Raw genomic sequence first — 72,089 nt, 5'->3', positions numbered from 1 at the left:
CGAATGGAGTGGAGGTGCTGACTGAAGCAATCTGCCACTGGTCTCTCCAGTGTAGAGAAGGCCACAAAGGGAGCACTGGATGCAGTAAATAAGTTATCGGTATGTACAAGTGAAATATTGCTTCACTTGACAGGCCTATTTGGGGTCCCGGACTGTGGTGAGGGAGGAGGTGTTAGTGCAATTGTTGTATCTCCTGCAGGCACAGGGAAAGGTGCCGAGGTGCAATGGTTGGGGAGGGATGAGGGCATGGAATGATCACAGAGGGATGTCACGTAATGCCGTGAGGGACAACACACAACCACCCGACTCCCGTGGGATTAGTAAAAAAAGTATCTATTTGGTGGTGGGATCTTGTAGTCAGTGCTAGAAATTCTGACGGAGAATGTATTGCATGTGGAGGCTGGTGGGGTGGTAGGTAAGGTTGAGGGGGGGGGGGGTTCTATGTTTGTTGCATCTGGGAGGAGAGGGGACCAGGGCAGATAAGCGGGAAATGGAGGAGATGTAGATGAGGGCTGAGTTGATGGTGGTGGAGGGGAAACCACTTTTGTGGAAGAAGGCAGAAATTTCAAAGATCTGGACTGGAAGACCGCATCTTGGGAACAGATGCGGCGGAGATGTAGAAATTGAGAGCAAGGGATGGAATCCTTGCATGGGACATGGTGTGAGAATGAGTAGTCCAGGTAGTTGTGGGAGATCGTGGGTTTATAGTTTATATAAGTGGATGACTTGTCTCCTGAGATGGAGACAGAGATCCAGGGTGGGGAGAGAATTATTGGAGATGAACCAGGTAGTTTGAGATCAGGATAGAAATTGGCCGCGAACAACTGATCCCAAAACAAAACAATTTTTGTCACTTGTAAGTGAATCAAAAAGATAATAAAAGCTAATAATGCAGAATAATGTGATTCAATAAGTATTTAAGAATATTCAGTATATATTGAAGAAATCAAAACAGAAGTCACCAAGAATATTTAGTTTTGATGGATAAGCAAAAGAGATGATTATAAGGATATAGAGTTGATTTAATTAAATACTTAATCATTTGCTTTGCTTTAATTATATCTTTAATTGGCCTCCAAATGAAAAAAACCTCTTGAGGTATTGTAAAAACACAACAATTCTGGAGCAACTCAGCAGGTCACCCAGTTTCCATAGGAGTTAAAGATGTGTAGCCAAAGTTTTGTTCCTAAGCTTTTCTTCAAGACAGAAGAATACAGATGTGTAGTGCAAAGAGTGCTGACCAATTACATCCCAGTCTGGAAGGGGGACACCAATCTTTGGCTTGGCTTCACGGACGAAGATTGATGGAGGGGTATGTCCACGTCTGCTGCAGGCTCGTTGGTGACTGACAAGTCCGATGCGGGACAGGCAGGCACGGGGTTGCAGCGGTTGCAAGGCAAAATTGGTTGGTTGGGGTTGGGTCTTGGGTTTTTTCTCCTTTGTCTTTTGTCAGTGAGGTGGGCTCTGCGGTCTTCTTCAAAGGAGGTTGCTGCCCGCCGAACTGTGACATGCCAAGATGCACAGTTGGAGGGGATATCAGCCCACTGGCAGTGGTCAATGTGGCAGGCACCAAGAGATTTCTTTAAGCAGTCCTTGTACCTCTTCTTTGGTGCACTTCTGTCTCGGTGGCCAGTGGAGAGTTCGCCATATAACACGATCTTGGGAAGGCGATGGTCCTCCATTCTGGAGACGTGACCTACCCAGTGCAGTTGGATCTTCAGCAGCGTGGATTCGATGCTGTCAGCCTCTGCCATCTCGAGTACTTCGATGTTGGAGATGAAGTCGCTTCAATGAATGTTGAGGATGGAGCGGAGACAACGCTGGTGGAAGCGTTCTAGGAGCCGTAGGTGATGCTGGTAGAGGACCCATGATTCGGAGTCGAACAGGAGTGTGGATATGACAACGGCTCTGTATACGCTTATCTTTGTGTCTCATAAAAACCGCTAAAGTCGCCAATGTCGGCGCTAAGCTGGGTTCGTTTGGCGAGGCTAGTCCACCACTCATTTTGGATCTCCCGGAGTTTGCACTGAAGGTGGCTGCATGCGAATCGGAAGGCTCATTTTTTCTCTGGCCAGGAAGCCTTTGCAAGGTGAGCCTGGTGGGCAGATCGCTTATTTGCCAGCAGCTCCTGGATTTCTTGGTTGTTTTCGTCAAACCAGTCCTTGCTTTTCCTGGAAGAGAATCCCAGTACCTCTTCAGTGGATTGCAGTATGGCCGTTTTCAGCTGATCCCAGAGGGTTTCAGGAGCCGTGTCCGTGAGGCAGTTTGCATTCTCGAGCTTTGCTTGGAGGTTTGCCTGGAAGTTTCCAACATTGAATCTCTTTCTGGGGGCTCCACTGTTCTTGAACTTTGGCTTGAAGTTAAGGTTGAGCTTGCAGCGAACAAGCCGGTGGTCAGTGTAGCATTCCACGCTGGGCATGACCCTGGTGTGGAGCACATCTCGTTTGTCTCTTCCTCGCACCAGAACGTAGTCCAGGAGGTGCCAGTGTTTGGATCGGGGATGCATCCAGGTAGTCTTCAGGCTGTCTCTCTGCTGGAAAAGGGTGTTTGTAATGGCAAGCCGCTGTTCTGCGCAGAGCTCTAACAGGAGGCGCCCGTTGTCATTGCACTTGCCGACACGATGCTTTCCCAGGATTCCTGGCCAGGTTTCTGAGTCTTTGCCGACGCGAGCGTTGAAGTCGCCAAGGATAACAACCTTGTCGGCTGTAGGGGTGCGTTGAATGAGGTTGCGCAGATCAGTGTAGAACTTGTCCTTTTCTGCTGGTTCCGCCTGAAGGGTTGGAGCATAGACACTGATGAGAGTGACGCGTCGCTTGTTTTGAAGGGGGAGTCGCATGGACATGATCCGGTCAGACTGGCCTGTTGGGAGGTTTTCGAGTTTGGAGGCAATGGAGTTCTTGACCATGAAGCCAACACCAGATAGGCATCCTTCAGCCTGAGGCTTGCCAGACCAGTAGAGTGTGAAGCCCGCACCGTGTTCTTGGAGGCTGCCTACATCTGCAAGGTGAACTTCGCTGAGAGCGGCTATGTCGATGTCGAGTCTGAGGAGTTCATGTGCGATGAGGGCAGTCCGACGTTCAGGTCGGTGGCTGTCAGCCTTGTCTGGCATGGTTCTGATGTTCCAGCATGCTAGCTTGAGTTTGTGTGCATCTTTTGAGGGGGAGGACGTGGACCTGTCCTCAGGCCTGCGCAAAAGAGCTTTTAGGTGAAGTGCAGTGTGTGCAGTACTGGCCCCACCCTTTACACCCATGGTTCTTGTCCCGTGGCCAAGCAAGCTGGGACGTGGCAGCGAGGTCCTTGGGTCATAGGTTTTATATCGGAGTGACCTTCTCCTATGCAGGTTGCCTAACCGGGCTGAAGAGGCCTGCCTCCCCTTTTAGGTCGAACCATTTCTGGAGATCTACGACCGCTGTCGCCAGTTATGGAGTGGTGCGCCCTAGAAGCGGCCTGCGTGCCTTTACTCCTGCCGCGGCCGAGTAAAGGGGATGCAGCATTGGTTGAGGATCAGAAAGAAAAGTTCTAGTAGAAAATTTTTTAAGATTGGAGAGCACTCTGCAATGGAGTTCACAGTTGTTAGTGTTTAGACTAGAGTGGAAAGAGACTGGTCGTGTATTGTGCTTGTTCTCATTGACCGCTCCCGGCCCGGGGCTCGGCTGCCAAAGGTCGGGCTGTGCAGGCTGCCAGGGTTTGCCTGGCGACTGCGGCCTGTGTTCGGTGCTCGGGCAGCGGGACGGGCAGGCCCGGTCTCGGCTGGTTGTCTCTCCCCGTGATGCAGCCGTTACCTCAGGTGGACTCAGGCAGGACCTCGGGCCCCCCGGGCGGCAGCAGGACCTCGGGCCACTGGTGGTGGCAGCAACAGGACCTCGGGCAGCAAAATACCCCTGAGCCTAAAGCCCTGCAAAAGGTAGTGGCCACAGCCCAGGGCGTCACAGCAAAATCCTCCCCACCATTGAAAATACGTACATGGAAAGCTGCCGTCAGAGAGCAGCAGCAATCATCAAGGATCCACATCACCCAGCACATGTGCTGTTCTCACTGCTGACATCAGAAAAGAGGTATAAATGCATCAAGACTCATATCCCCAGGTTCAGAAACAGATGCTCCACCATCAGACTCCACAATGACAAACTTAATCTCATTTGAGGACTCTCACTTTTGCACTTCATTGATTTTTTTCTCTTTCTCTGTATTTTTTGTCACTCGTAAGTAAACCAAAGTTTTATTTTGCATTTCTTTATTTGCTTACACGTGCACGGTGAGAACAGTTTTTTTTTGCCCTACTAACAAGTGGAAATTCAACCTTGGCAACAGGAAAGAAGAATCTCAGGGATGTATGTGATGTCATGTGGTAAGCTGACAATAAATCTGAAATCTGATCATGAAGAAGTGCTCAGGCCTGAAACTTTGGTTATATATCTTTACATTTTCTGGATACTGTGGACCTACTGACCTTCTCTTGCAGTTTGCGAATTTTACTACAGTCACAGCTCTGCAGACTTTTATGTTTCACTTGTTTCTGAATTGTACATGTTTAAATGGAATAAGACAATAAAAAAGACAAATAATTCTGGACTATACCATGCAACTCATTGAGCTGGCCCTGCCCACTCAATTCGATATTTGATTTTTTTTTTAAATTTGCAGAGTAACAGCCCATTCCTTCTAAGGAAAAAAATCATTTATTAATTAAATAGTCAAAAACCCTGGTCTCACCAAAGCTCTTTTCAATTCCAATGAATTCCATTGTGCCAATGTTCTCGCAATAAAATCTATCACACACATGATATGCCATTTGTATTTCAAATAAGCTTGTCCTAAATATTTATGGTTAACTGCAGTGAATAAAATTGTTTCCAGATGAAGAGAAGTGTTACTTCTTTCGAACATGAAGTGAACCTGGTGTCCGTGTTCCATTTCACTCCCACATCCGCATTAGACCCTTACCCCTCCAGTCCCCTCCCACTATGCTTCTTCAAGGAAGCCAACGTACCTACTTCCAATGCTTTGGTGGTTCTTTCTATGTGCTCACCATCTTGAGTGGCAATGACCCTTGCAAACATCAGTCAAAGCTTGGTTTCTGTTTTTACCTGTCAAACCTTCTTCTTGTTATTTTTTTTTTAAATTATTTTTCACACTATGAACCATATTGACCAAAATACACATAAACATTTCCCTCTTGAATATACACAGTGTCACTTTCCCCCTTTTTCCCTCTTCCCTTCCCACCCCCCTCCCCACCCGCTAAACATTCAACAGAGAAGTCCTACCGCAGACTTTCACCCCCTAAAATGATAGAATGAGAAGAAGACGAAATGAACTGACCCAGTGTGTAAAAGTAGATAACACAATTGTCTATTTTCATTGTGTGATGACATTGTTTAATGGGTTTAAATCTTCTTCGTGTTTTTAAAATTTTTTTTATTTGTCACACTATGAACAAAATACACATAAACATTTCCCTCTTGAATATACACAGTGTCATTTTCTCCCCTTTTTCCCCCTCCCTTCCCTCCTTCTTTCACCCCCCCTCCACTCACTCAATGTTCAACATATATGATATATTAAACCCATTAAACAATGTCGTCACACAATGAAAATAAACCAGAAAATTGTGTCATCTACTTTTACACACTGGGTCAGTTCATTTCGTCGTCTTCTCGTTCTGTCATTTTAGGTGGTGGAGGTCCGCAGTAGGACTTCTCTGTTGTGTTCCATGTACGATTCCCAAATTTGTTTGAATACTATGATGTTATTTCTTAAATTATATGTTATTTTTTTCCAATGGAATACATTTATTCATTTCTATGTACTATTGCTGTATTTTCAGGCTATCTTCTGATTTCCAGGTTGACATTATACATTTTTTTGCTACAGCTAAGGCTATCATAATAAATCTTTTTTGTGCTCCATCCAAATCGAGTCCAAGTTCTTATATTACTTAGAAGAAAGATTTCTGGATTTTTTGGTATGTTGCTTTTTGTGATTTTATTTAATACTTGATTTTGATCTTCCCAAAACTTTTCCACTTTCTCACATGCCCAAATTGCATGTACTGTTGTTCCCGTTTCCTTCTTAAGCTAAAACATCTATCTGATACTGTTGGATCCCATTTATTTAACTTTTGGGGCGTGGTGTATAGCCTGTGTAACCAATTATATTGTATCATGCATAACCTCGTGTTTATTGCATTAAAATGAATATCTTCCCAAAGATACAATACCTATTTTCTAGCATTACCAATTCACCTTACAGAGAAATTCTTCAAGGAGCTAAATAAAATAATAAAGAAATTCTTATGGAAAGGGGGGAGACCAAGGATAGCGCTAGATAAATTAACAGAATGGTACAAACAAGGGGGCTTACAGCTACCAGACTTTAAGAATTATTATAGAGCAGCACAATTAAGATACCTATCAGATTTTTATCAAACAAGGGAAAAACCAGATTTTGGCCCAGATTAGAGCTAGATAAAATAGGGGAGAAGGTACCTGAACATATACTATATAAGAGGGATGAAAAGCTGGTGCAACATTGGAATTCACCAGTACTGCACCATCTGCTCAACGTTTGGAAGAAGATTCACGTAAAAAGAAAAAAAAACAAATGATCAACTACCAAAATTAATAATGACGCAAAATCAACTAATCCTCTTCACAATAGATAACCTTTCCTTTAGAGAATGGGAGAGAAAAGGGATCAAAAGAATAGAAAATTATTTTTCGGGAAATAAATTATTATCTTTTGAACAAATGAAGTGCAAATATAGTACAACTCATGGCACAATGTTTGCATACCACCAACTGAAAACCTACTTGAAGGATAAATTGGGAAGCAGGCTGAGGTTACCAGAAGGAAGCAATTTTGAATATGTGATTACAGACACAATGATAATTAAAAGATTTATAACAAACATGTCCATCAAACTGCAAGAGAAAGAGAAGGAGGAATTAAGCTGTAAACCCAAACAAAAGTGGGAACAAGATCTAAACCTAAAGTTAAAGAATGAAACATGGGAAAAGCTATGCTCCGGAACTAACCTTCTTCTTGTTGATGCATAGGTAAATGAGGGTAATTGCTGCAGATCAAATTGAAGGCACTGTGGTCCTGGGAACCAAAGCATTGTCAGTGCCTACATCTGAAAGGTACTGAATGGCCTGTGCTTGAGAAGTAATTTGCATCTCGAAGGGGATTCTTCACATGAAACAGAGAGTGGTCTGCTTCAGCCTGGAGAAGACTGATGAGCATGAAGGCCACTCCTACGCAAGTGGCTTCTCACCCTTCATTGAAACATTTGAGATGAAGAATGTAAAGTGATCTTTTCATTATTCTGCCTTTGGATTGGGTTTGGAACAGGTTTAGTAGCAGTGTGATGGTGGGTGTTGGTTTGAAAGGGTGGTATGTAGAGGATGTGTGGATGGAGTAACAATATATTATTTTGAACATGGTGCCAACCCATATTCCACATCAATCTATTCCTTCTCTCCTTCACACCCATAATCCTTAATTTTTGTTTCATCCATGTGCCTATTTAATATGTCTTAGAATTCATGTGCTTAGTAATTTATTTGATTGTTTTGCACAAATAATGAGTTGCTGATGAAGCTCAGCAGGTCGGGCAGCGTCCATGGGTGAAATGATCAGACAAGGTTTCGAGTCAGGATCCTTTGTCTGCTGGAAGAACTCAACAGGTCAGATAGCATTTGCAGGTAGAAATGGTCAGTCAACATTTTGTGATGGGTCATTTTATCAAGGTTAAATTAGAAAGGAGAGGGAATTACATGCATGAAAGTGAAAGGAGCTGGGTAGGCTGAAAGACATGATAGGTGTTGGAGAGAAGGAGGTAGAATTGGAGAGATAGGTGGAGGGAGAGACCAGTGGGAGTGGGAGGGAAAAATGGAAAAGTGAGTTCAAGAAGAGATGTAGAAGAGATGGAAATCAATGTTCTTGCTATTTGATTTAAAGCTATCAGGGAAGATAGAATCATAGAGCCATAGAATGTTACAGCACAGAAAAACAATTGACCCTTCTGGTCTGTGCCAACCAATAAAACTAGCTAGTCCCACTAACCTGCTCTCATTCCATAACCCTCCAGACCACTCCCATCCATATATTTATCCAATTTATCCTTAAAACTTGAGATTGAATCTGCATTCACCACAGCACTTCATTCCACACTCCTACCGCTCTCTGAATGAAAAATTTTCCCCTAATATTCCCCTTATATCTTTCCCCGAAAGCATAAAGCTATGAGCTCTCGTATTTATCTCCCCCAATCTAAGTGGAAACATTCTACTCACATCAACTCTGTCTATATCCCTCATAATCTTATAAACATCTATCAAGTCTCCCCTCATCCTTCTTCGTTCCAATGAGTATAGTCCTAATCTGATTAATCTTTCCCGGTAACTTCTGAAGGCTCAGCAACATCTGAGTAAATCTTCTCTGCACTCTTTCAATCTTATTGATATCATTCCTGCTGCTGGTTGACCAGAACTGCACATGATATTCTAAGTGTGGTCTCATGAATGACTTGAATAACTTCAACATAACATCCCAACTTCTTTTCTCAATACTTTGATTTATAAAGGCTAAGATGGCAAAAGCTTTCTTTACAGCCCTGTCCATATGTGACGCCACCTTCAGGGTACAATGTATCTATTTTCCCAGATCTTTGCTCCTCCGCACTCCTCAATCACCTACTATTTACTGTGTACGTCCTACCCTGATTCGCTCTTCCAAAGTGAAACCCCTTACACTTATCTGCATTAAATTTCATCAGCCACTTACTGGCCCAATTTCCCAACTGGTCCAGATCCCTCTGAAAGCTTTGAAAATCTTCCTCATAGTCTTCAACGCCTCTTATCTTTGTGTCGTCAGCAAACTTGCTGATCCAATTCACCACTTTATCATCTAGGTCATTTATATAGATAACAAACAATAGTGGCCCCAACACAGATCCCTGAGGCACACCACTCGTCACAGACCTCCAGTCTGAGAAGCAACCACCCACCACCACTACCTGTTTTCTTCCACAAGCCAATTTTGAATCCACTTTTCGACTTGTCTATGTATACCTAGTGTCATTTGGAACCTTGTCAAATGCCTTATTAAGTCCATATAAACAAAATCACAGCCTTTCCGTCATAAACCTTCTTAGTAACTTCCTCAAAGAACGCTTACAAAATTTGTTAAACACTACCTAACACATGTAAATCCCTGGTGACTGTCCTTAATCAGCTGATGATGGTGCAAATATCTATATATCTTATCTCTCAGAAATCCTTCAAATAATTTACATACAACTGACGTCAGACTAATTGGCCTATAATTGCTTAGTTTACTTTTGGATCCCTTCTTAAACAGCAGGACAACATGAGCCATCCTCCAATCCTCTAACACCTCCCCCGTGACTAAGGACATTTTGAATATATCTGCCAGGCCGCCAGCAATTTCAGCACTTGTCTCCCTCAAGGTGCAGGGGAATATCATATCTGGTTCAGGGGATTTGTCTACCTTCATTCATTGCAAGGCAGCAATCACCTCCTCCTTAAACTCCATATGTTCCATGACACTTATATTTGTTTCGCTTCCATCCTTATTCACGATGCAGTTTCCTGCGTAAATACCGATGCAAAAAATTTGTTTAAGATCTCCCCTATTTCACGAAACTTCACACATAGTTGACGACTGATTTTCTATGGGTCTAATTTTGTCCCTTACTATTCTTTTACTTTTAATTTACTTGTAGAAACCCTTTGGATTTTCCTTCAAATTATCTGCCAAAGCACCTTCATGTCTTCCTTTTACCTTCCTAATTTCCTTCTTAAGCATTCTCTTACATTTTCTATACTCTGAAATAAGCTAATTTCCTCCTTGTTGTCTATACCACATATATAGTCCCCTCCTTTTCTTAATCTGTCCTCCAATATCCCTTGAAAACCAAGGTTCCCTATGTTTGTTAACTTTGCCCTTATTCCTGGTAGGAACATGCAATCTCTGCACTCTCAAAATTTCATCCTTGAAGGCCTACTGGATGCATCCTTGCCAGAAAATAACATTACAATTGATTTGATGTTACTTAAATTTATGTTTGGCCTTGTCAAATTCTTTAGTCCTAAAATATGCAGTTATACAATACAAAACATTGCTCTGCTTTCATGTACTGCACCAAGCACATCATTATATATGCTGATACTTTTTACAATATGTCATCAATTGTTAATTTTCAAATGTGGTTAGCGCAGAACTATTACAGCACCAATAACCCAGGTTCGAATTTGCCGCTCTCTGTAAGTAGTTTGTATGTTCTCTCTGTGTTTGCGTTTCTCTGATTTCCTCCCATGTTCCAAAAATATATGGGGTTAGTAGGTTAATTGGTCACATGGGAGTGTTTGGGTGCCGTGAATTCATGGGGCCAGGGGGCCTGTTACTGTGTTGCATTTTTACATTTTAATGTTTTACATTTCGGTTGTGATAAATTTGAAGGGTTATGCAACAGGATATAACCTCTGAGTATCCAATAGAGGACCCTCCTGTGTGGCGTAACCTGTAGAACCTATGCAGCAAGGTTCAGCAGGTCCCTTTTAAAATTTTCCAATGCATTGGAGACTTTGAGTGCACAAATGGTCTTTAAAAGGACTTCATTACTTGTCTGTGTAAGGCTTGGACTAAATTTCCTGATGTCAGATATTACAAATGGTGAACTGCAACTCCAATGTCCAACAGGTAGCCCCATCAGTTAGGCCACCCATAAGCTGCACAGTCAGGATATTTCTATTTGTCTCATGTAATTCTTGCATCTTTCAGTGGTACCTGGTAGCCGGCTTATCTTCTCTTAGCCCCAGACAGCAACCAGTCTTAGAATGCACCAACCTATGGCATTTGGCTGCAGTCAGCTACTTGCACTGGAAGAGCTGTTAAGCATCGGAGGAACCATACTGCATCTTTCATTGAGTGGTGGATGGTGGCTATCTCCACACTTGCCCTGGAGACAATTCCGCAGAGCATCGAATGTTCATTCATTCCTTTCCAGACATTCTTGGAAAACAAGCACGGCACAAGGAGTGCGACAATCGTAAACGGCTCCACTCTCCTTTGTAGTTGAATCATATTCCACTAAAGTTTATGCATTTAAATTTTAAATTCTAATTTTTTTTTATTTTAAGTTTATTAAATGTAGATGTACACGTGGTAACAGGTCCTTTAAGCTCAGAGTTTGTGCCGCCAAAGTACACCCAAATGACCTTCACTCATGGTATGTTTTGAACAGTGGGTGCAAACCCATGTAAACATGGGGAGAACATATAAACTGCTTACAGACAACATAGGATTCGAACACCTGTAACAGCGATGCCCTAACCTCTACGCTAACTGTGGCACCTCAAGCTAACTGTGCCACCCCATCTTCATTTACGATACTTTGGTACAGGGTCAGCTCAGTGCTGGAATAACTGGGAACCAGGAAAGGCCTGTGTTTACTGGTTTTTAAAATGTGAGAGTGTGACTGTTTAATGTCCACGTGTCATTCGGTCACTGCCAGTGATCAATGTTTCTGGTAATACATTTCTGTTTTGCTTCTTAAAGAAGCTTTGTAAAGTATGGAGGAGACTGTACCTTCTGAAATAATGGAAGCAGGCAGACGTGGCTGGGCTATGACAAACTCAGCAGAATTTTGAATTTTGCAATTTAACCTACTCAGCTGACACCCAAGATAGTGTCTGTAACACTCAGTGCAGTGAAGATGGAATGGCCTATACACTCAGTCTTCAAGAACTTTGGTGATATCTCAATTTTATTGCAAAAGTGATAAAGAACACCTCTCATCCCATATTCAATAACAAGGTTCCAATTCACAGACCAAAGGCTTGTACAGAAGTGATTCAATGAAGATACAGAAACATGAAAGGACTTTAATGCCATTCACTTTAATAAAAATATTGCTCAGTCACACATAATGACACAGTAATTATTGGCCCCAGTATTATGCTGCTAAGTGTGAGGGATGTGTAACTGGTTGGTTTTGAAATCATTTCTCTGTTGAAAACTTCTTCAAATTCCATTTTTTTTGAAAAGGAAAAGATTGGCTGCAATCCAAACAAAAACCCTCCTGGGTGTAAGTGCTATAATTTGGATGAGTGCATGAGGGTCAAGGTCTTCAGTCTAGCTTTGAGCTTTACTAGACCTTATTCAAAACATCTGTGTGTGTGGAGAACAAAACACAATAGGAATAAAATCACCAGGCAGTGATGGAGTAGCGCAAAAAAAAGAGCTGTATTATTGGTAATTATAGAAAGAATGTGACAGTTGTCAGTGAGAAGGGGAGAGAAGTAGAAGGAAATGGATGTAATATTCCACCCATTAGTGGGAGAACAGGTGCAGGGCAGTAAAATAAAACCCAGGTGCAGGAGAGTGAACATTAATACTGCTATATTTTTTTTACAATGATCCACCAGCTTCATGCCTGCTGAGAATAACTTGAAAGCAACCATTGAGAACCACTAGCCAGGTTGAATGCCAGTTCGGTGCTTCCTCCTGAATGGAGCACCTCCTCTGTAAGATTAGAAAATAGAACTTGAGACACGGCCTCTGCTCGAGAGGCAAACAAATTTTGTGAACAGCAACTCTGCTTTAATGTTTAGTTAATTTTTTGTCTGTCAATTTGCTTAAAATTATTTATCTGTTTACATTCTTTCAGGGAGACTGTCATCCCCCACCCCCCATCCCCTCTCCAAAAGTTAGACGGCAGGTAGTTGGGTGATTGTCAGGAGAGGGAAGGGGAATAGTGACTGTTCCCATCAACAATAAGTATATAACATTTTGGATAATGTTGATGGGAATGATCTACCAAGGACAAGTTGCAGTGGTCACATCTCTGACCCTCAGCTCAGAAAGGAAGGTGGGAAAAGAGACCAGTAGGGGTAGGAGATTCGATAGTTAGGGGGCCATATAAGTGATTCAGTGGGAGAGATCGAGAATCCTGGATGGTCTGTTGCTTCCCTGCTGCCAGGGTCGGCGATATCTGGGGTCGAATTCTCTGTACTCTCTGGAGGAAGGGTGAGCAGTCAGATCTCATGGCCCATGTAGGGACCAATGAAATGGGTAAGAAAGATTGGGGAGGTTCTTCTAAGAGAGCTTAGAGAGTTAGGTGCAAAGTTGAAGGCCAGGACCTCCAGGCTTGTGATCTCAGGAGTGATACCCGTGCCACCTGCTAGTGAGGCTAGAAATAGGAAGTTAATGCAGCTAAACACATAGCTAAAGAGATGGTGCAGGAGGAAGGGCTTCAAGTTTCTGGACAATTGGGCTCTGTCCAGGGAATGTGGGATCTGTTTTGACAGGATGAACTGGACTAACCTCCTTGCAGATAAGTTGCTAGTGCTGTAGGGGGAAGGGAACCAGAAAGTTAGAACAGATAGTGAGGTGGAGGAGAATAAAGGTCATGCGAGGATTGCATATAAAGACAGAAATCAAATGTTTGTACATGATAGAAATGTTCTCAGGTGTATTTATTTCAATGCAAGGAGTATTGACAGAAAGGCAGACAATCTTAAGGTCTGGATTGGCATATGGGATTACAACATTATTGCTATTAGTGAGACTTGATTGCAGGAGGGGCAGGATTGGCAGCTCAATGTTCCCGGGCTTCGTTGTTTCAGACGTGATAAAGGGGGAGGGATGAAAGGGGGAAGAGTGGCATTGCTAGTCAGGGAAAACATCACAGGTCTGCTTAAATAGGATAACCCAGAGGGCTCATCTACAGAAGTGTAGCTGAGGAAAAGGAAAGATATGACCAGACTGATAGGGTTATATTATAGACCACCCAATATTCAGAGAGAATTGGAGGTGAAAATCTGTAGAGAGATAGCAGACCAATGCAAGAAGTAGAAAGTTGTGAGAGTACGAGATTTTAACTTTCCACGTATTGACTTAGACTCCCATACTGTAAAAGGGCTGGATGGTTTGGAGTTTGTTAAATGTGTTCAGGAAAGTTTTCTAAATGAATATATAGAGGTACCAATGAGAGAGGATGTAAAACTTGATCCCCTATTAGGAACCAAACAGGTCAGCTGGCAGAAGTCTGTGAAAGTGAACAGTTTTGGACCAGTGACCATAATGTCATTAGTTTAAAGTTAATTATGGATAAGAATAGGTCTGGTCCTTGAGTTAAGATTCTAAATTGGAGAAAGACCAATTTTGTGGAAATAAGAAAGGATCTAGGAAGAGTGAATTAGGATAAGTTGTTTGCTGGAAAAGATGTGTTCAGTAAGTGGAAAGCTTTCCAAGACAACATTTTTGAGAGGGCAGAATTTGCATGTTCCTGTCAGGATTAAAGGCAAAGTTAACAGGCATAGGGAACTTTGGTTTTCAAGAGATATTGGTGATCTGATTAAGAAGAAGAGAGAGGTGTATAGCAGGTGTAGACAACATGGAGCAAATAAGGCACTATAAAACTATAGAAATTGGAAGAAAATACTTAAGAAGAAAATCAGGAAGGCACGAAGGGTTTCTACAAGTATGTTAAGAGTAAGGGACAAAATTGATCCCCTAGAAAATTTCCTGGTTGCCAGTCATTACTCAGGAAATGGGCATCGTGTATAAGAAATAAAGGGGAACAAGCAGTTGTGTCATGGAACATATAGAGATTAAAGAGGAGGAGGTCCTTGCTACCTTACAGCAAAAAAGGGTAGATAAATCCCTTGGGCCTGACATGATATTCACTTGGGCCTTGAGGGAGGCCAGTGTAGAATTTGCGGAGACATTGGCAGAAATATTTCTGGAGGGTAGCTCATGTTGTTCCATTGTTTCTAAAAGGCTTCAAAACCAGGACATTACAGGCCGGTAAGTCTGACATCAGTAGTAGTTAAATTACTGGATGATGTTCTGAGAGGTTGGATGTACAAATATTTGGATTAAGGGTGGTCAGCATTAATTTGAGCATGATAGGTCATGTTTAATGAACCTTATAGAGTTTTTCAAGGAAGTTACCAAGAAAGTAGATGAAGGAAAGGCTGTGGCTGTTGTCCACGTGGACTTTAGTAAGGTGGTTAGTTCAGAAGCTTCAGGCATTAGGTATCCATGGAAAGGTTGTAAACTGGATTCTAAATTGGCTGAATGGGAGAAGACAAAGAGTGGTAGTGAATGATTGTTCTCAGACTGGAGGCCTGTGATGAGTGGTGAACCTCAGTGATCGGTGCTGGGACCATTGCTGTTTGTTGTCTATATTAATAATCTGGATGATAATGTGGTCAATTGGATCAGCAAGTTTGCTGATGACACTAAGACTAGAGGTGATGTAAACAGCAAGGAAGGCTTTCAAAGCTTACAGAGGGACCTGGCCCAGCTGGAAAAATAGGGTGAAAAATGGCAGATGGAATTTCATGCAGACAAGTGTGAGGTGTGGCATTTTGGAAGGACAAACTAAGGTAGGACATGCACAGCAAATGGTCGGGCCCTAAGAGGTGCAGAGGAACAAAGGGATCTGGGAATACAGATACATAATTCCCTGAAAGTCGTGTCATAGGTTGACAGGTTTGTAAAGGAAGCTTTTGGCATCTTATCCTTCATAAATTATGGTATTGAGCCTGAGAGTTGGGATGTTATTGTTACGTTGTATAAGATTTTAGTGAGGCCAAGTTTGGAATATTTTGTGCAGTTCTGGTCACCCAGCTACAGGAAGGATATGAATAAGATTGAAAGAGTGCAGAGAAGATTTATTAGGGTGCTGCTGGGTCTTCAGGAGTTGAATTACAGGGAAAGATTAAACAGGTTACAGCTTTATTCATTGGAATGTAGAAGAATGAAGGGAGATTTGATAGAGGTTTACAAAATTATGAGGGGTTTAAACAGATTAAATGTAAGGAGGCTCTTTTCCCTTAGATTTGGAGAAATAAATATATGAGGACCTGGCTTTAGGGTGAAAATAGAAAAGTTTAGGGGGAACATTATAAGGAACTTCTTGACTCAGAGAGTGGTGGGAGTGTGGAACGAGCTGCCATCTGACAAATATGCAGGCTCACTCTTACGTTTTAATAATAAATTGGATAGACACATGAATGGGAGAGGTCTGGAGAGTTATGGACAGGGTTCAGGCCAATGGGACTAGTGGTATAATGTTTTGGCACAGACTAGAAAGGACATGCTGTAGTTTTCCATGGTTCTTTATTTGTTTACATGTTTACGTTGTGTACAGTTTTTTTTCTGCACTACTAATAAGTGGTAATTCTGCCTCACCCGCAGGAAAAGACATGTATGCACTCTGATAATAAATCTGAAATATGAATTTAATTCAGAGATATAGCACAGTAACATTCTGGCTCATGAGCCGGCGTCCCCCAAATTCACTCACATGGCCAACCAACCTATTAATTCATACATATTTTTAACACAGGAGGAAACTAAGCACATAGATAAAAGCCAGGCAGGTCATAGGGAGAACGTACTTACAGACGGCACTGGATTCAACTCCAGGTGTATAGTATCACGCTAACCGCTACGTTAACTGTGTCACCCAAAATGCCTCATTTGTTTCTCTATCTTGTTTTAAAGTCATAAAACATAAAACAGAACTTCTGGCAGTGCAGTTAGGCAAAAAATAAACCTACAGACCAAAAATGATGAATCATGACTTGTAAAAGGATTACCTCTATACTTAGATAGTATTGTATATTCCCGAATAGATTGGAGTATTTTTATCAAATGATTTATATTGAAGAATTTTCATTATCTGTTTGTTTGTGCAAGTGACAGAGAAAATTATCTCAATCCCCAAAAGTTTATTTGTCTCCAGACTAACTAAAAGAAGCTTTATGACAAAATAATTAGACGATTCAGCAGAGGTCTGTTTACAATCGAGATGTTTTCTATTGGGAAAAAGGGTAAAAAAAACCCACTGCAATTAAACTGCTGATGCATGAGACAAATCTCTCATTTATTACTTTTGTGTGGACTTTTACAACAAAACTAACTCATGATTGTGGCTCAAACAAAATTCAAGGCTCAAAGATCTTTGTAGTAGCTTCCTCATTCATTGGTCACATCCTCAGTGATCATGTTCACTTGCACCACTCGATGGGGAATATGAATCGGGAGTATGATGGACTATGCCCACTCGACTGGATGAGGCAGCTTCGATGATAGGCAAAGAACATTGTATTATTATTTTTTTAATTTTTCACACTATGAACCATATTAACCAAAATACACACAAACATTTCCCTCTTGAATATACACAGTGTCACTTTCTCCCCTTTTCCCCCCTCCCTTCCCTCCCTCCTTCCCACCCCTCTCCCTACCCACTAAATGTTCAACATATACAATACAATAAACCCATTAAACAATGTCATCATACAATGAAAATAAACCAGAAAAGTCATCTACTTTTACACACTGGGTCAGTTCATTTAATCTTCTTCTCATTCTATCATTTTAGCAGGTGGAGGTTTGCGGTAGGCCCTCTCTGTTGTGTTCCATGTACGGTTCCCAAATTTGTTCAAGTACTGTGACTTTATTTTTTAAATTATATGTTATTTTTTCCAATGGAATACATTTATTCATTTTTATGTACCATTGCTGTACTTTGAGGCTCTCTTCTGATTTCCAGGTTGACATTATACATTTTTTTGCTACAGCTAAGGCTATCATAATAAATCTTTTTTGTGCTCCATCCAAATCGAGTCCAAGTTCTTATATTACTTAGAAGAAAGATCTCTGGATTTTTTAGTATGTTGCTTTTTGTGATTTTATTTAATACCTGATTTAGATCTTCCCAAAACTTTTCCACTTTCTCACATGCCCAAATTGCATGTACTGTTGTTCCCGTTTCCTTCTTACAGCGAAAAAATCTATTTGATACTGTTGGGTCCCATTTATTTAACTTTTGGGGCGTGATATTTAGCCTGTGTAACCAATTATATTGTATCATGCGTACCCTCGTGTTTATTGTGTTTCTCATAGTTCTGGAGCATAGCTTTTCCCATTTTTCATTTTTTATCTTTATGTTTAGACCTTGTTCCCACTTTTGTTTTGGTTTACAGCTTATTTCATCGTTCTCTTTCACTTGCAGCTTGATGTAGATGTTTGTTATAAATCTTTTAATTATCAGTGTGTCTGTAATCATATACTCAAAGCTCCTTCCTTCTGGTAACCTCAGCCTGCTTCTCAATTTGTCCTTTAGGTAGGTTGTCAGTTGGTGGTACCATGAGTTACACCATATTTGTACTTCATTTGTTCAAAAGATAATAAATTATTTCCCAAAAAAAATTTTCTATTCCTTTGATCCCTTTTCTATCCCATTCTCTAAAGGAAAGATTATCTATTGTGAAAGGGATTAGTTGATTTTGCATCAATAATAATTTTGATATTTGGTAATTTGGTTTTTTTTCCTTTCTACGTGAATCTTCTTCCAAATGTTGAGCAGATGGTGCAGTACTGATGAATTCCTATGTTGCACCGGTTTTTCATCCCACTTATAAAGTATATGTTCTGGTACCTTGTCCCCTATTTTATCTAGCTCTAATTTGGTCCAATCTGGTTTTTCCCTTGTTTGATAAAAATCTGATAGGTATCTTAATTGTGCTGCTCTATAATAATAATTCTTAAAGTTTGGTAGCTGTAAGCCCCCTTGTTCGTTCCATTCTATTAATTTATCTAGCACTATCCTCAGTTTCCCCCTTTCCATAAGAATGCCCTTATTATTTTCTTTCACTCATTGAAGAATTTCTCTGTTAAGGGAATTGGTAATGATTGAAATAGGTATTTTTTCCGTGGGAAGATATTCATTTTAATGCAATTTACCCTTCCTATCAGTGTTAGTGGTAAATCTTTCCAATGTTCTGTCATTTTGTAATTTCTTCATTAATGGCTGATAATTTATTTGTATAGATGGCCTAGATTATTATCTAGTCTAATACCTAGGTATCGGATTGCTTGTGTTTGCCATTTAAATGGTGATTCTTTCTTAAACTTTGTGAAATCCGCATTATTCATTGGCATCGCTTCGCTTTTATTTGTGTCAATCTTGTACCCCGATACTTATCCATATTTCTTAAATTTCTTATGTAATTATTTTATTGATAATTCTGGTTCTGTTAAGTATACTATGATGTCATCTGCAAATAGACTGATTTTATATTCCATCTCTTTTATTTTTATCCCTTTTATTTTATTTTCTGTTCTTATCAGTTCTGCCAAGGGTTCTATAGCTAACACAAACAATGAGGGAGATAATGGACATCCCTGCCTAGTTGACCTGCTTAATTTAAATTGGTTCAATATATATCCATTTACTGTCAGCTTCGCCAATGGTCCCTTATATAATGCTTTAATCCGATTAATAAATTTCTCTGGTAGGTTGAACCTCTGTACTACATTGAATAAATAATTCCTTTCTACCCTGTCAAAGGCTTTCTCTGCATCTAAAGCAACCATCACTGTTGGTGTCTTTCCTTGTACTGCATGGATTAAGTTAATGAACTTACAGATATTGTCCGTTGTTCGTCTTTTCTTAATAAATCCAGTTTGATCTAGTTTTACTATTTTTGGTACACATTTGGCCAATTTGTTTGCTAATACTTCTGCTATTATCGTATAATCTGAGTTAAATAGAGATATTGGTCTATACGATGCTGGTGTTAGTGGATCTTTCGCTGTCTTTGGTATTACTGTAATTATTGCTGTTTTACATGAATCTGGCATGTTTTGTGTTTCTTCAGTCTGGTTCATTACTTCCAGGAGAGGAGGAATTAATAAGTCTTTAAATGTTTTATAGAATTCTATTGGGAGTCTGTCCTCTCCAGGCATTTTATTGTTCGGTAGCTTTTTTAATATATCCTGTATTTCCTCTATTTCAAATGGTTTTATCAATTTGCTTTGCTCCTCTTCTTGCAATTTTGGTATTTCAATTTTAGCTAGAAACTCATCTATTTTGTCTTCTTTCCCTTCGTTCTCAATTCGGTATAATTCCTCGTAGAATTCCTTGAAGTTTTCATTGATCTCTGTTGGGTTATATGCAATTTGTTTGTCCTTTTTCCTTGATGCCAATACTGTTCTTTTAGCTTGTTCTGTTTTAAGCTGCCAAGCTAGTATTTTGTGTGTTTTTTCTCCTCGCTCATAATACTTCTGCTTTGTCTTCATTATGTCCTTCTCCACCTTATACTTTTGTAGTGTTTCGTATTTTACTTTTTATCCGCCAATTCTCTTCTTTTTGTTGTATCTTCCCTTGTTGATAGTTCTTTTTCTGTACTTACTATTTCCCTTTCCAGCTGTTCTATTTCCCAATTGTAGTCCTTCTTCAGCTTAGTTACATAACTAATTATCTGCCCTCTGATGAAGGCTTTCATTGCATCCCATAATATAAATTTGTCTTTCACTGATTCTGTATTTATTTCAAAGTACATTTTAATTTGGTGCTCAATTAATTCTCTAAAATCCTGTCTTTTAAGTAGCATGGAGTTTAATCTCCATCTATACGTTCTTGGTGGGATGTCCTCCAGCTCTATTGCTAATAACAAGAGTGAGTCATCCGATAACAATCTAGCTTTATGCTCTGTTTTCCTAACTCTCCCTTGGATATGGACTGACAACAGGAACAGGTCAATCCTTGAGTATCTTTTATGTCTACTTGAAAAATATAGGTATTCCTTCTCCTTTCGGTGTTGTCTCCTCTATATATCCAAAAGTTGCATTTCCTGCATTGATTTAACCATAAATTTGGCTTCTTTGTTCTTTCTGATAGTCTTTTGTCCAGTTTTATTCATCTTTGAATCCAAATTAAGGTTAAAATTCCCTCCTATCAATATATTCCCCTGCGTATCTACAATCTTCAAAAAGATATCTTGCATAAACTTTTGATCCTCTTCATTAGGTGGATACACATTGAGCAAATTCCAGAGTTCTGAATATATCTGACACTTTACCATTACATACCTCTCTGCTGGATCTATTATTTCCTCCTCTATTTTGATTGGTACATTTTTATTGATTAATATAGCTACACCTCTGGCTTTTGAGTTATATGATGCTGCCGTTACGTGCCCTACCCAGTCTCTCCTTAATTTATTATGTTCCACTTCAGTTAGATGCGATTCCTGCACGAATGCGATATCAATTTTTTCTTTTTTCCGTAAATTTAATAGCCTCTTCCTTTTGATTTGGTTATGTATTCCATTAATATTTATAGTTATATAGTTCAACATGGCCATTTCATACTTCGTTTACATCCCATTTCTGCTTCCTCACCACCGCCATTCCCCTTTTCCCCATTTCCATTTCTCAGTTTTCTTTTTTTGAAGACACTGTATGTCAATACTTCTAAAACATAAAATATTTCAACCATTCCCACATCTAAAATTCCCTTAACCCCAAGTGGCCCTCCCCCCCCTCCCCCGAGTCACCCCTTGTCCCTTGCAGGGCAACCACAACTCCCCTCTCCATTTGGACTGTGAACTTGTTAGCAAGTGTCAACTGATTTCGCATTGACTGTTATTCTCTCCCACCCAATCCCCTCCAGAAGAGACTTTTATCTTCACATTACATCCAAGCTCCCTCTCATTTCTTCTCCTTTTCTTTTTATGTTTTATTTATTTATTATTACATTTTAACCCCTCCTCTTCCCCCCATCTCCCTTACTTTCCTTTTCTTTCCTCCTTTAGTTCTTACTTATACATTATTTTTATTTCTTTACATGCAGTTTGTCGTCATTCTTTGTTCTTGTTACATCTCTTCATCTCTCTTTCTGTCTTTCAGGCGTTCTACAAATTCTTGTGCTTTCTCTGGATCTGAGAACAGTCTGTTTTGGTGCCCTGGGATAACTATTTTAAGCACCGCTGGATATCTTAACATAATTTTTTAGCTTTTCTTCCATAGGATCGATTTTGCTGCGTTAAACTCCTTCCTCTTCTTCAGGAGCTCAAAAGTTATGTCTGGGTAGAAAAAATTTTTTTGACCTTTATATTCCAGTGTTTTTTTGTCTTCTCTCATTTTTTTCATTGCCTTCTCCAATATATTTTCTCTTGTCGTGTATCTTAGGAATTTTACTAAAATGGATCTTAGTTTTTGTTGTGACTGTGATTTCGGGGCTAATGTTCTGTGTGCCCTTTCTATTTCCATTCCCTCCTGCATTTCTGGCATTCCCAGGACTTTGGGATCCATTCTTTTATAAATTCTTTCATATCTTTGCCTTCTTCATCTTCCTTAAGGCCCACTATCTTTATGTTGTTTCTCCTATTATAGTTTCCCATTATATCCATCTTCTGAGCTAACAACTCCTGTGTTTCTTTTTTGTCACTTTCTTCCAATTTTCTTTTTTTTGCACTTCCATTTCTACAGCCATTACATGCTCTTCCACATTTTCTAATCTTTTCCCTACATCTGTTATGACCAGTTCTATTCTACTCACTTTTTCTTCTGTACTTTTCATTTCACTAAATTCTAGTGTCAGCCATTCTTTTAATGCTTTCATTTGTTCTTGAAATTTTTTTATCTATTTACTGTCCATTCATTTTACCTCCTATTCCTCTGTGCAGAGCTTGGTGCTCTCCTCCTTCTTCTTCTGTGTCTGCTCTTGGGTTTGTGTCTTCTATTTCTCTTCCTTGTATCTGTGTCTCTTCTGAGTTTCTTGTTGAGCTGCTTGTCTCAGTTTGTTGGGTCTTTTTTTTTTATGGTGTCTTGATGTGGGTCCTCTTCTTCTGGGTTGGTTATCTGTTGTGTCTCTAGTTTCCTTTTTTCATTCTCACCCCTCCCGTTCCCATTGTTTTATTTATCTTCCAGCTGGGAGCCCTGCTTTTGGGCCTCTCTCAGCTGTTTGTGCTGTGGAGTGAAACTCCACAGCTGGTCCCCCTCCCGTCGGTGTTCTCTTTGTTGTGCGCAGTTGTGCACCACTGTTTGGCTCCCTGAGCCATTTTTGCAGTCCTGCGGTTAGTGGGTCATGACCCTGCGGGGTCTCCACTAACCTCGGGGAGTGCGCTCCTCTTTCCACGGCGAGTCCCTGCTTTTTTGTGCAGGTAAGACCTTCACCTTTGTCTCTGCTTTTTCTTCACTTTTTTCCTTCTTTTCTGGAGAGGGCTGGTATTCTCCTACCAGCTACTACTCCATCACGGGACTCCTCGATAGGCAAAGATCTTTAGACCATCCTTATACATTCATTAGTTTCATCACTGTTGCACTGTGACCACATTCTGCATCATCTGTAAGATGCCCTGCAGTTTTCAGTTTTCCATCAAGTGCATTTTGATAGCAGCTGCTAAACTGGCTGCCTTTATTCCCCTGTATGGCAATGGTGGCTGGCCAATGGGAACACCACTGGATTTCCCTCTGAGCCACATGTGTTCCCAATATGGAAAACTATCAGTGTCACCTTATTATTACTGGATCTAATTTCTGGAACTCTCCACTCAGTAATACAATGGGAGCAGTTTCACCCAAAGGAAAGCAGTGTTGCCTACTCAGTGGAAATAGGGATGGCTCTGTCATCATTGTTACATTAATCACTTTTGAGCCTTCTCCCCTATGGGAGGAGGGGAAAGAGAGTGTGTCTGGGGATAGGTACAGATGCAAGTCATTGTGGATGGAGTCACAGATAGAGTCAAATTATTCTGCTACTAAATGGCATGTTTGCCTCATTCACTTGGAATGGTTACAGACAAGGTGGTGCTTCGCATTCTTGCCAGCAACATATGCACCACTACCCTGCTCAACGAGCCAATTTGCCCATGTTGTGTTGAAGCATGGACTTTGATTCACAATCAAAGTGAGTAATAAATTTGTTGCTTTTTCATTATGCTGGGCTTCCCCCATTCACAACAAGTTTAACCATTCAAGAAGAAGAAGACAAATGCAGTCCATTCCAGAGAATGATATGCTGAGAATTTCAAGTTGCCATGGGGTATTTCTGCTGGACTGTTATGTTGGCTAGCTTGAGTAACCCTCTTGTGCCAAACTGATCCATCAGCCGTCCCATGTCGTCCAATACTCTTGCCATTACTTAACACCAATGACCAAAGATGAATTCCTTTCCCGAGTGTCTCAGCAGCACCAATGTGGACTATTTACATATTCTGTAGATTCTTGAAGGTACCTTTGACAGCATGTTTTAGGACTTTTGGATCAGTGCCATCTGTGCTGCATGCTTTTCCATGTTTCTGTTTAGATGAAGCAATATTAATCTTCATGTGATAGAGAGAAGCCCCAGATACTGACATGCCATTTCTTGCGTATTTTGACTCTACCTTGTGTTTCAGAAGTGAAGCATTGGGCGTGTATCTAAGCAACAATCAAGTTGTGCTCTGGCTTGGCTCATAGCAATCAGTAAACAGGTTTATGTTGTTGCTTGCTATGGGGCCACGAGAGGGCTGAAGGTCATTGTACACAGCCGCATCAGAGTCACAGAATCACGGAGGGATTCAGTGTGGAAACAGACCCTCTGGTTAACCAAGTCTGCAGCAAACAACAACCACATACTTACATTAATCCCCACTAATCACAATGTTTATTTTCCCCACATTCTCATCAATTCCCTCCTACCCCCACTCTCCAGATTCTACCATTCATCTACCCACCAGGGGCCCTTCACTGTATCCTATTAACTTACCAAGCCAAGTAACTTTGGGATTTGGGAGGAGACCAGAGTGCTCAGATGAAACCCATGTGGTCACAGGAAAAAAATGTGCAAACATACTATCAAATCCTGTCTCTGATACCATGAGGCAATGGTTCTTCTAACTTCACCACTCGATTGCCCCTGTTTACTTTTTATCCATTTCTTTTTGGTGTTGGGGCTGATGCTTCATCTTCACACACCTATTGTCTCAGGATCATTTGTACCCTGGTAAAATGTTCTCCCCCAACAGTTTGGTTCCATTTGACCCATGTTAATGGGAATGAAGAAGAAAACAACTCAATTGTCTTGTATTGCAGAAAAAAATGATGGAGGATAATCATCGCAGCCCCAGGACATCATTGCAGCAATTCCTCAGGGCAGGGTCATGGCTCCAACCATCTTCAGCTGCTTTATCATACGGTTAGAAATGATGATCATAACTGGGGACTGCACATTTTTCAATTCTATTTTTAACTCTTAACCAACTGAAGCAAGCCATATTCACATGCAGGAAGATCTCAGCAACAAAGAAATTAATATTCACAACTCTTACATTGGTGTCACAGTGGAAATGAAGAAGGCTATCTAAGATTACAACAGGATCTAGATCAGAGGTTTTTAACTGCCCCCCTGTAGATTGCATCAAAAGAACCAAAGACTTGTTGATTCAAACCAAGGCTTTTATTAACTAAAAGACTGGAGCATATCACAAGTAGGTCGACCAGTCCAGAATGACATGGTCTTGCTAGGAGCAATCCTTTAAGACCTGCCAGTAGGTGTGGCTACACTCTCAGCCAATCCCAGTCATTCTACACTAAAATCTGTACATATACACATTGGTGGTAGAATCTGTACTATCACATCCCCAAACTTACATTCCACCTTAAGCAATTCCTATGCCGTAATTGCTCCGTGATTAGTAAGAGATTGCTTAAGGTGGTATGTTAATGGAAAGAAAACATTTGAAAACAACTGCTTTAATCGTACCTAATTGACTTGTTATGTGCAGGTTTCATAACTCCAAAGGAAATGGGGCCAATGACAATTTTTCTCAAGCAAAGTATTTCAGTCACAATTGGGTCTAGAACAGCAATCTGTTACTAATCACAGAGCACCTATGGCATAGGGATTGCTTAAGGTGGTATGTGAGTGGAAAGAAAAAGGTTGAGAACCACTGGTCTGGGAAAATGGGTCAAAGAATGACAGATGAGATTTAATCCAGAAAATAATGAGGTGTTGGAGTTTGGTAGATTAAACTAGGACATGACTTGAAAAGTCACTGGCAGGGCCAAAGGAATGTTGTAGAGGAGAGGGACCAAGGAGGACAGGTACATAGTTCCTTGAAGGTGGAAAGAGTTAGATGGGGTGGCTAAGAAGTATTTGTCGTACTTGCCTTCATCAGTAAGGGCATTGAGTAAAGGAACAAGACATCATGTTATAACTGTACAAGACATTAGTGAGATTACACACACTTAGAGCATTGTGTGCAGGTCTATACCCAACTGAAGGAAGGATGCCATTAAGATGAAAATGATGCAGAAAAGATTCATAAATATGTTACCAGGGTTGGAGTGTTTAAGTTCTAAAGAAATACTGGATAGATCAGGACTATTTTCACTGGAGCATAGGAGGCTGATGGATCTTAATAGATGTTTATAAAATCTTGGGGAGCAGAGATAAGGTGAATAGTTATTGTCTTACCCAGGGCAGAGGACTCTAAAACAAGAAGGCATAGGTCTAAAGTGAGAGGGAAAAGCCAGAGAAAGCTTTTCAGTTGGGTACCAATATGAAGTTTGAAAGATCTGTATGGTTAAGATGAATTCGAGCCAAACCAGGCACATGGGACAAGCTCAGATCAGCATGAATGAGTTGGGTTGTATGGTGTGTATCCATGTTGTATTGCTCTATCACTCCAAAACATCCTAATTTATTTTAAAGGTGCATCAGCAAACAGATTTGGAGTCCTCCTCACAGCTTGCAAATGGATATTATCAAGGAGGTAGCTCTTGAGGAGTGTTCTGCAGGATAAAATTGGAATCAGTTGAGAACTGAAATCCTAAACAATAACACAGTCAGAGATAAAGTGAAATCCTTGCCCATAATAGTTAGCTTTACCTGCAGGTACACATAATAATTATGAACAAAAAAGGCACTTGCATTTCAAATGTATAGTCGTTGAGTCACGCAATGTTCTAAAAATATTCAAAAACTACTTCACTGTTACTGAGCTGGGTGATTATATAAGGATGTCACAGTCTAGTCTCTAGGCAAAAAGGAGTTTTACCTGATCTCTAATATCAAATAATCATTACAAGTCAATAACAAGCAGGTTAATACATCACCTAGATCATGTTCAATGCAATATATGAAAGCAATTAATTAGCAGAATTACTTACTGTCAAGTAGATGATATCATTTTAAAAAAATCATTTAGCAATGACCACTGAAGACTCATTTAAATTGAGAGTCACACTTTTTTTTCAGTTGAACCTCTTTAAAGGAAAGGTTTCACAAAGCCAAGTGTTTCTGTTCTTCAAATGCAAGCACATCTGGGAATTCTAGCAGGATGGAAGATAGCATGGTTACATTTGGTCTTTTCTACTTGTGAACATTCTCCAGCTGAAGTGTCAGGCAGTTTCTGCACTGAGTTGGAAGGTTGTGGGTTCAAACTCATTTGGAGATTTAGAGCACCAACATCAAGATGACAAACAGGTGCAGTCGAGAGGGAGTTCAGGTGAGATCGCATATCACGCTATCGTGTAGTCAATACATTAAACAGAGGCTCTGTTTATTCTCTCATGTTAATGGAAAGGAACTCATTCTACTGGCTTGGAGTAAAGGACATTTCCCCATTATTCTGACTCAAAGTTGTCCTTTCACTGAAACAATTTTTTTCTGTTCATTTTCATTTTGATTTTTCTGAGAATGTGCTACGTGGAAAATGGTTGCAGTGCTCTCAACTTCAAAAGTGCTTAAAATATTGCAAAGAGTCAAAGACTGTATAAAAATGCAAGTTTTTTTTGGGTGTTACAGGATAGTAATGAGAAGCAGGATCCCATGCTGATTTTTTTCTTCGTCCCCTCCCTAGCCTAGAGGTTCAGAGTACAATTGTGGCTCGTTAATTGCTACCCTGCCTTACATCTGATAGTTCATCACAGACTGTGAATTAAAGTTGCCCTGGGTAGATTAACTCCATACCACATGATACACTCAGCCACCGAACCCACTGAATGAGCTTGACTTGCTTCGCACAAATACAGCCAAAGAATAAACATTTCATCAAATATCTATGATCCACTTGTATGTCAATGGCCATCCATTGTGCAGCTTGCAGGGCCAAGAGGGTTTCACACCACCCCCTGCAGTAAAGAGTGATGAAAACTGAAATTGCAATGCAAGCCAAATTAGTAGAAATGCACGAACCAATGCAGAAGTTCTTTTTGGAAGAGCTGTAATAAATCCAGACTTTGGAGAATGAATTAAAGGAGTGATCAAACTTATGCACTATGGCTAGTTGGGAATGGAAGTGTGCCATTGCTCCAGATTTACTTTGATGCATGTGACCCAGAACCTCGCACTGCCAGAGATTTCTCAGAGTCCCCCCTGTGAAGGCTGCTTCCTGCTTGAAATGCTGGATGGTAGAAACCACCCCTTTAATTACAGTGTGTCGACTATCTCGTTGCATCCCACAATTTACAGTAATCTAAAATTAGGGGTGGGATGCTTCACAAAGTTCCTCTGGCAAAATTATCATCAACAACATGACCAGAGAACTTGGGCACTTGGTGATTTATAGTTATCTTGCTGGTTGGATCACTGATTATATAATTGTTATCATCTGCACAGAAGGAAATTGGTGGAACTGAAAGCCCCAACCATAGCTATAAACATCAAGGCAAAGTCAATCCAAATGGATGACTACACAAACCCATAAGGCTGGACCTGTAACAAAGATGCCCGTTTAATTGGCATCCCATCAACCATCCAGAGCATTTGTTCGTTCCATAATGGAAGCACTATAGCTGGAGTGTTTCCCATGACAACATGCTCTTCCATACCCCATCCAGATTAACTTATCCGCACTTACCAAAACCACTCTGGGGATGGAACCACATGATCAAGGGAGTAGATTAAAGATAGAAATGAGGAGGAACTGCTTCTCCCAGAGAGTAGTGAATCTGTGGAATTCTCTGCCAAGGAAGAAGTAGAGGTTGCCTTCTTCAATGTATTTAAGTCACAGGAAGATTTTGACATCTTAGGGGAATTTAGCGAGCTGAGTCCATGATCAGTTCTTTTTGTTTTCTATCAGCAAGGGTGGCATGGTTAGTGTAGCAATTACTTCAATGCCATTTCAGGACCTAGTGATTGGAGTTCAAATCCAGCACTGTCTGTAAGGAATTTTTACATTCTCCCCTTGTCTGAGTGGGTTTCCTCCGAGAGCTCCGGTTACCAACCACCCTTCAAAAACATACAGAGGTTGTAGGTCAACTGGGTGCAATTAGGTGGCATTGGGACGTGGGGTAGAAGGGCCTGTTCCCATGCTGTATGTTTAAAAACAAAGTTCAAGGCAACACTTGCTTGAGAACACCAGCAGTAACTTCAATAAAAAAGATAAAAATCTTGGGAGTGCTTTGCAGGTCTGCAGAAAAGGACATGGAATGAACATTTCAGATGCTACAAGATTTGCTGAGTGTTTCTTGCATCTTCTATTTCTATCTCAGATTTCCAGCATCTGCAGTTTTTATTAAATTGCAGCAATGGAAAAAAATGCAAATTTAATGGAGATAAGTGTGAGGTGCTTCATTTTGGGAAGAATAATCAAAACAGGGCCTATGCAGTGAAAGGGAGGGTGTTGAGGAATACAGAGGAACAGATGGATCTTGGAATAACAGTTCAGCATTCTTTGAAGGTGGAGTCTCATGTAGATAGGGTGATGAAGAAGGCTTTTGGTATGCTGGCCTTTATAAATCAAAACATAGAATATAGGAGCTGGGAGGTGATGTTGAGACTGTTCAAGGCACTGGTGAGGCCAAGTTGGAATAATGTGTGCAGTTCTGTTCACCAAATTATAGGAAGGATATCAATAAGGTAGAGAGAGTGCAGAGAAGATTTACAAAAATGTTACCTGGATTGCAGTATCTATAATACAAAGAAAGATTGAGTAAACTGGGTCTTTATTCATTGGAGCGTAGAAGGCTGAGGGGGGATTTGATAGAGGTATATAAAATTATGAGGGAGATAGATAAGAGTAGATGTGAATAGGCTCTTCCCCTTGAGGGTAGGTGGGATTGGAATGAGGGGTCATAAGTTAAGGGTTAGGAGGAAAAACTTTAGAAGTAACATAAGAGGGAGCTTCTTCACTCAGAGAGTGGAAGCTGAGTGGAATGACCTTCCGGGAGAGATGGTTGAGGCAGGGTTAACTTTGTAATTTAAGAGAAGATTGGATGAATGCATGGATGTGAAGGGTTTGGAGGGTTATGGAGAGGGAGCAGATAGGTGGGACTAGAGGAGTTTCACTCAAATCGGTGTGGACTAAAGGGGCTGAGATGGCTGTTTCCATACTGTAATTGTTATATGGTTATATATGACTGTATATCAAGAAATGTGACTGCGGTTTTATCAGTAAAATGCACAAAAGTGCAGGAGGAACCCAGCAGATCAAGCAGTAACCATGGAAAGCAATAAGTCTTCCATTGATGCTATGTGTCCTTTTGAATTCTTCCAGTGTTTTATGTGGTTGCGCTTATTCTCCAGCATTTGCATGTTCCTTGTTTATCCCTCCTCCCTCACCACCATTCGGGCTCCCAACCAGCCCCTTGAATCTATAGGAACATCTACTGCATCTAGTTCTTCCCCCCTGTGGCCTCCTGTACATTGGTGAGACTAGAAGTAGATTGGGAGACTAGTTCATTGATCACCTTTGCTCTATCTGCTGCAACAACAAGGACCTCCCAGTACTGGCCTTTTAAATCCACACGCCATTCCCACACTGTCATATCAATCCATGGTCTTATGTGGTGCCAAACCAAGGCTACCACAAATTAGTGGAAAAAACCTTATATTCCTGATGAACTCTCAATTAACTCCAAAGACTAGAAGTTGCCAATAGCAATAGGCTAATTGCTTAAAACAGTGTGTACATTCATGTTGTTGGCCCGGGACCAGGGCTTGCAGCTACAGGGCTTGTTTGGGCATAACCGCCTTTATTAGGGGATTCCAGGGGGAGGAGTCACAGGTACAGTCAGCAAGGAAGTGGGCCAGCCCCATACACACAGAGATGGTATCAAATAGTAATATAGTGGTATCACCACAATTGCATCTGGGCATTCTTCAACCAGACGGCATTAACATTGACTTCTCCATTTTCCAATATATGCCACCCCCAAGTCTCTCTCTTTCCCTATCTCTCTGGTTCCCCATCCCTTTCCCTTCCTTATCCTATCAGAGAGCTCCCTCCCCCACCATTTCTCAGCTTTGTTCTCTTCTACCCTTCCACCTATATCCACCAATGACCTGTTAACCTATGCACCTCACTCTGCCCCTTCCAAATTCTTCTTCTCTCCACCCCCACCCCCCCACAACTTTTTATTTGGACTTTTGCCTGTTTTTGCTCACACCTTTACCAAGGGCTCAGTTCTGAAACGTTTATTGCCGTTTACTTCCAAAGTATGCTGCATGACTTGTAGAACTTTTCCAGCTCTTTTATGTATTGCGCTCCTTGTTTACAATGGTTTAATCAGTTACCGTAAATTAAATTTCAGAAGTAGAACTCACAATTTTTCTGAACATGTTTTCAACATATATTGTGTCTGAATTGGATTGTACATTTACTTTGTCACTTGCCCCACATTCTTTTTTCAGTATCTTTATCTTATCCCATGTATGACACTGAGTGGGCTTGAAAAAATTAGTTAATATCATACAAATGTAAATTGATTCTGTGTGTGTGTGTGTGTGTGTGTGTGTGTGTGTGTGTGTGTGTGTGTGTGTGTGTGTGTGTGTGTGTGTGTGTGTGTGTGTGTGTGTGTGTGTGTGTGTGCCCATGTGCCTGATAATTTTAAAGAAAGGAGCAGTGCTGCCCAGTATTGAAGAGATAGCAGTCTTTTTTAAGCAAAGTTCAACTGATGATAAAACAGACCAGCCATTTGCCATTCCATTTGTCTCTGTGTGGAAAGCGGCTGGCATTGGGAATGACACATGAAAACCACTGATGTAATTGTGGACGATAACTTCCTGTTCTAAGTACTTCCTACGGATAGAAATTTCCCATTCCAAATATTAGCTCCATGGTTTTTGTTGGCCGGCGCTCTGTAAGGCAGGAGCCTGCAAAAGGAAATTCCTTTTTACATTGCTGCAAAAGAACTAAACTGACTGTACCAGCCTTCAAAGACTGCCTAAGTGTCAATGGATTCCAGGCAATGCAGGTCTGATCTTTGTACCAGCCCTCAATGGAACTTATTTCCCGCACCTCCAAAAATGATCACATAACCATTGTCTTCCACAATGGTTATTGCTGTGATAGCAACCATGGCTCAGTTGAAGATACTCACCTCCATATTAGAGGGACAGAATACATCAAGTCACTCTCCAATGACATGGGCACATCATCTGATCCTTGCATGCTGCTGTAGTGGTCATAGGATTTCCATCTTTTGGATGTGACATTGAACAAAGGTTTCATCTCAGACAGGTATAAAAGAACCCATGTCAATTTGGAAAAAAAATATGGAGAAGATCTGCTGCATCCTAGCTAACATTTATCCCTGTGCCAATACTTAGAATAAACGGCCAGGTCATTGGTATGTGAGGGAAATGGCTGTGAACACAATTTGCTTCCATATTATCCAGATTACAATAACTCCACTTCAAAAACATAATGGGGCTCCTTGAGGTTGAGATAGGTGCTATATAAATGCTAACTCTCTTCTTTCTTCGATTGACATCCCCTGTGAATTAGCTTTGGAGAACTTCAGAGTTGTAAAGGCATTCAGGCCATCATGCAAACCACACTTCCCTCCATCGACTCTGCCTATATCTTCTGCTGTCTCAGGAAAGCTGCCAACATAGTCGAGGGCACTTCCTAACCCAGTTATACTCTCTTCTCCCCACTGCTGTCACGCAGAAGATTCATCGGCTTCAAACCACAAACGTTCAGATTCAAGGACAGTTTCTTTATGCTGTCATCATACATTTAAATGTTCCTCTCACTGGTAAAATATAATGCCCTGGAAGTTTTAACTGTACTTTCTCTGCAGCCTGCACTTTGACACTGTATCCTGAACTCCTGATAAACTCTAACTCTTCTCTGCACTTTTGCTTTATTATTGTGCTACTTGCCATCCTGAAGTATTGATTGACTTGTCTGGATAGTATGCAAAACAAAAGCTTTTCATTGTATCTTGGCAATAAAAAAATTATTAGCTGCATATGTACTCCATATTTTGCTGAATTTTTAACAACTCATATCCGATTGACATATAAAATCCATGTTGAATTAAAATTTTCTTTTTTAAAATTTAGAATTACAGCAAAATAGCAGGTCATTCCAGCTCACAGGCCTGTGCTGCCCTATTACTACGTTGTGATCAACTAACCCACCAATCTCATATGACTTTGGAATGTGGGAGGAAACCAGAGCACCCAGAGGAATCTCACACATACATGGAGAGAATCTCCAAATTCCTTACAGACAGTGCTGGATTCGAACGCGGGTCACTGGTGCTGTAATTGTTTTATGCTATCCACTACACTAATTGCGTCATCTAGTTTGGTAGTATGTATATATTAAATATCAGTTAAATTAAAATCAGATCTTTTTCATGTGCCATTTTGAATCTGGGGAATTGAACAGCTGAAGTATCAAGGCTTTTAGTACCATGATGGGAAACAGAGCAGACAACAAATATTGTGAAAATTTATTTTCCTAGGTCTACCATCCAGTTTGGTACTATTCGGTATTCAAGCAGAAAGACCTCATTTTGAATCTCATTCTTGCCTGATCGATGTTTGCTCTGGGCTTCCTCCAGATGTCTAAACTGCTGGTCTTGGCAGGACTATCTAGAGCCATGCCAATTGGCTTCTGAATGGAGGGCATGAGGGAACGTGAGCCTAGCAATGAAATTCTGTCTTTAAAAGGGCAATCTTAAGCAAAATTTGGGACTTGTAATGGGCATAAAGATGATTGTGGTCATCCACTCATACCTCTGAGTCAGAGCCCAGGAAAAGTAAGGCTAAATCAATTAAAATTTGCTGACAGATTTAATTGTACCCAAAAAAGGGTTGGAAAGATATTTGGTCATATGGAGAGTTTCCCAGCAAATCTTTTCCAAAAAAAGGTTTACAACAGTTTTTTTGAGTGTCATTTTGGAACATCTTGATATATTTTTAATCACACAAACATTTAAAATAAACAAACTTACTGGGGTAGTTCTTGGCTTTGTGTAACAGAGTGTAAATAGTTACAGGCACCTCGTATGTCCATGTTGCATATCTCCAGATATTTCACCTTCATTTAACTTTCATAGCGAAGAAATCAAGATATGTGAAATGGTCTGTTGAGTACTGAAAAACTGTCATGATCAGCACAATCCTTGAATTAAACATTCTTATTACCTCTTGTGAGTGGCATGATGGTAGCAAGAAGGTTCAGGCCTCTCACAGCACCAAATGAAAGGATCAAGTTGTGGAACAAGGCAGCAGCGAGTTGGTGGCAGAGGAAAGACTTATGAAGGCAACAGGTTCTAATAAGTACACTAAACTTAAAATATGAATTCCCAGCCTTTTGATCAATTTCATCCTCAAAAGGTTTTTCAATCAAGTAAGTGCCGATAACTTCAGTGACATATTGTGATTACTTACGAAACTATTCTCAAGAACATAGATAACACTGGTCACGCAAATTTTTGCATCTGACAAATTGTGGCAATCTGTTTTTTGTTAAGAAGTCACTGTGGCCATTTTTATTCTTTTGTTAACTTTATTTAGTATTTTTTCAATAAGAGTAAACAGACTTTTCCCCCTTGCTCCTGCCCGGATCGGGGCCGCCGCCGTCTACCCTTCGCCCGGACCGGGGCCGGGGCCGCTGCTGCTCTCCCTGTGCCTGGACTGGGGCCGCCGCCTCCCACTCCCTGCCCGGACCGGGGCCTCCGCCTGCCTCACTCGACCTAGGCTGGGGCCGCCGTCTCCCCCTTGCTCCTGCCCATATCGGGGCCGCCGCCGTCTACCCTTCGCCCGGACCGGGGCCGGGGCCGCGGCTGCTCTCCCTGTGCCTGGACTGGGGCCGCTGCCTCCCACTCCCTGTCTGGACCGGGGCCTCCGCCTGCCTCACTCGGCCGAGCTCGGTCGAGTGGGGCAGGCGAAGGCCCCGATCCGGGCAGAGAGTGGGAGGCGGCGGCCCCAATCCAGGCACAGGGTGAACTGCGGCGGCCTCGGCCCCGGTCCGGGCAGTATGGACTGACCTAGGAGGGGAGGCAGGCCCCTCCAGCCCGGGTAAGAAACCTGCATAGGAGAAGGCCACTCCGATATAAAACCTACGACCCAAGGACCTCGCTGCCACGTCCCAGCTTGCTTGGCCACGGCACACGAACCATGGGTGTAAAGGGTGGGGCCAGTACTGCGCGCACTGCACTCCACCTAAAAGCTCCTTTGCGCAGGCCCGAGGACAGGTCCACGTCCTCCCCCTCCACGTCCTCCCCCTCCACGTCCTCCCCCTCAAAAGATGCTCACAAACTCAAGCTAGCATGCTGGAACATCAGAACCATGCTAGACAAGGCTGACAGCCACCGACCTGAACGTCGGTCTGCCCTCATTGCACATGAACTCCTCAGACTTGACGTCGACGTAGCCGCTCTCAGTGAAGTCCGCCTGGCAGATGTAGGCAGCCTCCAAGAACGCGGCGCGGGCTACACACTCTACTGGTCTGGAAAGCCTTCGGATGAACGATGCCTATCTGGTGTAGGCTTCATGGTCAAGAGCTTCATTGCCTCCAAACTCGAAAACCTTCCGACAGGCCTCTCGGACCGAATCATGTCCATGCGACTCCCACTTCAAAACAAGCGTCACATCACCCTCATCAGTGTCTATGCTCCAACCCTCCAGGCGGAACCAGCAGAAAAGAACAACTTCTACACCGACCTGCGCAACCTCACACAACGTACCCCTACAGCCGACAAGGTTGTCATCCTGGGCGACTTCAACGCTCGTGTCGGCAATGACTCAGAAACCTGGCCAGGAATCCTGGGCAAGCATGGCGTCGGCAAGTGCAACGACAATGGGCGCCTCCTGTTGGAGCTCTGCGCAGAACAGCGACTTGTCATTACAAACACCCTTTTTCAGCAGAGGGACAGCCTTAAGACCACCTGGATGCATCCCCGATCCAAACACTGGCACCTCCTGGACTACATCCTGGTGCGAGAAAGTGACAAACAAGATGTGCTCCACACCAGGGTCATGCCTAGCGCGGAATGCCACACTGACCACCGGCTGGTTCGCTGCAAGCTCAACCTTCACTTCAAGCCAAAGCCCAGGAAAAATAAAGTGCCCAGAAAGAGGTTCAATGTTGGAAACCTGCAGTCAGACGAAGCGAGAGGAAACTTCCAGGCAAACCTCAAAGCAAAGCTCGACGTTGCAACCCGCCTCACGGACCCGTCCCCTGAAACCCTCTGGGATCAGTTGAAGACTACCATACTGCAATCCACTGAAGAGGTACTGGGCTTCTCCTCCAGGAAAAACAAGGACTGGTTTGACGAAAACAGCCAGGAAATCCAGGAGCTGCTGGCAAAGAAGCGAGCTGCCCACCAGGCTCACCTTACAAAGCCGTCCTTCCAGAGAAGAAACAAGCCTTCTGTCGTGCATGCAGCCATCTTCAGCGCAAACTTCGGGAGATCCAAAATGAGTGGTGGACTAGCCTCGCCAAACGAACACAGCTCAGCGCGGACATTGGCGACTTCAGGGGTTTCTACGAGGCTCTAAAGGCTGTGTACGGCCCCTCACCCCAAGTCCAAAGCCCGCTGCGCAGCTCAGACGGCAAAGTCCTCCTCAGCGACAAGATCTCCATCCTCAACCGATGGTCAGAACACTTCCAATCTCTTTTCAGTGCCAACCGCTCAGTCCAAGATTCCGCCCTGCTCCAGCTCCCTCAACAGCCCCTAAGGCTAGAGCTGGATGAGGTTCCCACCCTGGATGAGACATATAAGGCAATTGAACAACTGAAAAGTGGCAAAGCAGCAGGTATGGATGGAATCCCCCCAGATGTCTGGAAGGCTGGCGGCAAAACTCTGCATGCCAAACTGCATGAGTTTTTCAAGCTTTGTTGGGACCAAGGTAAACTGCCTCAGGATCTTCGTGATGCCACCATCATCACCCTGTACAAAAACAAAGGCGAGAAATCAGACTGCTCAAACTACAGGGGAATCACGTTGCTCTCCATTGCAGGCAAAATCTTCGCTAGGATTCTACTAAATAGAATAATACCTAGTGTCGCTGAGAATATTCTCCCAGAATCACAGTGTGGCTTTCGCGCAAACAGAGGAACCACTGACATGGTCTTTGCCCTCAGACAGCTCCAAGAAAAGTGCAGAGAACAAAACAAAGGACTCTACATCACCTTTGTTGACCTCACCAAAGCCTTCGACACCGTGAGCAGGAAAGGGCTTTGGCAAATACTAGAGCGCATCGGATGTCCCCCAAAATTCCTCAACATGATTATCCAACTGCACGAAAACCAACAAGGTCGGGTCAGATACAGCAATGAGCTCTCTGAACCCTGCTCCATTAACAATGGCGTGAAGCAAGGCTGTGTTCTCGCACCAACCCTCTTTTCAATCTTCTTCAGCATGATGCTGAACCAAGCCATGAAAGACCCCAACAATGAAGACGCTGTTTACATCCGGTACCGCACGGATGGCAGTCTCTTCAATCTGAGGCGCCTGCAAGCTCACACCAAGACACAAGAGAAACTTGTCCGTGAACTACTCTTTGCAGATGATGCCACTTTAGTTGCCCATTCAGAGCCAGCTCTTCAGCGCTTGACGTCCTGCTTTGCGGAAACTGCCAAAATGTTTGGCCTGGAAGTCAGCCTGAAGAAAACTGAGGTCCTCCATCAGCCAGCTCCCCACCATGACTACCAGCCCCCCCACATCTCCATCGGGCACACAAAACTCAAAACGGTCAACCAGTTTACCTATCTCGGCTGCACCATTTCATCAGATGCAAGGATCGACAATGAGATAGACAACAGACTCGCCAAGGCAAATAGCGCCTTTGGAAGACTACACAAAAGAGTCTGGAAAAACAACCAACTGAAAAACCTCACAAAGATAAGCGTATACAGAGCCGTTGTCATACCCACACTCCTGTTCGGCTCCGAATCATGGGTCCTCTACCGGCACCACCTACGGCTCCTAGAACGCTTCCACCAGCGTTGTCTCTGCTCCATCCTCAACATCCATTGGAGCGCTTACACCCCTAACGTCGAAGTACTCGAGATGGCAGAGGTCGACAGCATCGAGTCCACGCTGCTGAAGATCCAGCTGCGCTGGATGGGTCACGTCTCCAGAATGGAGGACCATCGCCTTCCCAAGATCGTATTATATGGCGAGCTCTCCACTGGCCACCGTGACAGAGGTGCACCAAAGAAAAGGTACAAGGACTGCCTAAAGAAATCTCTTGGTGCCTGCCGCATTGACCACCGCCAGTGGGCTGATAACGCCTCAAACCGTGCATCTTGGCGCCTCACAGTTTGGCGGGCAGCAACCTCCTTTGAAGAAGACCGCAGAGCCCACCTCACTGACAAAAGGCAAAGGAGGAAAAACCCAACACCCAACCCCAACCAACCAATTTTCCCTTGCAACCGCTGCAATCGTGTCTGCCTGTCCCGCATCGGACTTGTCAGCCACAAATGAGCCTGCAGCTGACGTGGACTTTTTACCCCCTCCATAAATCTTCGTCCGCGAAGCCAAGCCAAAAAAGAAACAGACTTTTACAGAATTAGCAGTCTAATAATAAAACAGTAAAACAAACCCATCCCTTCCCCCCCCCCACAACAGATCCCTAAAGGGAAGTATAAAAATAAACAAAAACATTCAGTAATTTACAATATTACTAAATTCATATTCTTCATATATGGTGTCCACATCTTAACAAAAAAAATCATAATTATTATGTAAATTATATGTTATTTTCTCCATATAGATACATGACTTCAACTCATTATGCCATCGAACTACATCTAACTGTGCTTAATCTTTCCAAGACATAGCAATACCTTTACGAGCAATGTCAATGTTAGATGAATAAACGGTGTCTGAAACTTATCCAACCCCAATCCACTAACGGAGTAAAATAACCTAACAAAAAATTTTTGGATCTAAATGAAGTTGAATTTTAAACAAATTTTGAAGAAATTTCCTAATTTTAAACCAGAAAGAATGAACTTTATCACAAAACTAAACAGAATATATAAATGTTCCAACACATAATCCACACCTAAAACACAGATCTGAATGACTAAATCCATACTTTTTCAATTTTTCAGGGGTTAAATATAACTGATGTGCGAACCATATTATATCTTACATTAACCATATTATATCTTACAATAATTAATTTAGTCAACCCATTATAACACATATTTTCCCAATCCACCTGACTAATCTCACAACTTAAATCCTGCTCCCATTTAATCGTAGATTTATCTAATTTTTTTAAACCATTGTATCTTGTAAAAATGCATACATTTCTGATATAAAACCTTTATCTAAAAAGTATGAATCCATAAATTCAAATTTAGTTAACTTAGAAATTTTCATTTCTCTTCGAAAATTATCTTTCACTCATGCCTAATTTGATAATAAACAAATAAAGAATTCTCTAAAATCCCAAATTTCTCTTTAAGGTGATTAAATGATAAAAATGTATCTTCTTCAAAACAATCCTGCAATCTTTTTATTCCTTTAATCCACCAATCTTCTAAAATTCTAATATTCAATGAAAAAGGAATCAAATTATTTTGATATATTGGGGTTTGAACTGATGAATTACCTTTTGATCCTATTAATAAATTCCTTTTAGTCCAAATTTCTATGGACTGATAAAATTAAGTACTTAGGGATAATGATTGATGTAAATTTTCAATCATTGTATAATTTAAATTATGTACAATTAATGATAAAATTAGTGGATTTGATTAAATAGAAAGATTTACCTTTAACTTTAATAGATGAGTAAATTGTATAAAGATGAATATTTTTCCACGAATTCAAAATTTGTTTCAATTGATTCTTTATTTTCTTCTGAAATCTGTTTTTCAAGATTTAAATAAAATAGTTTGAGAATTTTTATGGAAAGGAAAATGAGTAAGAGTAGCAATGCATAAATTGACCTGGCGGTATGCTTTCGGAGATTTGCAATTACCTAATTTTTAAAATGATTATGAAGCAGCTTAATTAAGATTTATTATTCATATGTTAGCTATTTCAAACCCTCCTAGTTGGGCTAGGGTGGAATTGGCTGCTATAGTGGAACCTTGTCCCCATCATTTGGTATTTAAATGGAATACTGTCTTACTACAGAAATATAATATGTCATTTTCATTCTTGACAAGTATTTACAAGCAGGGCTAGGTGTGAGTCATAGTTTTTAGTCTGACGTAAGTATGCTCCCCAGTGTCCTTTCTAACTAAAATTGATTAATGAAACAATGAAAGCATTTCCACATTGAATTTAGGGTGCAGGTTACATTGTAGTTTCATGGGGCTTTAAGCATGCAGATCATAGACGTGAGTCCAGGTGCAAGCAGACAGCAACTGTGGAATATGGTTGGGAGAGATGAAAAAGTAAACTTCGAGGTTCCTTGATCAAGGTCAAGGTATCAAGGTTAAAGTTCCTTTTATTGTCACTTAATATTACATAAAAATGTCATATGCATGATATAATTCAACTTTACTTCTGCTGTTAGGCAAGGAGTCACCAGGAGCATTGCTCAGTGCCCCTAGCAATAAGAGAAAGAGAAGTAAAAAACGAATCCCTTCAAAGACATTGAGTATCCATGGATTCACCTCCGCACAGACCCCTGTTCAAACTTCATGCATATTTCTAATTTTTAACATGTTGACATTTTCTCTTGTGGATTTGTGTTATATATAGGCTATTTATATTTATTAAGTATTTTTAAGAGTTATTAAATGTGCAATGTTTTATCCTGTTGCCATATCTGGCATAAGGCAGAATTATGTTCCTTTCACAGTGAACTCTCTCGTGCTGGTTTTGGCTCAAATTCGCAGCAATTCCAAACAGAACATGATGATACTGCAGATGTCAGAACTTTATACAAGTCACAAATAATAAACACTGTGCCTAATATTATGCACTTTCATGAAATAGACAATAAACTGGCTTGGAATCAGGGTTCCCTGCATAAAACTGAATGAGTATTTTTTTCCCTCTAAAATCTGACTAATTTTCATTGGGTTTGACTGTGGTTGTGTTGCATTCCTCTCGGAATATCCCTCAAACGAAACTCCTGTGAATCACTCCTCTTAAAAATGTTGGTCCTTCTAAATTAACTGAGTTCAAGGTTAAAAGTGGTGGACGGGCACTCAGCATAAGAACAGTATGGTCAATGTAGGTTCAATAATAGTCGTGTCCGAAAGGACAGAGTGTCTCTCAGCATATTCAGATAACCATTTACCCTTTTCCAATATGTATTTTTAACCCTTATAACAGAAATGTTAGAAATGTTGCTCTTTCCCAATGGAAATGGTAGATTCTTTGTTCTGAACTGAAATCTTTCAGAAAGAAAAATGACAAAGTCTGATGACTTTAGAGGTCTGAATGAATGCTACCTTGCAGGTAGAAGTTTGGGTCACTTTATCAAATCTGGAGTACATCACGGCGCACTGAAATTATGCGCAAGTGGAATGTGGGAACTGCTGGAATGCAAGTAATTGAATTGTGCTTGGGTTAGTGGCGATCCCTATTCTCTGGTCTTCCCCCCGCCCCCCCCCCCCCACCTCATCATCCTCCCTTCATGAATGGGAGACGCGCGAGAGATCCTGGAACCTGGAACAGCACACACCCTGCTGGAGTAACTCAGCAGGCCGAGCGACATCAGCGGGAGGAAAAGAATGGTCCCTGTTTCAGGACTGGACCCTTCACCAAGTCGTTGACCATTCTTTCTCTCCCACCGATGCTGCTTGACCTGATTCGTACGCAGGACTTCTTTTAAACTTACTATCTGTGACCTTGTTCACAAAGGGCTGAGCTAATCTATCTTGATTTTAAAATGGTTGTTCGCACATTCAACTCCCTTTGATGGTTTTGCCTTTCACTGTATTTGAGTTCTTGAAAACTCTTCCAATTCTTATCCTGCAGTCAAAGTGTTTTACATTCTGTAGACCTTGCTTAATATGATTTTGTTAAGACTCAGAGTGCAAGATATTTGTTCATTCAGTTTACATTTTTCTTTTCCTGTTAAGGAAAATGAAAAGAAAAGCCCCTGAAAGCAAGCAACCCCCTGCAGCCAAAAAAAGCACAAGCTATTCCTAGCACACAGACGGGACTGTGTAACTTTGGCATGTCCAGATATAACTGGGCAGCTAACCCCAAGCAGGTCTGAGCAGATCCCTCATGCTCTCTTGCTGTTTATTCTTTCCAGTAGTACTCAGCTAGGAGTGCCCGAGTAGAAATACCTCAGTGTACTGAAGCACGTCCCACAAGTGGCAAAGGACATCATTTTAAACAAACTCCAACCTCACTGTTATTCAAATAAAAAAAATACACATCATATTGGCTTAAATTATTATCATTGCCTCATTCTGAAATAGAGTTTTTCCATATGTTTAGATTCATAGAGGCATTATTGTATGGATATCTAAACTAAAAAAGTCCAAAATAGATGGTGATCAATCCTTCGCATGAAAACAGAACCTGCAGCCCACCGTGTTCATGATGACCATTGTGTACCCATTTATACTAATCCTATTTTGTAGCCTTCTATGTCAATGCATTTCAAGGGAATATCTACGTTTCCTAAAACGTTATGCGACTTCCTTCCTCCATTACCCCCACGACCAATGCTTTCTAGATTTCAGCTACCATCTCGGAGAAAAATGCCCTCTCTAAAAGGTGGTATGCTTAGCATACTGATTAGTGCAATGCTATTACAGCCCCAGTGACCCGGGTTTGAATCCGGCACTGTCTGTAAGGAGTTTGTACATTCTCCCTGTGTCTGCGTGGGTTTCATCTGGGTGCTCCAGTGTCCTCCCACCTTCCAAAAATGCATGTGGTTTGTAAATTAATTGGTTTAGTTGGGTAGAACAAGCTCATGGACTAGATGGGCCTGCTGCTATGTTGTATCACTAAATTTTATACAAATTAAATCTTCTATCCCTGTGGCCCCTGGTCATACACACTGTGGTTAAATGGGATGTTTTCTTTTAGACTCTCTGTGGCCCTCATCTTATTGTGAAACTAATTTAGGTTTGTCCTTAACATTCTCTGTACCAAGGAAAACAAACCTAATTGATCCAGTCTCTCCTCATATCAAAACTTTATATCCCAGGCAACATTTTGGTGAATCTCCTCTCCACCCTCCGAGTGTAATCATTCCCGTTTATGGTAACCAAACTGCGCAGAGTACTCCAGTTGTGGTCTTTATCCACTTGCCCTTTAACTTACTGCTTTTATATTCATTGCCCTGGCTAATCAAAGCAAATATCCTCAATGGCCTCTTAACCAGATCTTCCACCCCTAGTGCTGCCTTCAGCAATCTTCAGACATGAGGGTACCTCTGTTCATTAGTGGATGCCTTACTAGATTTCTCAAAAAACCTTTTGGGACTAAATTCCATCTGCTATTGGTCTGCATCCTTTACTACTGCATAGTTATCAATCTCCAGGTGAAGACTACACTCTTTACTATCTAAAGCACCATTTTATTTGCAGCTGCCAACCTTATTAATCATACTTCCTTTATTGACCACCTCGAATCCTGGTTCCAATATCTAGTTCCCATAAGTCAGTCTCCAAGAGCCCACAGCCTGAGTGGGTCCTTCAAGCCGCTGAGCCACTCACTGGTCCATTGCCATGGACACCTTCCTGTATAGTCAAACCCCAGGCTGATCGGCCCAAATTAATTTTTAACTGCCTTGTTCCTATTTTTTGAAATCCTGATCAACTTCCACAATTTCCTCCAAGTCAGCAATATAACAGATTTTACATGTGGAGTTTAGGGTCCTCTTTGGCTATCAGATCCTGATCAGATGGAATTCAACTGTTGTGAATCATCTTAAAAGGTTTTGTTTTCCTGCAGGTGTTCATCAGTTTTAAATTTAATGATAGATCCTATCACTTGATAAGGTCCTGATGCCTTGGTTCAATATGCTAACTACACCTAGTGCCTTCTCACTTTGCTTTTCCAATCTTTTCTTGACAACCTCCTTGTTTTATAATTCTAGAAGATTGTTTCACCTATTACAATTGAACTTAACTATCTTTAGTTCGATTTAGTTGGTGTCCAGTTTTTTTATAAATCCAATACTTTCTTCCATCTTTCTCTTGAAATTTATTTCTCAATTCATTTGGGATCATCACCTTTTATGTTATTCGTTCATTTCAAGAACATAGCAGCTAGGACCATTATTTATTTAACCATTCATGTTCTACTGAGAAAACTATGATGGCAGGCCAATTTGTTAAACTGCTACAGTTCCTTTGGATGACGTGGTGGGAAGCACAGATCGAGAGGGCAACACCAGTAAGTCTCGAAAGGAAAATTAAGCTTGAAGCTTAAAGACTGGCACCCCTGGGTTCAAGAACAGTTTCTTTTCAACAACCATCAGGCTCTTGAAGCTCCCCTTGTTGCACTAATCAAGTCCTCTTATAAAGTCACTTTTTGAACACTCAGATTTACTCTGAATATTTATTACCCATTTATCTTTTGATTTATTGTCTCTTTTTAATTCAGATTATATGTACTCATGTCACCTTTTATTGATGAAGCACCTGTTCAAATGAAACAATTAAAAACTTCAATGCAGATGTACCTTGTACAGTATGTCTTAAATAAACTCCTTATTGAAAGATTCTAGGTTAGAATGTTGTTTAAGTTGGAGGGAAACTTGGAAGGTTTTCTTTTGCACTTGTGGTTCTTTTGCTTCTCTTTGATAGAGTCGTGTGCTGTGAGGGGCTGTTGAAGAGGCCATATTGAGTAGGTAATGCGAAATGCACTGCAGCAGCCACTTGAATCTCTATCTGTCCTGGTATAGGTACACCCCTGCCCTGCATGCCTTTTTAATCAATTCTATTTGCCTCGAAGGAAGTTTCCATGAAAATGATCCTAGCTTTGATTTATTACCTTGAAGTTGTCTTGATTGATGGGCAATTTGAGCAACATTTTCATGTTGCTACATGTGTGTGTGAATTCGATGTCAGAGATATCCTGCTCCATAAAATGATGTGTTATTTTAGTCTTCAGCAGTAAAATTAGTACTGAATAAATGATTTGATCATTACTGCCTCTCATAATCTTAACATCCTCTATTAAATTGTGTCTCATCCTTTGTCCCTCTGAAAAGTCCTGGCTCAATCAACCTTTTTTTATAGGACATCCTCAAAATTCAAAGTTAAAATTTATTGTAGAGCACATACAAGACATCACATACAACCCTGAGATTCTTTTTCTGCAGGCCAGACTTGGCAACTTTAAACTGTAAACATCAGGAACTGTAAACAAACAGTGCCAATAAAAAATATACAGCAATAAATTATACAGCCTTAAATGAGTATCTAAATGTATATAGTTTCCTACATCACTTAAGAGTCTGAGGGGTAGTAACTCTTCCTGACCCTGATGGTACAAGCCCTGAGGTACCTGTACCTCTTCCCTGATGGCAAGATTTGCAGCATGTTTCACTCAGAGGAATTGGTGCTCCTATACTAGGTCATGATGCAGCCAGTCAGCACACTTTCTACCAACACCTCTGTAGAGGTTTGCCAAGGCTTCCAATGTCATATCGAACCTCCACAGATGCCGGAGGAAGTAGAGGTGCTGTTGTGCTTTCTTCTCAATAACATTTATATGATGGGTCCAGGACATTTCTTCTGGGATAGTGACACCCAGGGATTTGAAGTTGCTGGCCCTGTCCACCTCTGATCTCCCAAATGATCACTGGATCATATACTTATGGGTTTGCTTTCCCAAAGTCTACGATCATCTCCTTGGACTTGTTAACAATGTGAGAGTTTGTTGTTAATATATTATTCAGCCAAATTTTCAATCTTCCTTCTGTATGCTGACATGTACTCCAATCCAGACAACATCCCCCTCTCGGAAGCTTGCAAATTCTTTCTCGAATGAGGCGACCTGAACACTGTACTCGAAGCATTCAGAGTAACTGGGATCCCAAATGGATCGGAACTAAAATGTATAATTACTAAGTTTGCAGGTGACATCAATGCATTTGATATGGAAGAAGATTGTTGAAAATTATAATGGGACAATTGGTGGCCCTGAAAATGCAAATAGAATTTAACTTGGATAAGCACAATGTGATGCATTTTCGTTTATTCAAAACAGAGTAGGACAGACACAGTTAATCGCAGTGCCCTGGGGAGTGTTGTGAACAGAAGAAATGTAGGTGCAAGTACATAGTTTTAGACAGAGTGTGAAGAGGGCATATGGCATTGAGTATAAATTTTGGGCAAATGTTACAATTGATCGAAACATACGTTGTGTGCAGTTCTGGCCACTATGAGATGTAGAAGAAGAAATAAGCCATTCATCCCATTGAGTCCATCCCACCATTCTATCATGGCTGATTTACTATCCCTTTTGTATTTTGAGGCTGTGCCCTCTGGTCCCAGACTCTCCCACCAGAGGAATCATCAAACTATAGGACCAAAAGGCTTGAAATTTCCTTACATTTAAGCAGTGTTTTTCCGATCATTGACAAGGTGAACAGAATGAGAGATTGCTCCTTTGTTTGGAGCCAAAGTAACCGCTGCAACATTTGACAAATTCAGGTAAAATGTCAGGTAAATAAGGACCAGATAAAATCTCATCGTGCCACTGGTAGGAAAAGGATATATAGTGATAGATTACAGAACATTTGCACGTCAGCTGAAGTTTTCCCTGCAAGGGGGTGAGTTATTTTGAAAATGTTCCGTGAGCTAGTGGCAGTAATGAGATAGGCAGGAATGGTACTTCATTCAGCTTCATTGCAATCTCCAACTTGGAGCATTTTTTTTTTCACGAGGATTACAGTGAATATTTATTGTCTACATATCTTATATATTTATCTGCATTATTGCAAATCACTATTTTGTACAAGAATTAGTGAATATTTATATCGACCTCATGTATTTATCGTCTCCTTTAAGTTAATTAAATTAGTTCACTGATGTAGTTTTTCCTTTGTAAGTACCTGTTCGGGTGCAGTTAGTAAGAATTTTGGAGCAGAAGTTCATTAGTAGACTGTGCATGACAATAAACTCATGATTATTATTATTGCCATTCACAAGAACTCAACACAAGTAAATAGGAGCAGGAGGGGCCCATTTCACCCCTTAACATTGCTCTGCCAAGACAAATCTATCTCAAGAATCAACTCCTCCTCCCTACCATTTCCTTGAAGCCATCAATCCCCACTCTTTCTCAAAAATGGTTCTGCCTCCACTTTTGGTGATCCTGTCTCCACAGCTCTCCAAAGCAGAGAATTCCAGAGATTCACCACTGACTGCAAGAAGAGAGTTTGTTGTATCTCAGTTTGAAATGACTAGCTGTAATCTTGCAACTACATCCTCTCATTAGGGAACTTAAGAAACCAGAGGAGGAGTTGGCCATCTGCCCTGTTGAGTCTGCTCATGGCTGATCCAGCCTGGACTCAGCTCTACCAACTTGGCTGTTCCCCATCATCCTTAGGATCCGAGATTCTCCTACTTGTGACATCATTTCAACATTGACTTTGCATTGGACCCTAAAGATCTCATATGTTCCAAAAAGATTGTCTCAAATTCTTCTGAACTCCTAAGATTCTTCAGGTTCTATTGAAGAACACCAAAGACTTATAAAACTCACAGAGCTGCTTCCAGATTAAGCCTTGCTGAGCTATTGTTAATGAACTGATCCTAAGTGAAAATAATGACCTCCTGAAGGAACTCAGTGGGTCGGACAACAGCCATGGATCAAGATGGTCAGTCAATGTCACGTGGAGAGATCCGTTGTTGAGAATATTGTAAAAAGGGGAAAGAAACTGCCTGACCCATTAATTCCCCCCAGCTGCTCATTGTTTGCTCAAAATTCCAGCATCTGTTGTCTTTTTGTTTCTCATCTGATTTGAAATGGTGTGCATATAAATTTAGAAGTTGGTGGTGTAGAGCTCGTCGAAAGAACCAAAGACTTTATGATCCAAACCAAGGCTTTTATTAGCAAAAGACAGGAGGTCTTCACAGGTGGCTGACCAGTCCAGAATGATCCGACCTGGCTAGGGACACAACCCTTTAAGGCCCAGACAGTAGGCGTGGCTAAGCTCTCAGCTAATCGCTGTAAGCACAGTCATTACATTCTAGATACTGTAACTATATACATTGGTGATAGGTCTGTACTATCACAGGTGGACATTAGCATCAATAGGAATCACATGGATTGTTTTTCTCCTTGCATTCTCTCTGGCTCAGGAAATAGCATGCTTCAGGTTCACTGAGTGTTGCTACTTCAGGTGCTGACAGCAGGCATGTTAACTGAACCATGGTTGGTCACTGGATCCTCTCTTCTGAGAAGAGTGGGAGATGCAAGGGGATTGAGCAAGCAAATAGATCTCCTCAATCCTTCTCTGCTACACGCTCTCAATGGTATTCTGAGGCTTTGATTGTCCTATATCCATGGTGAATCTAAGACAAATATCCTTCCAACCATGCTTGTAGGTTGAACGCTTGTCTTTAATTGTACAATGGCTCAATATACTGCAAAGAAAATGTTATTCCAGGACAGCTGTTTGCTGATTGAATTATTTTGATTGATAATTATCATTCCATCTTTTATATTTATTATCTATTTTTAATTCAATGCATTCTATTTTAGTTTAGTGTATTGTGGTTTGGCAACAGTGTATAAGAAGTACCTGTTAGGCTGCAGCATGCAAGAATTTTGGTCCAATAAATTCACGATCCTCATTATCATTCACTTTTCTACTATAGAGAGGGGGAATTGTATGTTGCCAAGTTTCAAAGCTCTGTATTTTTTTCTGATGGATTACACTAGCTGGGGATTAAAAATTCTCCATGGTGGATCATTTAGTCCATGCACTGATGCTTGTCTGTGACAGACACAAGTGCATGGGCTTAATTATCCATCAAGACCATGCAATCTTGCTGGAAAAATTACTGGAGGAACTCAGCAGTGCCCATAAGAGGTAAACATATATAACTAATGTTTCAGTCCTGAGCCCTTCTTCAAGATTGTAGCACTATCTATTAGACCCGACAGGCCAGGTCAAGATTAACAGGCTTTAATCACTATAAACTCACAGTCATATCTTACATTGCTGTTGCCTGATTCCAAGGCAGTATTGAGGGAGGGGATTGGGTGAAACTGCCTTTATCAGGGATTCTGCAGGGTGAGGAGTTACTGTATCGGAGGTGGGCCAACCAGTTCAATAACTGCAATATAATGTTCCACCACAAAGGAGATATATCTTTACCTCCGATGAACGCTGTGTGACCTGCTGAGTTTCTCCAGCATTCTTGAGTTTTTTCTACAATCATGAGTTTTCTACAATTTTGAGTTTCACTGATCTTGGTGGAAGTTTTGGAAGATAAGCAGAAGCTGCCAGTGCTTGAACTTCCATTGGGCCTTGTGCTTAGGTTGCGCTAATTACCTTTTCAGTCTGCTGAAGAACCTGTTGAAGTGCAGCTGGGGTTGTAATGGAGGAATGACAACTAAAGCAAGACTGACAACATCAGCGTGATAATGACCAGATAATCTGCATGAGTGAAGTTGGTTAATACTAGCCTGGTAAGTTTGCAAGTTTCCTTGAATGCACAGAACAAAGCTATTGCCTTCTGTTTGAAACAAGGTGGTGAGTTTTTAGCTTACGGCAAGTTGAATGGCCTTCACAGTATTGGTGATCTTGTGTGTGATAGCTCAAACTGTGATTGTTTCAAGCTGCTTTTTTTGAACTGATGAGGATTTATTTTCATCTTTAACAGGGCCAAGTGTGAAAGCCAGCTCCACCTCTTCCTAAACAATTGAAGCTTAAGTGACAAGTTCACACATCTTCGCTGGCTGGACTGAGTACACAAAAACCATTTAAAGGGTGTTATTTTTCCTGTTTCTGCTCCGGAGGTACATTGGATCATTAAAGTATACCAAATAGAGGAAACTCTGGGAGGAAGGAGGACACATCCTTAACAGAGCTCACATGGTTTTCCATCCATTAATGGCAGGAAATTGGGTGGATTCCACCCAGGAGAGATAACTGTTCACTGATCCAGTTTTTATTTATCCATTAATGCTTGGAAAATTGGGCAAGGTCCATGAAAACTATTACCTCCTCCAATTTTCCCCTATGTGTCCTGTGACTAAGCTATTCAATGGGACCAGGCAGAAAAAAAATTGGAATACCTGTTACTGATAGACTTGGTGGCCACCTACAAAAGGTAGCAAATGCCAAATGACCAGTGGAGTTCCCAGTTTCTGACGTTTCGTTTTCCACCAACATGCATTAGTGGGCAGCCAGAGAAGGAATTGCAGCAGTGCTTCTTCAACTTGGCAAGGCCTGGGCTAATTCATCCTTCAGGAAGTTTGGTGAATTGCAGCTATGGCCAATCGCGTTACCTGCCAAAAAAAAATATACAGACAATAGTGAACAAAATTGGTGGCACAGGAGTTCAGCTGGTAGGGTGGCTGCCGACACAACGCCACAGATTTGGGTTTGATCTTGACCAGAGAATGCTGTTTCATCAGGTCGTACTTGTACAATCTGATGATAATAAAGGTGATTTTGACTAAAGCAACAATTTGGATCCAGGAGATATCAATAAACCACTCCTGTGATGAATATTGGCAGAACCACAGACTAATAAAGCCAAAGCAGTCATCCATTCATGAGATGTTCCTAATAAATGAAGGCTATTGACATTTCCTTAGTTGGAGGAGGCACATGTTTATCTTTACTATGGTTTACATTTCATCACACGACATCATTGCGGCTGAAGTCAAGGTGCTGCGTTAAAGTTATTATCTCTGTGTGGAATGCCTCTTTCTCAATGTTGTTCTCACTGCAATCACTGTTTTCAGTTTTCTATTTGTTACCTCTAATCAAGCAAAGTACATTGCACATCAGATCTGTATGCACAGTTATAATTTATTGGAGGACATTAATTTCTTTCTGTGAATTAAATGTAGCAAGCAATAAATAGGTTTATTTTGACAAAAAAATTTGCTACATCTAAAATGCACAAAAAAAAACCCAATTGGCACCACAATAAATAATTGATTCATTGATCCTTCTGGTAAGTGATTTAACTAATTTTATATTTTATGATGATAATTATAGTTCTGCATATGCAGAGAGAGAAGTAAGCAAGGAGCTGACCACTATACTATGAATCCAGAATAATACATCACACTATATTGAGCGCTGCACTGCGCCATGAATATTCAAACCTTTGTCCTGTATATCTGCACCTCCATATCTACCATGAGTTCATATTTATTTTCTCCTTTCCTCCGCGGTTGAGAAACCACGGTAGGCAGGCATTGATCTTTCAAAAGATACCACACCTCTAAAAATCACCAAAAACTGAACAAGGGCAGCATTATTTTTTCACTGAAGAGAAACTGAGAGACTCCTGACAAAGGTGTCTAAACTTTTTCGAGGTCTGATAGGATAAGAGTGGAATCTTCCAGTTAAACAAGAAAGTCTGCAAATGCTGGAGCCCAATACAGTACACAAACATGCTGGAGAAATTCAATAAGTCATGTAGCATTCACGGAAGTGCAAGGCAGTCGATATTTCGGAACGGAGTCCTTCCTTGGACATTCCCGATGAAGGGCCCAGGCCCAAAATGTTGACCGCCTTTTATCTCCTATGGTTGATGTATGACCTACTGTGTTTCTCCAGTACATTTGTATGCTACAGGGAATACTTCCACTTGTGGAGGACAGATAAGGTGTGAAACTCTGGTGAGAAACACAAAAACCATTCCAAACTTGACCTAACCTGTAGCCAACTCCCCAGACTACAACAATGTCTATTCTTTGCCTTGTCCATTGTTCAAGTAGGGCCAAAAATAAAGTTGAGGAACAACAAATCATATTTCCATAGAAAGTCTTGAACCCAACAGTATGGATGTTGATTTTTCCAATTTTTGGAAACCCCCCCAGCTCTATCTGGTTCTACTGTTTCCATCTTTTATTTGTTTCCATCTGTTATACTGATATCCCCCCTGAACATTTCTTGCCCCACACCTTACAAGTAATCTCTTCCTCTATCTCTCTCATCTTCTGTCCTGTCACCTCTGAGTACCTCCCCAAGCTTTCTTCTCCCTTTATAAGTGTCATACCACCCTCTTCCCTCTTGTCTTGATAAAGGGTCTAGACCCAAAATATTTACTGACCATTTCTACCCATGGATTCTTTCTGAGCTGCTGAGTTCCTCCAGCAATTCTTTGTTTTCATGTTAAGGAGGAAATGACAGGAGTATTGAGTAAATACACAAAGAAAATGTTGGAGGTACTCCACTCCAAACTTTTCATCAGGAAACTTAATGTGGTCTCATTCTTGTTTAAATATTATAAATATGAAATGTTAGGTGGAATAAAAATGAACATTCTCAGCAATTACTGACTCTGTGTTGAAATCAATAGCAGATTTTGATCAATCTTCAACCTCGCTGTGAGGTAGAGCTGAAATGGTGATAGACTTTCCATTCATTTCAGCCTATAAATATGATTGCTGGTTTGGGCTCGGATAGGTCTGACAAGCCCTCAAAGTTGTGAACATTTCTGCCTGATGTTCATCACTCACTAAATTGGGTGAAAAGAATAAGCATTTTTTCACTTTTATGTAGTTCACATAATCAGATAAGGAGCATAATTTCTGCTGAATAACCCTGATAAATTCTTCATTTGTTTCCTGGTTTACCGTGTAATACTGCAACATCTTAGGATCACTTGTAACCTATAAGATTCAATTTTGAGATCAATTTGGTTGAATGAGGAATTGTTATTTCAGTTACATTATACGTTACATTTGATCTCCCACCACTAATCACTGCCAAACCCTGATCTTCAAGTGATTCACAGACTCTTCTACAAATATTTGAATGTACACTCACTCACCATCTCCACTTCAGTTCATGGTCTCTTCTCTCCCCCACCCTCCCCCCACCACCCAGTCTCCTATTTACCCTTTCTGACCTCCCACAATCCCTTCATTGCTGAAGTTCATTTGAGTTCCATTCTCCTTCAGTTCAAGCCCGATCCTGATCATAATTCCAACCTCTGGTATTATCCCTGACTCAGACCTGCATCCCAGTCCCTGAAGCTAAACATAACCTGTGGAGGAACTCAGCATCAACGGAAGAAAAAGAACGGTTGACTTTTTGAGCCAAGGTCCTTTATTGAGACTAGAGAATTGTAGCAGGGAATCCAATGTGTTAATCCTCTTTATACTGGCTACTACATGTCTCTAGAATCAATAAAATGCTTTGGCTTTAAACATTGACCATTCTTTTTTTTCCCCACTGATGATGCTCGACCTGATGATTTCTAGAAGATTCAGATTCCACCAATTAATAATCTCTTACACCTGACCCACCCCTGGAAGATTAGTCTCACCCCCCAAAGTCCTGATAAGGGATTTTCCCGGGACTCAAATTTATTTAATGGAAGTGATATTGCTAATGTTTGGTGCAGTTCAACTTGAAGTTAGTGGCAACTTCTACATTAACGGCACTAGAAGTTGTGTCAGAAGAATGTTAAGATACCAGCAACTTCTGCTGAAGTTAGACACTTAAATCTGGTCTGTGATGCTCTGCTTTTCTCCAGAATCTTCACTGAATCCTTTGCCAATGCAATCCAAACAGAATCAGTGATCTGTCGAGATCTTCATCAAGTTGTACATGATTCTCAGTTTAAAACATGATTACTGAATGAGATGCATTTGCATTTTAAACAATGCAATAAGCCATAACTACTTCTGAACAACCACACTGGCTCTGGAAAAATAATATGATACAAGCAAATTGCCAGGCCGTCAAAATAACATTTTCAAATACAGTGATTTGAAATACCATCATTTGTTATTTTTACTAAAAACTTATGAATGCTGTTTCTACAACTGCCTTAATCCAACAAGCAAATTATATTCTTTGTTGTATCTGCCATAAATATTCAAAAATAAAGAATGCTTTACCGACTGTTTTTTTTCTCCGGAGAGAGTCCTTCAACTATTTGACTGTCTGCTGAAGGGCAGCAAGAATTCCTGCAGAAGGCTTCTAATTGTAGATCACACCAGAGAAGGAGAAATCCAAGCTTTACAGCTCATTTAATCTTCCTTCAAGGTCAATGATGGGCATCATGCTTATAACACTGATCAGAAGTCTGGCCTAATGTCTATTCATATGAATGTCACAAAATCGCTTGCAGTCAAGAAGGTGTAATTTGATCTGACCTTGCAAATAATCACAACAAACTTCCAAGGATCTTATTTTACAGAGATGTAAATTGGAAAGTTGCGTAAAATAAGGAAACAAGATGATAATTAGTTTGAACATACTGCAAATAAATGAATACAGGGCTATTATTAATTAGACCTCCTTGAAAGTAAATAAACATTTTGTTTTCTTAAGGAGGATGGTGATGACTAATGAGCCATACTGGGTGAAGAGGTATCTGCAATACTGTTTTTTCCTAGTGTATTTTTAGAATGGATATTGCAATAACAAGGGAACTCTGGGCAACTGGCCGAGGCACCCACCAGTTTAGATTATGTGTTTTTAACCACTCACTCATGGGCTAAACCACTGCTGAACTGCTTTCATGGAAAAGGTGATGGAGCTGCCGAATGGAGTTCCCAGCATCTTGCAAAGCAACAAGACATAGCAGCCGAAAAGAAAAACAAACAACAGAAAACTTTGGGAGCACCTTCCAGGTCAGGTCACCTCTGTGGAAGGAGGAAGGTTAGAGTTGACTCTGGTGAAGAGTCAGTAGCCTGTAACCTTTTGCCTGTAATTTTGTCTTTAAGGGTGCTTCCTACTTCTTGAATCATTCATTCTTTGCTCTCTATAAAGAGTCCTATGGCTTGGTTAAATCAGTAGACTAGCAGTTTCACTCTGGGTTCTTTTGATATCAGAGAAAGTGGCTTTTCACTTCTCTATTATCCGAGGGCTCGACAAAAGCAAACGTGGTTGGTTGCACAACTAAGCCTGGTTGCCTGCTGATATTTAGGTCTGTGGTTTATTCTTTTATTCCTCTCATTGAATAAGTTTGTGATTGGAAGATACAGTCAGAAACAATATCATATTATTAATCAATGCTGATCAGTGACCTGTGCATTGAGACACCCACCATTTGTTGCACTTTTGCTGAAGTGATTGATCATGAACGTGAGCATCTTTCTGCAGATTTCACACCAAGCTGTAATTGGATTAGTGCAGTGACGCAGCTGCCAGAGCTGCCACAACTCAATCCCACCAACTTGGTCTCACTCCTGATCTCCAGTAGGATTTTCATGTTCTCCCTGTGCCCAAGTGGGTTTCCTCCTGGAGCCTTGGTTTCTTCCCACATCCGGAAAACACACTCTGTGGTGGATTGGTTCACTACTGTAAATTAACCTACAGAAACATAGAACATCACAGCACAGAAAAAGCCTGTTTGGCCCATCTAAAAGAGCCAAGCAAGTATTCTGCCTAGTCCTGCTAATCTGCATATCCCTCCCATCCATGTACCTGTGCAAATTTTCCTATAATTTCAAAATCGAGCCCGCATTCATCACTTTAGCTGATAACTCCTTCCACACTCTCTGCGTGAAGAAGTTCCCCAATGTTCCCTTTATACAATTCCACTTTCTCTCTTAACCTATGTCCTCTAGTTCTTGTCTCATCTTACCTCAGTGGAAAAAGCTGGCTTCAGTTTATCTATACTCTTCATGATTTTGTAGACCTCTATCAAATCTGCCTTCATTTTCATACACTCCAGTGAATAAAATCCTGACCTGTTTAATCTTTCCCTGTAACACAGTCACAGCAACATCCTAGTAAATCTTCACTGCATTCTTTTAATATTATTGATATCTTTCCAGCAGAAGAGTGATTGGAGAATGGGGGGCAGTTAGGTGTCATTTAGAGAGAGAATAGGGTGTGGGAAATAAATGGAGGAAAGGGATAAATGGGATTTCTCTGAAGCAAAAACATGAGATGCCGGGATCTGGAGCTCCAAGTTTGGGAGAAACTCAGCAGCTCTAGCAGCATCTGTGGAGGGAGAAGCATTGTTGATATTTTGGGTCGACCCCCTCTATTAGGAGCGAGAGTGGAGAGGGAAGATAGCCAGTGTAAAGAGGACCACTATAATCTCTGAGACTAGGCAGCAGAGGTTTGAGGGGCCCATCAGAAGAAAATTAAAATGCGACTGCTTCCTCCAGCAGGTTATGAGGTGAAGAGCATCTGAGCTGCAGCTAATCCACTTCCTTGGGATGGGTAGATCTGGGTGCATTGAGCAGCATGATGCAGGAACTAGCCCTAGGTTGTCATACACCTTGGCAGTCATGTGGTGCCGTTTATCATGGCTACAGCAGCAGCTCACATTTGATCCTGACCTCCGGTGCCGAATGTGTGGAGTCTGCATGTTCCCCCATGCTGAGATTGTTCTCTGGATGTGCAATACCAGTGGAGGTGTGGTACTGGCTGGACAACAAATATTTCAGTGCAGGGTGAGCTCACAGGAAGGCCCTCAGGAACAGGTCACCCATGTAGTTTGGGTTTGGACCGAGGTCCTCTCCAATTTACATAATGGTACTTATAAAGTCAATTTGTGTTATTATATCCATAGTGACTCCAATTTGGCCCAACTCCTGTCCTTGTGTGTAGCCATCATCTCCACATTGCCTGCTGAATTCATCTTCCATAGATAAGCAAGCAGCCGTGGTCACCGGTTTTAATGGTGTGTTAATGTTCCAGGAAGTTTCCTCTTCATAGACTCATGAAGCACCTGAGAAAGCTCCAACCTCATTTAAAAATAGCTATGGTCGATGGTAACACCCATTCGTGATTTGCAGGAAGTTTCTTTTTCATGAACCACCTGAGAAAGATATTTTCATGGCTACAGCAGATATGGCCTATGGCAGAAATTGACTTCGGATGAATCTATGAGCACATTTAATCAGGTATTGATGGAGTAAATATTTCACCCCCTCATCCATGGTGTGGGTGGCTGTGAGTGTTGGTGTAATGGGAGAGAAGAGCAAACTTTCATCAGTGAGCTGGTATTTACTTCATGTACATGTTTAAATATAGCAAAATAATGTTAATATTAAGGATAATGCATAAGAATAGAAATGGACAAATGATAATGAGTGGGTTGGTTATAAATGAAAGTCAAGGATAGGAATTTTAAAATTAGAGTTCTACTGGACTAGAATTGCTATTGTAAATGAAAATAGAAACATCCTTTTATGAAAGGTAGTTTCATCATATCTGCTGTTCATGTCTCAGATTCAGAAACAATTGCCCTCTTCAAATCCAATGTCTTTGGCCGAAGGTACTGAAGCCCAAAGGCCAGCACCTCTAGGTTCAAGAACAGTTTTAATCCAACAGGCTCTTGAGTCTTCCATTACTACCCTAACCTGAATTATAAACGACGCCAGGACCACCAAAGAAAATCTGTGTGCACTATTGAAACATCATTATTTATCAATCCTTTGATATTAATTCGTCAAACATCGAAGTACTCGAGCTGGCAGAGTCCGCAAGCATCGAATCCATGCTGCTGAAGACCCAACTGCGCTGGGTGGGTCACGTCTCCAGAATGGAGGACCATCACCTTCCCAAGATCGTGTTCTATGGTGAGCTCTCCACTGGCCACCGAGACAGAGGTGCACCAAAGAAGAGGTACAAGGACTGCTTAAAGAAATCTCTTGGTACCTGCCCCACTGACCACCGCCAATGGGCTGATCTCATCTCCAACCGTGCATCTTGGTGCCTCACAGTTCGGCGGGCAGCAACCTCCTTTGAAGAAGACCGCAGAGCCCACCTCACTGACAAAAGACAAAGGAGGAAAAACCCAACACCCAACTCCAACCCACCAATTTTCCCTTGCAACCGCTGCAACCATGCCTGCCTGTCCCGCATCGGACTTGTCAGTCACCAACGAGTCTGCAGCAGACGTGGACATACCCCTCCATAAATCTTCGTCCGTGACGCCAAGCCAAAGAAAGAAGAAGATATTTATTATCTCAATTTTCTGCTTTGACATATTATGGTAATTTAACTTGTACTGTTGCAGTGTGTGTATGTGTGTGTGGTTTCAGCAAGTAAGAAATCTGTACATTGTACTTATGTATGTGGCAATAAACTCTTATTGAACACTGATGATTTCTTCTGTCAGTACTTTCACCTTCATCTCTCTTTCTTCATTATAACTCATTTAATTTTCTGCCAACACTTCTCTCTGTGGATACTGAATTTGCATGGAGCACCATATCAATGTGTTACAGCAATGTTAAATTTTAAATTAATTTAAATTTAGACATTCAGCACAGTAACGGATCATTTTGACTCACGAGTCCGTGCCGCCCAATTTACATCCAATTAACCTACACCCCTAGTACATTTTGTGCATTCATGTACCTTATCTCTGTGCTACAAGGTTAAAGCTTTGTTAACCCAGTAGAGAGAACCACTGAATAGTTGACAAAGACTTTGCTCTTCCAATAACACATTGCTGCCGACACTGCCTTGTCATCAGGTTCTTGGACCAACCTCCTCATTCAGATTCGTACTTGGGCTTCTGGGCCGTATGTGGTGATCTGGAGTTCTGACTTTACCACAACTCCTTTCACAATATTTTAAAGTATTTTAATAAGCATGAAGGCAATTTTATAGTAAGCACTCAACAATTGGCTTTTTAAATTGGTAAAAAAAAATCATATTCTCAGGAAGTGTATGTTTAAAGCCATGTTTTCTCATAATTTCATAAAGAGGTTATAAAGTTCAACAAAACTAAAGCAATGATCATTATGGTTTATTTCACAAAACTTAAATCTGCCTCTAATATTACCTCTAAAGAAAGTGCTGACTTTATCGAAGTAATACCAACACTGTGGCTTCTTTATACAAGTAATTTATATAGGTATACAACATTCATCAATGTAGTTTGCATGAGCAACATCCATAATTCCTTGACAAGGAGCTCAAGCCATAAAGGTTGGTTACCCTCAACTTCCAATAGATGCTGTGTGACCTGCTGAGTTTCTCCAGCACTTTTGGGTACTGCAATATATATTCCTTACTCAGAACATCCACTCTTGAAATTTATCAGAATATATATTAATCATGCAATTGACAATTAAAACACTTAAGGAAAACAAAATAATTAGATCAATGCATTGACTGGCTTCAGCAAAGGGATAGAGATCATTTATTACTATAAGGGAAGTAGCCTTGAACCACATCAGAAGGAACCAAATGGATGGTTAAATTCAGCAATCCTGAACTTGCTGTCCCAAACTATGTGCTCCTCCACAAGCACTACTATTCCTTTTTTCTTCCGGGAAATAGAAGAAACGAACATCAGGTCATTGAAAAGACCTTAATGTTTTATAAGCAGAGAAATAATGGTGAGTAATGGGCATGTGCTGCCAGGAGCAGTGATGGAAGCAGATACAATCATAGTATTTAAGGTATTTGTCATGGATGTGAAGGCGATGGAGGGATATGGAAGCAGTAAAATTTTAGTTTGATTTGGACATCATGTTCAGTACAGACATATGGGCTCATGGGCTTGTTCCTGTCGTGTTCTATGAAATACATGCATTGAATGAGTGTAACTAAGTTGTTAATAGTGTGCAAAGCCACATTTGCTGCTCCTCCTTCATTTGCCCTAAATTCCTAAACTAAACTAACTTTCAAGTTGTAATCATTCCCTTAATAATTACCTAGCAATTTTCAATGTTTCAAAATAATAAATATTTATTTTAGAATTTCATTGAATGCACAATACAACTCAAGTTACTCTTGAAAATATTGAAAACATTAATTAAAATTATGCCAGGATTTACAACCACAATTATCAGACAAATTTGGCTCCTGGGAGCTCTCTTAAATCTAATTTACTTACTAATTCTAAGGCTTGGATACATTTGCATAGAGACCCAGAGAATCAGGTGAGGGAGCATTTTCCCAGTGTCTTTCACTGCTGCTAGCAGAGGAAGTGTTGAGGAAGGAAATCATAGAGGTCAGAGAACTGGTGTGGGATGGATTCAGTGGACTCCCCACTGCACCACAGGAGCCATAAGACCTATTAACTGAGGCCAAATCTGTCCTCGGCTCTCTGAGGACAGATTGTCACATAATAAAGCATTAAAATGTAATATGCATGAGATACTTCAGCTTTTGCCTCCATAAAGCAAAGAATTGCCATGAGCATTGTATGTTGCCTCCTAACAATTAGTGAATAAGAAGCAAAAGAGAATCCCTTCAAATCAAGTCTACTGTAATCTGATTGTTCAAGCCCAGCCTGACAAAACAGTCCATGGCGAGCTCTCCACTGGCCACCGTGACAGAGGTGCACCAAAGAAGAGGTACAAGGACTGCCTAAAGAAATCTCTTGGTGCCTGCCACATTGACCTCCGCCAGTGGGCTGATATCGCCTCAAACCGTGCATCTTGGCGCCTCACAGTTCAGCGGGCAGCAACCTCCTTTGAAGAAGACCGCAGAGCCTACCTCACTGACAAAAGACAAAGGAGGAAAAACCCAACACCCAACCCCAACCAACCAATTTTCCCCTGCAACCGCTGCAACCGTGTCTGCCTGTCCCGCATTGGACTTGTCAGCTACAAACGAGCCTGCAGCTGACGTGGACTTTTACCCCCTCCATAAATCTTCGTCCGCGAAGCCAAGCCAAAGAAGAAAACCAAGCATAACGCACATACAGATGAACAATACATACGCACGACAAGTAGTTCATCTATGCAAACAAACAAACAAACAAATAAATAAATATTCTTTTCTATATATGAGAAGTTTGGATGGTAGAGTGAGCAGTTCCCTTAGTTGTTTAGCATTTTTACTGCCCGTGGGAAGAAACCGTTCCTCAGGATGGTGGTGTTGGCTCTGATACTCTTGTATTTCTTTCCCAACAGGAGCAGCTGAAAGATTCTGTGTGCAGGGTGGAAGGAGTCCTCAATGATTTCAGAGGTACTGGATTTGCCTCCAGTGCTCCCACAGCCTCTGCAGCTAATTCAAGATTCAAGATCAAGGTTTAAGATTCAATTTATTGTCATAGTAATAAAACAGTGTCCTATTACATGAAATTCCTCTTGGCCTGCTGCAAGGCAGACAGATTCGCCACTTGCAGAAATTACCTAAGTGCCTCTTACATTTCTTACAGTCAGAGAAAGAGAAGTAAAATAGAGTCCGCCCAAAGTCACCAAGTGTCCGTAGATTCACCTCTGGTACTTCTGCAGCCTCCGTAGCCTCCCAGAGTCCAGTCCAAAACAATGACAACCCGAGCTCCAGGTCCGAACCTCTGACATGGTCAGGAACCCTTCGGTATCCTCGGCACCTCCGCGCATCCCGGTTCCAATACCGGTACCCCTCCAGCCAGTTCGAGCCAGTCTCCAGCAGTCTGCAGTCCAAAGCATATTCTGGATCCAAACCTCTGAAGCTTTCAAAAAGCCTTCAGCTCCCAAAGCCATTAGGGGGCCCATCTATCCTTAAGTACCCTCTCAAATCCAGGCTCCGATAACTGGTTCCCATGAGCCAGACTCCAGCAGACCACATCCTGTGTGGGTCTTGGACATCTGTGAGTTCTTCAGCTGCTGAACCCCTTGCAGGTCTGCCGCCATGATTATCACCCAGTAAGGCAATCTCCTATGCCTACCATTTGCAATGGGAGGTGTTCTCCCCATTTCTAGTGTTCAGCTCCCCCAGTTTCTGCAACTCCTCTTGATATGCTATTAAGCACAGGTGCCACTATCTTGGGCACTGACCTTGATGCTTGTACTTTTACAGGCTGTTTAAAGTTGTATGAGCCGTTGGCATTGGGACTGGGTGTAGGAGTCTGCGGTGCAGTCTCTACCCACTCTCCAGGGTCTGCCCCAGTAGCAGCGCTGCCATTACAGCAGTTCTGGCAGTACTGTCATTTTTTTCTTAAAGACCTCCTTCACTGTTTGTAACGTAGAATCAAATTTTGCATGGGGTGGGGGGGATTGTATGCCATTTGGCATCGCTTTGCCAACATACCATCCACAAGAATGCCCTGACAATGGATGTGTTTTCTAACCCACACCAAAAATGATCTTCAATGCCTGAAAGTTTAGGCTCCCCAGCCTGATCCATGATGGATAGAATGACCTTCAGTTGTTACCAATGCTTGAATCATCACTGGTATAAAATTTTTGAGTTATGTTTTTAATACTGAGAAACACAGCAGAATATTCTGTGCAGTTTGCAATTCGTGTAAATTTAATAATTTTTTTTTGGAAGACATTTACCTGCACATTCAAAATAAGTTATGGAGTATTAACCCTCACTTACTCATCGCCAGGTAAACAATAGAGGCTGTAGATGCTGGAAAACTGGAGCAGTGCATGAAATCTGGCTCAGGCATTATCAGGCATTGGCAATATTCCAATGTCCACTCTCCGTACATGTCTGACTGATGGCACAAGAACTCCCTTTCTTCAGGACCATTCCAGTTGCACCTTCATTGCATCAATGAGTTTTGAAAATACCTCCCTGCCTTTTGAAACATTCTGAATATTAATCTATTTCAGTATTGAAGCTTTACTTACAATTCTATTCTAAAAAAGGTGAACAAAATCCTGTTGATGAGTAACACACAAAGTGCTGGAAGAACTTATCAGGTCAGGCATTATTCATGAAAGGCGAAAGACAGTCATCGTTTTGGGTCAAAACCCATTACTTGCTATTCCTGATAAAGGGTTTTGACCTGAAACATTGACTGTCTATTGCCTTTCACAGAAATGTGAGGGGTACAACTTTTTTACCTGGTGTAGGGAATGAGCTGGCAGAGGAGGTGGTTGAGGCTGCTACTATTGCAATATTCAAGAAAAATTTGCATGGATATATGGATTCACATGGATAAGGGACAAGTGCAGACAAGTAATATAGTAATGGGTGGCCATTTTGGTTAGCATGGGCATGTTGGGCTGAAGGGCCTATTTCTATAATTCTATGACTGTATGACTCTCCAAAATGATTTAAAATGATTGGTCAGCATTTAACTGTTCTGCAATGCATGTTCACCACATGAGGGTTGTCTAAACTTCTGAGTACATTTCCTCTCCTCACCAATGCCCACCACTTATTTCCCATGGGTTACATCAAAAGAACTGGCCTGCAGTATCCAACTTCCATAGAGATAACTACCATGGTAGTTGGAGACTGAGTAGCAGAAACAATGCTTCTGTATTTACTGGGGCTTTGCCCTTGCGACAGCGCCTTTTGATATATGTTTTTCCTGCTTCTTCTAAATATGTGAAACACCATCAAAGCACACTGTTAGATTTCTAAACTTGGGAGGTGACACCAGAACGGCATCAAAAACAAACTTGGGATGAACTCCACTGTTTCAGACAGAAATATTTGCTGTCAACCTTTCACTGTGGCAACATCCGTTCGAATGCTTAAACATAATTGTAATCCACTTCAGAGTACAGGAAGTTATTTGGCATTAAATGGCTTCTGTGGCATTAACTGCTCAGCCCTAACCCTAATGTTCAAGAGCCACTAATACCAAGTAACATCCGGTACTCCAGCGCACATGCCTGAATTTGAGAGGACCGACCCGTGACGAGGAGATAATCAAAACCCTTCTCCTTTTAATTTGTTTTGTAAATAGAGGGTTACACAATTGATTAGCCAAGGAGCCAGATTGAATTTACAGTTTAAAGAAAATAAAAAGCGAACATCAGATGGAAAAATAGAAGCATTGCAAAATTGGAGCTGGAGTATTTCAATATTCAACAATGAATCTATTGTTCTGTGCACAAGATACAGTGAAAAGCTTTCCTTTTCTTGCCCTCTGAAGACAAGTAAGAGAGGCTGAAGTTTCTCTTTCAGAGACAACTTGCATCCAATATCCCACCACCTCCTTAAATGTTGCAGCTTCTGACATCTCTATAATCTCTGCAGCCACATGGCCTGTTGTTCACCTGAGCTCTAGGCACCATACCTAGATGACACCTCCTCAACATCTGGTTCTGAATCTGTCTGCATCTAAGACTCTTCGAGAGCCCCACTTCCTATCATCACCCACACGGATTCCAAACCCAATTTGAAGGTGGAACTACCACACCAGCCGTGGTTAACTGCTTGCATTCCATTCAGTAACCCGGAAGGACCAACAGAAACTTCCCCAACAGACAACTCGGCCTGAGCTGAACTGAGCCACTGATGCAATTTCCTTCTCTTCAAAGTTCCTTCAATGCCTGCTCGATTGATCCGCCATCTTGATTGAGATCCGGTTGGAGGACCATTTGGGCTTTAGGGCCCACTGCATTTCTCATTGCAACACTGGTTGATTTTCTATTCTGGTGTGATATTCCAATTCCTCTCTTAGTCATAGAGCAGTGCAGGACCTTTGGCCCATTATTTTGTGCTGACCTTAATAAAGTTACTCCACAGTCACAGTTAACATAGCAGTGAGCACAATGCTACCACAGTGCCAGAAAACTGACTATTTATGTTTTTTTTCCCATTGTTTATGTGGGTTTCTTCTGAATTTCCAAAGATGTGTGAGGTTAGTAGGTAAATTGGTCACATGTGTGTAGTTGGGTGGCACATGCTCATAAGGTGAAAGGGCCTGTTACTTGAATGTAATTCTAAATTAAAGAATTAGGAGCCATGATATGATATATTCTTCCCTTCCAGCCCATAACCCTCTATTTTCCTTACATGCATGTGCCTAGCTAAATCTTTAGAATGTCCCTAGTGTACCAGCCTCCATCACCCTTGGCAATGCATTCCTGGCACCCACCACTCTATGTGTAAAACATGCACCATTGACATCCCCCTGAAACTTTCCTCTACTCACCTTAAACAGATGTCATCTGTTATTGCCCTTTGCTGCCATGGGAAATAGGTGTACACTGTCCACCCCTAATAATCTTGTACAGTTCTATCGTCACTTCTCATCCTCCATCCTTATAAGGAGAAAGGTCCAGCTTGCTCATCCGTTCTTCATAAGACCTGTTCTCCTACCCAAGAGGCATCCTGGTAAATCTCCTCTGCACCATCTACAACATTTTCACATCCTTCCTGTAATGAACTAAATGTAATATTTTAAGTGTTGTCTAACCAGAGTTTATATAGAGCTGCAATATTACCTCATGGATCTTGAACTCAGTCCCCTGACTCATGAAGGTCAGCACACCATATACCTTCTTAACCAAACTTGTGTGCATCTTTGAGAAATCTCTGGACCTGGACCCCAAGCTTGCTCTGTTCTTGCTTCATAATTGATCTTTCTTTTAAGTTTGTTTATTGTCACATTAAATTGTTTATTGTCACATTATAGCTCATACATTGAGAAAGGTGTGAGTCTCTGTTAACTCTGGCATACATGTAGTTGCATCAAGTGAAAGAGCAAGAGTGCAATTGGAGAGTAGAGATGTACAATGAAGAAAGGATCAGTTGGTGTGAAGCAAGGGCCATATGTAGCACATTCAGAAGCCTGATGGCTGTGTGGAAGAAACTCTCTTTAAGCCTGTTAATGTGTACTTTCACACTCTTCGGCCTATGGGAGGAGAGAGAAGGGAGTGATGGGTCCTTCAGTTTGTTGGCTGCCTTTTCTTTGCAGCAGGAGATGGAGATGGAGTCCTTGGAGGGGAGGGAAGCTTGCATGACATTCTCAGCTGCATTTACCATCTGCTGCAGTGTCTTCCAATCTTGAGCAGAACATCTCCTGTCTCTCGATGTCAACGGTGATGAAGGTGATTGGGGAGGAGATGTTATATTCCCTCTTTGTTGATTGTGGTCGGTATGACTGGAATCCAGATGCATGGGTGTGGGGGGGGGGGGGGGGCGGTGGGGGAACATTGAGGCTGGACACCAAAGTTTGGGAATGAGTTTACTGGGGTTTATGGTATTGAAAGCAGACCTGTAGTCTATGAGCAGTAGTCCTATAGAGGTGTCCAGGGGTTGCAGGGTGAGTGGAGGGCCAGGGCAGGGATTTTTAAATTTGTTCATTAACTGCCTCCACAGCTCTTTGTGGTAGAAAATTCCCTTGATTCACCACTGTTTGAATTTAATGTCTTCCCCTGTGTCTTGATACTGTGCCCTTCAGTTTCACAAACCTCGGCCAGGGTTTTCTACATCTAAACTGGCTTACGACTGTCTCAGCTGAGATGGTGGTGGTCTGAACGAGAGACTAATTACCCAACACAAGCCTAGGAAGACCCACCTCTTGGGCAAGTCATCCATTGTTCAGAACTCACTCTGTTTATCCATGGTGTCTGAAGGAAGTCTCCATAGGGAGCATGGATCTCAATAAGCAATGGTGTCTTGGGTACTTGAAAGCCAATTAAATTGATTAATATTGTAAACAATAAACAATAACAATTTAAGTTCCCTAAGGAACAATAATTTCCTATTTGTTTTGAATGGGGACCATCTGGCTCAGTCTCAGCATTGGGAAATCATTGGAATGCCATTCTGTTCCCCTTTGCTCTTCAAGAGGAGTTCACTTATGTAAAGTATGTGAGTTTGTACCAATTTGATGTGCCAACAATGGTAAATAAATGGGAGTGGATTTAAAAGGTGGATGCGTGTGCATGAAATTTAGGGGACAGCTTCAAGGTTCGGGGACGTAGATTTAGGATGGAGGTGAGGAGGAACAACTTTTCCCATAGAGTAGGGATATCTGCAATTTTCTGCCTAAGGAAGCAGTCAAGGCTGCAACACTAAATGTATTTAAGATTTTTAATACCAGGTAAAAAGGCAGGTGAGTGGAGCTGAGCCAACAGTCAAATCAGCCAAGATCTTGATGAATGGAGGAGCAGGCTCTACAGGCCAGATGGCCAGCTCCTGCTCCTGTTTCTTATGAATGGTGAATGAATTTGATTAGTGTGTGAGAGTGCAGATGAGTATGAATTGAGATTGAACGTTGACGTTTGCTGCTTGAGCTTTAACCATATAACCATATAACCATTTACGGAGCAGAAACAGGCCATGTCAGCCTTTTGAGTCTGCACCAGTTAACTAGAACAACTCCACTAGCTCAAACCTCCCGCTCTCAGCCAATAACCCTCCAACCCCCTCACCTCCATGTACACATCCAACCTTCTCTTAAATGACAGAAGGGACCCTGACCCAACTATCTCATTCGGAAGTTCATTTCATTCTGCCACCACTCGCTGAGTGAAAAAGCCACCTCTAATTGTACAATGGCCCAAGAATTTGCAAAGAGGTCAGCTTTATTACTGTGTTTATTGACTTTGATCACATATGGGAAGTGATCAAACATTTTCCATCCCTGAGTCTAGGTTCTTGAGGTATCGCTCCCACTGTCCTGACTGTCCTGTAACCCTCTCTGAATGATCTTTACCTCTGCGCTTCCCGGTACCCACCTTCAGAACAAGAATTTCTAATCCAATATCTGTAAATCTACTCCAACATTTGGCCAGATATTGCAGAAATATATACTCCCCAAACTGTTCAAATGCTTCAATCAGTGGTTTGAAGAGGAAGTGCTTCCCTTTGAAGAGATGCAGATGCTTGTTCAGACATTGCAGGATACATCCAGCCACTTGAAACCCTGTACTATCATATAAAGAGCTTTATGATTACTACTGTTTCACTGCTCACTTGACATCCATGCATGAATTTCAACAGTGAATGGTAGTGAAACAATCTGCCAAAGCATCCCCAATGCCTCACCAATTTACAGCACATTGGTTTGGTAGGAATTAAAATCTGCACTGACAGGCCACTTTGCAAATGAAGCAAATGAGACTCTTTACCCCAGAAACAGACAAGCTTTGAGTGTGGTTGTGGGACAGAAAAATCCAAATAAAATGAAATACTGTATAGTATGATTTTTGTCTGACTGGACGGAGATAGGGAAATTGTAATGATTGGTGGGGGGAGGGGGGGACCTGAATGTGGTTACTTGGCAACCCTATTAGGTGTTCTGGCCTAGTGCAGAGAAAATTTGAACTTGCTACTTGAGGAGTCATTTCAGAGGAGTGGGGAAAATGAAACGGCTGGAAGAACTCAACATGGAGGGATCTATGGAGCATCTCTGGAGGGAAAGAGATAGTTGACATTTCATGTCGAGACCCTACATTAGGACTCATCATTTAAGAGGACACTGGACCATTATGCCATGTGGAGCACTGACAAGACACTGACAAATTTCTACAATGTACTTATGGGTGGGTTCTTGCAATTAGTGTTCAACTGAGAAACCACTCAGAATGCATTGTGAGTCAATGACGCTACACTGCAAGTCATTCCATTGTTGGTGGTTCCATGACTGGTTTTATTGCAATTGACTGAAGAAAGAGGATACAAATGTCTCCTAGAAATCTCTTCTCTTGCCTCCTGGGACAGATGCTAGCAGGCCCTGGGACTCATCCACCTCAATATTTTTCAGACTGTGGAGGATGAAGGAAACTCAGGCAGCATCCAATACACCCTTTGAAACCACTTCCAGGACCTCCATGCAGAAGAACATTACCATCCATCTGAGGCTTGCTTCAGATTTACAGAACTTAGCCCAGCTAGTTGTACACAAGCCATGTCCATGTGACTTACCAAAGGAGAACCATCTCAGATGAAGCAAATCTGAACAATGGACACATCCAGCTTCTCCTTGGACCACACAAATCCATCACGCACCCCCACTCCCACCCTAGCCCACATCCTTGGCAACGGCTGCTAAACCGCTCAACCCAAAACTCAATCCCTCAGACCTCTCCACCACCCTGTCAGTTTTTGGCTTTCCTCACTGTGACTACAGCTCCACATTCCCGTTTAAGGCAGGTCTTTCACCTCTTTATTCATTAAGAATCTTTTGACCGACACAAAAAAATATTCAAACTCTTTGTTTCCACAGCCCTTTGAGGAAAAGATTCCAAAGACTAATAAATCTCAGAGAATAAACTTTGTCTCTTCCCCATCTTAATCAGGTCGGTTTGGAGGATGGTCTCAGAGCTGAGGGACAGGACTGGTGGTTCTTAGTGTCCACTGGGAGGGAGGAAGCTGCAGAGAAAGGTGGGGCTAAGGCAGCTGAAGACAAGGGTGAGAATTTTTCACTGAGGAATTGGTGGACTGGGAGGCAGTGGAGATTAGCAAGCACAGGGCTAATTTGCCCATTGATTCATTGTCATTACCATCTACTGTTCTTCATTGACTATCTTCACTAGTCACCCTCATTAACACACTCTCCTTTTCATTTCCTCTTTATTCTTTGCTGATTGTCACCTTCATTCATACTCTCCCCGTTACTCACAGTCTCACTCCCTGCCCTCCAGTCATTCCCATCTTCTTCCTCCTCCATATATAACCATACTACAATTACAACATAGAAACAGGCCAACTTGCCCCTTCTAATCCATGCTGAACACTTTCTCCCACCTACCCCACTGACTTACACTCAACCCGTAACCCTCAAATCCTTTCCCATCCATATACATATCCAGCTTCTCCTTAAGTGCTAATATCGAACCTGCCTCCACCACTTCATCTGGAAGCTTGTTCCACACACCCACCACTCTCTGAGTAAAGAAGTCCCCCCTCATATTTCCTCTAAATGTTTGTCCCCTAATTCTCAGCTCACATCCTCTAATTTGAATTTCCCCCTTTCTTAAAGGAAAAAAGCCTCTCCACGTCAACTTTATTTGTACCCCTAATAATTTTTATACTCAATCAAATCCCCTCTCAACCTTCTACACTCCAAAGAATAAAGACCTAACTTATTTAACCTTTCCCTATAACTTAGGCACGGTAACTCTTGCAACATTCTAGTAAATTTTCACTCCACTCTCTCCAATTTGTTGATATCTTTCCTATACTTTGATGGCAAAAAATGTACACAATACTCCAAATTTAGCTTTATCAATGCCTTGACCCAGCTCCTACACTCAATGCTCTGATTTATAAAGGCCAACATACCCTAAGTTTTCTTCACCACCCTATCCACATGTGACTTCACCTTCAGGGAATTCCTCTGTTCTTCTGGACTCTTCAATGCCCTACCATTCACCATGTACATCTTATTTTGATTAGCTCTACCAAAATGTAACACCTCACACTTACCTGCATTAAACTCCATCTGCCATCTTTCAGCCCATTGTTCTAACTGACCTAAATCCCTCTGCAAGCTTTGAAACCCTTCTTCACAATTCACAGCTCCACCTATCTTGGTATAAGCTGCATACTTACTAATCCAATTTACCACCCCTTCATCCAGATCATTAATATATATGACAAATAGCAATGGACCCAATACTGAACCCTGAGCCATACCACTAGTCACCAGCTTCCAATCTGACGAACAGTTATCTACCACTACTCCCTGGCATCTCTCATTCAACCATTGTTGAATCCATTTTACTACTTTAATGTTACTACCTAATGATTACCTAATGTTAATACCTAACTAAACTTCCCGAGGAACCTTAACAAAGGCCTTACTAAAGTCTATATATACAACATCCGCTGCCTTACCATTATCAACTTTCCCAGTAACCTCCACAAAAAAATTGATAAGGTTGGTCAAACATGATCTTCCCCTCACAAATCTATGTAGGCTGTATCCATTGAACCCTGCATATCCAATATGTATATATATGTTCCATTAACTTACCCACCACTGACATTAAACATACAGGCCTATAATTACTAGATGTACTTCTAGCACCTTTTTTAAACAATGGAACTACATAAGCTACACTCCAATCCTCCAGCACCTTTCCCATTACTAATGACATTGTAAATATCTCCATCAAAGCCCCTACTATTTCTACAGTAACCTCTCTCAAGGTCCTAGGGAATATCTTGTCAGGACCTGGAGACTTATCCACCTTTATTTTCTTTAAAAATGCCAGTACTTCCCAATCTTTAATCATCATTGTTTAGATAACTTCCCTTCTTATTTCCCTTGCTTTAAACAGATCAATATCCTTTTTCGTAGTAAATACTGAAGAAAAAAATCTGTTCAAAATTTCCCCCATCTCCTTTGGTTCCACACATAGCCATCCACTCTCATCCACTAGGGGACCAGTTTTAACCTTCACTATCCTTTTGCTCCTAATATATCTATAGAAACCCTTTGGATTTAATTTTTGCCTTACTTGACAAAGCACCTCATATCTCCTCTTAGCCTTTCTAAGTTCATTCTTAAGATTCTTTTTACATTCTTTATATTCCCATAAAACACATCATGCTGTCTATACTTTTTGTATACCTCTCTCTTTTTCTGACCCATATCTCCAATAACCCTTGAAAACCAAGGCTCCCTAAAATTTTTAACCTTTCCTTTCATCCTAACAGGAACATACTGTCCCTGTACCCTTAAAATGTCACCTTTGAATGCCCTCAATTTTCATTTTACATCCTTCCCATAAAACAATTTATCCTAGTACACACCTACCAAATCCATTCTCGTCTCCTCAAAATTAGCCTTTCTCCAATCAAAAATCTCAACCCTGGGTCCAGACCTATCTTTCTCCTTAATTATATGAAAACCAATAGTATTGTGATCACTGGACCCAAAGTGCTCCCCAACACACACCTCCATCACCTATCTCATTTCCTAATAGCAGATCCAACATCTGCCCCTTCTCTAATTGGTTCCTCTATATATTGATATAGAAAACAAACTCCAAACCATCAGCCCATTTACAGTTTGGGCATCCCAGTCAATGTGAGGAAAGTTAAAATCTCCCACAATCACAACCCAGTGCTTACTACAAATGTCTGCTATTTTCTCACAAATTTGTTCCTCCAGTTCCCTCTCCACATTAGGTTGTCTATAATATACCCCCATAACTGTTACCATTTCTTTCCCACTCCTCACTTCCACCCATAGTGCTTCTCTAGACGAGCCCTCTAATCTAACCTTCCAAATCACCACTGTAAGACTCTCTCTATCAAGCAATGCAACACCTCCTCCTCTTGTTCCCTATTCTATCACACCTGAAGCAACAAAATCCTGCTATGTTCAGTTGCCAATCACACCCCTCCTGCGGCCATGTTTCACAACAGTTGTCGCATCATAATTCCAAGTGTTTATCCATACTCTAAGATCATCTACTTCTCT

General features: G+C 41.4%; 1 long non-coding RNA gene across 1 annotated transcript; it reads right to left on the bottom strand.

The window, feature by feature from the left end:
• Positions 1–16,943: 16,943 nt before the first annotated feature.
• Positions 16,944–47,478, bottom strand: LOC138759924 (uncharacterized). The gene is made up of 4 exons (XR_011355232.1): positions 47,206–47,478; positions 39,792–39,886; positions 26,986–27,147; positions 16,944–17,121 (listed from the first exon to the last, which is right to left on the bottom strand). It is a non-coding gene; the product is annotated as an uncharacterized lncRNA (long non-coding RNA).
• Positions 47,479–72,089: the final 24,611 nt, after the last annotated feature.

This window comes from Narcine bancroftii, chromosome 4 (genome assembly GCF_036971445.1).
Source record: "Narcine bancroftii isolate sNarBan1 chromosome 4, sNarBan1.hap1, whole genome shotgun sequence".
NCBI lineage: Eukaryota > Metazoa > Chordata > Chondrichthyes > Torpediniformes > Narcinidae > Narcine > Narcine bancroftii.
This window is presented reverse-complemented; position numbering and strand designations above follow the sequence as displayed.